Below are 60,948 nucleotides of genomic sequence, written 5' to 3'. Positions count from 1 at the left end.
AGTCCATGGTTCCACCTCATCTGTTTAGTGAACATAGTGATTATAGGCCTTGGCCATGATCTACCTAACTGAACCCATACCTAAGCTAGTCAACTAATGAGTGGGTGGGTATTTAACAGCCATCTTATTAAGCCTTTCTCAGTGCACAAATCAACTGTGAGTGATGTGGTAAAAGCTGTGTCAATTGCATTGGCCACTCTGGTGAATCAGTTTGTTTTATTTCCAAATGAGGATCAGATTGCCCAGACCAAGCACAGCTTTTTCTTCTGGGGAACGTGCACGATACTATTGGGGTTATTGATTGTACTCGTGTGCATATCCAAGCACCTTATAAGAGGGATTAGGAGTATATTAACTAAAAAGGATGGCACAGCATAAACATCCAACTTGTGGGCGACGCTGAATTCACCATCAGATATTGCGTCATGAAATGGCCTGGGTCTGTTCATGATGCTTGTATCCTGAGGGAGAGTGCCTTGTACAGAGAGCTCCAAACCAACCGACTGGATGACATAATATTAGGAGACAGTGCCTATCCACTCCTACCATGGCTGATGACTCCTTGTTTTGCAGCAACCAACACTGCTAATTGCAAAACGAGATGTGCAACTGAACGTTTAAATGGAGTTCTGAAGAGACGGATTGCATGCCTTAACTACTTGCTAATGGAACCACAGGGAGCATGTAACATAATACTTGCATGTATTGTCCTGCATAACATTGCTACCAGGTGCAATGTCCCTCTCTGTTAATCATGCACCTAAGCCCCATGTTGTGGAACCAGACCAACCTTTGGCATTCTGTCAGAATGAGGGAGTGACTGGATGTGTAGTAAGGGATGCAACTGTTAGAACATATTTTTGACAGGTTTTCTCCAATTATGCAGTGATGAATGACAGGAAAAAGATTATTTTATTTGTGTTTATTATTGAAATATGTTTGGGGGTTTATTTCATGGGGACAAGATGATGTTATGATTTTATTTCTACTATACTATGCTGAAAGGCTTAATAGGTAACCTATGCCTACTTTATCACTGTAACGGTTGAACATGTCAAGTGCAACATATAAATATAAGCTTATGCACTGACTAAAAAGATCTATTATGTGATCAAATTTGAGGTTTTACCACATTTTCTTCCTGAAATCCACCTTAAAACCCTACGCCCTGGGATCAGGATAATCCTGTTTTCTTGGATCAAAGTTATTCAAATCCTACTCAAGAGTTTTGAACAACACAAACCGAAGGCTTTATCCAGATTACAACTAGGATTGGATTACATAATCCAATCCAGTTTCAGAATCATTCTTTCCCTTTTGAACGACCCATTTTTAAGATTTGAACCAATCCGGTAACTGAAATCCAAAAAGTTTACATTTGAACAACTGGACCATTTTTATTATTAATATTGTCCTGTCCCACACTCCTTACCAGTTGGTGGCGGTAATGCGCATCTGTATTTTGTTTGCCAACCCCCAATAAACAGAAGAAGAAGAAGAAGAAGAAGAAGAAGAAGAAGAAGAAGAAGAAGACGTTCATTGAGTTACCAGTGGAGTTTCGCCAGGCACTGACATCAGCTGAAAAAGATTAAATAATCATTTTCACAATCAGTTTTATTTAACTAATTATATCCAGATTTATCCACCAGGGCCAGACTGTCTTTACACTCAAGCTGCTGTATTCGAAGCATTAGTCTTTTAAAGGATGTGTAACTCCAACAGGTAATGATAGTGTGATGAAGCGTCGTGATTCCTATACGTGGTCCTATTTAACAGCGCACTCGGTAGTACTGACATCTGCTGGTCATTTCATGTCCAGCAGTCCTGTCAAACTATGTGTAAGCTACATACCGGTGGATATGTAAACATAATGATACCATTGTATTGTAAATTCATCTATAAATATATTAAGTATAATATATAAATAAATTAATATATATATATACACACTTATATGTACACAATGGTGGCAGGAAGTACTTGTGTGAGGCAATTCTTCTTCTTTGATAAAACTTCACCAGCCTTAGAAAACACCCTCTCACAAGGGACTGATGAAGCAGGTGTGCAAAGAAACTGAAGAGCCAGTTTGTATAAGCAAGGATACAGCTGATATGTTTCAGTCAAAGTGAAGGATATTGCAATTAAAAGAGATCATCATGGGTATTTCACATGGCCTGGGTGTGGCTGGAGTTCATTGTCATGGAGTGCACGGTAGTGCCTATTTATGGATGTGGTGTTCTTGCTATAAGACAGCTCTCTCAGGCACAGCCGGCACTTCACCTGCAACAATAATATTGTTACAGGTGTAACAATAATTTATGTTTTATATGCATTATTAATTTATACATGTGGCATGCTACACATCTATCTATCTATCTATCTATCTATCTATCTATCTATCTATCTATCTATCTATCTATCTATCTATCTATCTATCTATCTATCTATCTATCTATCTATCTATCTATCTGTCTGTCTGTCTGTCTGTCTGTCTGTCTGTCTGTCTGTCTGTCTATCTTTATTTCAGCAGATTAAAGTTATATCTTATCTTAACTTATTGGAAGATATATAAAAATATTTCCAAACTGCTGATGTATTTTGTCTTTTTGGCTGCTCCATCTTTGTGGCAGTGCTGCATGTGTTGTATTGCCTCACTGTTACCTCAAATTACACAGAGCATTTCCTATATTTTCCGAGGCTCTTTCAGCAGCTCCAATCACACAACAAGGCACTCCTGTGAATTAGGAAAAACGAGAACTCGTTTGTCTTTGGTCACATGATATTCAGGAAAATAATACAGGCCTTGATGCAGGTTTCATTTGGACATGCCGCCTTTTTCGACACAGGTTTCAGGGCTTATGTGTAAGGCATAACAAAACTGATGCAAATTTACAGGTAGAAAACCATGCTTCATTGCTTTCTTTGGCAAATTCTAACAAAACATCCTTTCTATACATAATTCTCAAAAGCAAAATGCAATTTAGACTGTGTGTGTAATAAGTTGACATAGACTTTAATTCCCCTATTCTTTTTTCTTTTTCTTTCTCTTCTCATATTGCACTAGTGGTTACACATTTAAGTAGAATGTTTGCTTTACTATTCATATAATTAAAATGTCAGTTTCCTGTATTGAGAAGCTTTATTTTATTGTATAGACAACTGCATTTGTTGTCTTTGTAAATGCTTCAAGTGCAATAAAAAAAGAAAAGAAAAGATAAAAAAGAAAGAAAAGAAAAGAAAAACATCACTATCAACAGGATTCCACGGCGGATTCGGCTGATAATCAACTCTCGCGTGATTTGCAATGTTACGTCATTCCATGATGGCTGAAGACCCTGGCGGAACACTTTTCAATTTCTGTGTTTTTTTTCTCTTTTTCTCTTTACCTCCGCTTGCCATAGAGACATGGCAGAACTCACAGCCCCGTTAGACGTTTACATATCATTAGTGTCGACATGCCCAAGAAAGGAAGCCGAAAACGGCTGAAATTTAAGGCCGGGGACGTTTGTTCAGAATCAGGTAGGAGCTTAGCTAGTAACTTAGCCTTCTCACTGTTAGCTCTCTCCATTGCAATGAAGCTAATATACTTTTATTTAGTCGGTTTGAATTTTGTAAGATAAAAAGTATTTAAGTATTATTTATGTTTGCACCATCGTGATAAGTAGTTTATTAAATAAACGCTAATTTGGAATGTTGTCGAGTCGCACTGGCAAAAAAATGCCTTCAACTTTCACTATAAAGCATCCAACTGGATGATGAGTATTAGGGATTGATAATATTTCCTCTCTCCCACCCAGTCACTGTTGCTGATTATGCTAATGCCGACCCAGCCGTTGTGAAGTCAGGAAGGGTAAAAAAGGCTGTTGTAAATGCGATTGAAAAAGAAGGTAAAACTTTTGATGATACAATACAGTTTATATAATCTATCTGACCGTTTTATATATATATATACACGCACACACTTAAAAGGCCAATCTGTATGTTTCAGTAAAATTACTATGTGGCCTGGAAGCATCTCAGGGTGCTGTGGAGGAGGTTCTCTCATCAGTAGTGGGTAGCAGAGCCGACACTTTGGGCAGCAGTGATGATTTGGATCCTGAGGAAGAAGAAGGGGAAAGTGAAGCCAAAGTGGGACGCAAAAAGAAAAACAAGAGGAGAAAGGGTATATTTACCATCTTTTTGTATTTAGGATTATTGTCTTTTAAACAATGCCTGAATAAAAATCAGTTGAATAGGGACCATGCATAGTTTTGTGGCTACAGAAATCCTAACTTGGTTTTTATTGGTTTATCCTCAGAAAACAGTGAGAGCAGTGATGGGGGGGATTATCCGGTGGACATTTGGTTGATGCTTTCCTCCTATATTCGGCCTGAGGATGTGTGCAGATTTGCATTGATCTGCAGGAAAGCGTGGATAGTCACTTGCACTGCAGTGTTTTGGACCAGACTATACAGGAGGTGAGGTGATTTTGTTGATCAGTTTTTTTAATGCAGATATTGATTAAAGTTCCTCTAACTATTGATTCTACTTAGCCTGTCTTCAATTTACTTTATCCTAAGAAAAAGTGTATACACTTCCTTGTTATGATTGCAAGTTAAGCTTCATATTGAATTAAAAATAACTGATTATATCTTGTATTACCCTCCCATCTAATTTCACTGTTATGTTTTTTTTTCTTTTAAAGACATTACAGGATTGATGTTGAACTGCCATTTCGTCTCCAGCCTGACTCCATAGATAGGATGCGCTGTCTTCGGGCTTGTGTGATTCGTTCACTTTTCCATTTGTATGAACCGTTCAACTTGCGTGTGTCAAAAATTCCTGCACTGCCAGAATCCACACCCACAACCTTACTGAATTCCAAGGTGCAGTAATAGTATTATGCAACTATACGTAGTTGGTATTCTATCTGCGGTAGATAGCAGTCAGAGTGCTCTTTGTTTGGAACATAACATGTTTCCCGACAGGTGAGCTGAAGCTAAAAACTGCAAAGGAGGGGGTTTCTAAAGGGGGAATACTAACCATTTAAAACTAATCAAACCTTTAAAAAGAAGGGAGACAAAAAAAGGCAAATTTAATAGTGAAAAATGAGCATTTCATTTGGCCCTGTTTAGCTTTAGTTACCTCTCAAGAAAGTTCTGATTTTCCAAATTGAAAGCACTCTGGTGGCTTTCATCTGCAAGTGAGACTCTTAATATTCATAAATATCACTACTACACTTATAACAATTATACACATAATAAAATGATAATAAGTAAATATCACCCTCAAGCAATTTATTTAACCAGTGCTGAGGACAGTTTCAGTCTCATTTAATTTTTAATTCTGAAAACTTTACCATCAACCACCACCGGTATGTAAATAAGGGCTAAACCTAAAAGCATGTTAGTTCGTTAACTAGTGAAATTTTATGCAAAACCGGAAAATGTAAGAGACATAAGTATTCATGAATGCAAAGATAAAAGACAAAAACTGATTTATTCAGCTGGCTTTTCAATATAACTGAATCTAATAAATGACTATTATCTCTTTAGTGTTTACTCTTCTGGGTCAAAAAGGTGTCAGAGGCATTGTGGGAGTTCAACTTCAAATTCAAAAACCAGGTAATTGCCCCCTTTTTTTCCTTTTAACAAACTTCCACGTTTACTTTTAATTGTTAATTTACATACATAGTAGCTTTATCAACAGCTGGTTTTAGTTAGTTGTGCTTCTGGCTGTAATCTTTACATGTTAAATGTGTCTTCGGTCATTTCCTTCTCAGCAGGGACACAGTAAGAATGGCTGTGCCAAGTCCTTGTGCCTGCCTAAACAATATGAAGATGTTCACATGAACCCTGAGTCTGACTGCAGTGTGCTTCAGATCACCACACTCAACTACATCCTAATCCCCGTGGTCATGGGCATGACACTGACCCTGGTAGGTAGCTCTTGGATGTTGGTGTCAAAAATATTCTTTTAAAATTACATCTCACCTTAAAGTTAACTTACAATTGATCATTAGAAAAGAAATATCTTGAGATTATTGTTGAACACTTTTTTAAATAATAAATCATTACTGAGTGTTCAATGTATAACCAAATACCGGGTTATTGTACTTCTCTTTAATCATACACTCTTGGACCAGAATGGAATTTATTTAGTATGAGTAAACATAAGAAGGGTCATATTTTTTTAAAGTCTTTTTATATAGTTTAAATACTACACTGAAGCCTTATAAAACAATTAGCTTGTTAAAATCTGATAAAGTTAAAGGATATAATTCACGTAGGTAGGGATGCATGATAACCTTTTTTATTAAACCGATACGGATAACCGATAACTTTCAGCTGCTGAAAGTCGATACCGACAACTAATAACCGATAACAAACACACTTAAGGTCATGTCATCAATACTAACAAAACCCAAAAGACTTTTCACTGTTTATTTGAAGAGATATTGATTTTTTTTTCTGTGAAAAGTGTTTAGCATGCCTCTCAAACATTTTCTAAAGACATCAAACAGAAGTATTTGATATAATGTGTGAATACATTTGGCGATGGCATCATACTCGGATGGAAGGCACACATCAGCAAAGCAGCGGCGGCTCGGCATCGTAAACCATGGCTCCAAGTGATAAATCAGACTAAAAAAAGCCTCTGTCCTCAACAAGGATAAAGGGATGGTCATCAAACGCCATCATTTCCATGAATAAATCTTCAATAGCCTTAGCCCGTGGGTCATGTCTGGCAAATTTCTTGGATGTCTCAAACACCTTACAGATGTCTGTCAGTCCCGATGGCTTCTTTGCGGTTGGCTGTATGTCTTTGCACCAGGCCGGGCGTCCTCACGCTTTCAAAACTCTGTCGAAATGATGATTATGTTTCAGGTGACTGAACATGTTTGTCGTATTGAAACTCATGCTACTTTTCCCTCCCTGTGGAACTTGTTTGAAACAGTTATTACAAATAACCAGCGAACTGTCTTCTTCGGAAACTTTGAGGAATTCCCACACTACTGACGCCATGTTCTCTGTTGTCAAATGTAAGCACGCTGTGCTGCATGCTGGTGGTGCTGCATTCATTGGCAATGGAAATTCCTCATTCCCATGTTTGCTGGTTGTGCTTCCAGCCTTTTTTAAGTTCACGTTTCTATTATTACATGTGGATGTTGGTTTAAGTCAATAAATCAGTCAGTTTTCTGGTTAGATAACAAATTAAAAAACTACCAAAACTATGACTGAGTTTTAACGAGTTGTCTTCCAACATGAGGGGTTATTCTTACATTTTTCTAGTCAGAAAGATTTTCTCTTTTTATGCCAACGTCACATGAACGCAACATTCACTGCACACCATTCAGGGCTCAGAGTATAAGCGAAGCACTGCCGTGCTGACAAAAATATTTGTTATCGGGGCAAGTCATTATGATAGCGGACTTACCAGAATAACTTAATAATTTCCTGTTATCGGGCCGATAGTTATCATGGATCCCTAAATTCAGGTTTTCTGAGCAGGTCTTGAAATGTGAAATATTTATGCCAGACACTGGTGTTGCCTTGATATGTGAGAATCTGGGGATTGATCATAGTTGTAAGGTCTTTTGGAGGCCTGGCTGGTGATGCTTAGGGTACAGAAAATTATTTTTACATGAACCATAGTCTCCTAAAAGTTCCCCAACAGTCCACGTAATGGATAAGTGTGAAGGGAAACTTCAGAGATGCAGTCCTGAGTTTACCTTGTCAAAGTTTTAGAACCTTCCTCTGTTAAAGAAGTGCTGATTGATATGGTCTTTGCTCATTGTTAGCTTAATTATTTCTATTTCCTGACTGAGAAAATGACAGAATCTGCATGGCTTTCTGTCTCTCATAGTTCACAATCAATGTGAGCACAGACATGCGCCACCACCGTGTTCGTCTAGTGCTCCAGGACGCGCCACTCCAGCGGGGGAAGAGAAGGGATCAAGGTGGAACCCAGGTGGTATTGGATCCTGTTCACAGTGTGAGGCTCATGGACTGGTGGCACCCACAGTATCCCTCCTTGCACCGCACATGAAAATGCTGCCCTCTCAGTTCACTTCCTACGTTGGAAGATCAAGAACCACTGCTGTTATCTCATCAGGCCTATGAAACAGAAAACTAACAGCCAATCACATTCAGTGACTCTTAGCACATACAAATTTTGATTGTTAGGTGTTTTAACAAAACAAGCACAGACTGGCCTAAAACATAATGAAATATTAGAGGCTCATCCAGACCCTCTTCAAAGAGAGGAACATGTATTTGTTGTGATCAGCAGTATTTACTAGACAGCAACATATCCTGTTTAATAGAAATGTATGCCACTCTCTCCAGATGAGTTCTTAAAGCTCATGGATGAATTGATTAACAATGGAAAACTTCCTCCCTCCCGTGGTTTAAATCATTCTCACTTGTAAAGCTATCTTGTAAAATCATTTTGGCATTGGTTTAAATTTGGGCATGATTCTTTATTAATAATTTCTTATCTGTTAAATATGAGGCACTTAAGGTTAAGTGACTATTAATGACTTCTGTTCAATGAAGGGGCCAAAGAGATAATTCACCTCATAGAAGCGCTGATGTGGGGAGGGCTTAAGTCTTTTATTTTTTTAACTAGAAGCTTGATCGTTGTCCTGTTGATTATTTGAGCTGTCTTCTTTCCTGCCACATGGAGATTGTCATTTTCAGTATGTATTTAACTTGAATTAATATTTACAATCAAGTACTTGATGTGCATTGGTTTAATCATTCTTCTGACAGTTTCAGTCATGTAATTTGATTTGCACAGTGTACCCCATGGCAAAGGATAGCTGGATGTTTTGGTTAGTTGTAGATTGTATAAAGAGGGTTTTGCTTTATCATGTGAGAGTTACATGGAAAAATATACCTTCTCCACTGAAATAAAACAACTGCCCATTGAAGTCTGTCCAGTCTCTCTGAAATGTATGCAAACAATACAGTTTACTTTTACCTTTGCTTCCACCCTGTGGTTGTACTAAGTATTAGCTGTGTTGAATTCCTCCTTACAGGCTATTTTCCAGAGACCTTGTAAAATGCCTTTAATATGGTGTATCAAAGATATTTATTGAGACAAGATAACCGTTACATCACACACACTTGTGTGCATTGCGGTAAGAATAAAGATAAAATAAAGGCATCAGTCTATATGTGGAATATATCATATTATGTTACTGCATAACATGTTACTGCATTACTGGTACAACTATTCCTTACATTAAATAATCATAGTTGGTCTGAGGTAGTTGGATGGACATAGCCAAGAACCCCTGAATAACCTCACGAAAGCCAAAATGACAGCCAAAACTAATAGCATTTTTAAAGAAATGAATGCAGGATGTATTCAGCACACTCATGATTGACATTTGGATTATTCACATATTTGAGAGTTTTCTAGGAAACAGTCTTCACTGACTGCCTTAGTCTTTACGTTAATTGAAATGTGTTTGAGTGACATAAAATAAGAATGCTATTGTGTGTCATGCAGGCATATTGCAGCCATGGTTGTTCTGGCTAACTAAAAAAATACTTTTATGTTGATGCATTGAGAACATGCAGGCTTCAGCAGTCCAGAGTCTACAATCACATGTGACTGTGCATATCACTCAAACACTGCCCATGCACACATAACACAATAGACAAAAAAAAAAAAAAAAACAATAGCAGAAATAAAAGTGGCTAAATCATCAATTTACCACATTCTCAGAGCTTTGTGATCTAGATTTATGTCAAAGACAACAAAGACTCAGGATCTATTTGTGGTAAAGAAATACCCCTTATCATAACCCATAAAAAAAATATATATATATATATATCCAACCATTTCTGGAACACAATTTCATGGACTGATGAAACTACACCATTAAAAAGAAAATGAGGGAAAGAAAACAAGTATTAAGTGTAATATCCAAAACACATAACATCTGTTTCCAGTGGCACTGGGTCACGAGTGGTTATTATCAATTTCACAGAAACGGGAGTTTATCAGAAAGTAGGCTACACTACATTACCACTAACTCAAAGTTACTCAAGCACAGGAAGTCAGTTTTTTTTTTATATTTTTAATATGAACGGACTATTCAATATGCTTGTAATATAAAATACTCAAAGAATATGAGACTGCAAGCACTAACTTAATACAAACATGGCAAAAGAAACTTATGTAGACATTACAGATTCGTTAGCATGTTTTTATAGATTTCTTTTTAAAGACATTGAGACATTATAAATGTAATATATAATTTAACCGTTAATTTTGGTCTTAAGAGTTTTGTTTTTCACTAAACAACGACTTCTTGTAACTCCCTTTGCGGCATTATCTGGTATACGTCATCGTCTTAAAATACCGCAGGCTGCTGGTAGTTTGAGAAAACTACATTACCCACAATCCCATTAGAGATTTGCCATTGGTGGTGACACAGGTGACCGCACACACGGAGTTGTGACAACATCTCGACCGTCAAAACGAAAACAAATTAGCTACCGAAGTGCCAGCTGTAGTACACGCTGTCTGGAAAAGCAGCGAAGCTTAAAACGGTTAAACTTTAGATTTCCTTTCTTTTTATTTATTTATTTATATTTTGTCACGACTTATTCTGAGGTTTCCTGTCTGGTCTGGTATCAGAGCATAAAGAAGCAGGCGCGCACTTTTACTCAGCCTGACTGGTTCTGTCTGACCTTCAGAGCGGGTAAGTTACATTTCCCCACCGCCACTTAAACTGAGCCCCAGCTAAAACATCGCTGCCCCTGAAACTCCGCTAAAGTGATTTTTAAGTGGTTTTTTTTAACCTTTGCAGGCGAAATGTTAAGGTTTATTGATTTAACAGCAGGTCAGGAGTAAATAGTATTTTTATTCATCCTTAGAAAAATAAAATGTTTCTTTATATTTTTGCTAAATTGTTGTAAATATAATCCTACCTTGGAGTCAAGCCATGCATGCTTATTGTACAGCCATGCTCATCCTTAGATATATCTCAGCCTATAGCATCACAAGTAGAACAGCCCTGTTTAGAATATGACTCAGATTGTATCTGAAAGGTTTTAGCCCAAATTCAAGAAAAAAAAAATCTTTTTATATATTTCTAAATTTATTGGTCTCACATTGGGAAAAACAACAACAAAAAACATCAACGCTTTGAAAATAAAGTGAACAGTGCTCTTCTGGTGAAGAACATTGCACTAGTTAAATCATAATGCACCATGTTTCCCTGTTACTGTCATCTGTTAGTCTGCAGGGAGCTGCCCCTCTTGCCATTTATAAGCCACAGCCAGGCCAGTATCAGTAACAACACCTCAGCCCTGGGGTATGCTGCTATGTATAAGCTGTGACTGTAAACTCTACTGACTGTAATACTCTGCTGCCTATTCAGACACTTTGCTTGAAAGTCCTGTATGGTTAAAACAGCAATAATTCAGCCACAGGCTGATTTGAGGGCCTTTTCCATGTGTTTATCAGTGCAGTGTGTTTGTGTGTGTGTAGAGTGGAAAGAACAATTTGTTATGCCTGTTTCTATCCAGTAATTCAATATTAATGTATGATAGCAGTAATGACATGAAACACATACCTGGCATGAAACGCTCATTTAACAATGACATAGATGTTTTTATCTTGGTTTACTTAGCAAAATTCAGATTTGCCTTTTCTTCTTCTCATCCTTCTTAAATTAATTCATATAGACTTTTTATGTTTAGTCCTTAATACATTTGTATGTACCAAGATGTACTAAGTAAAATACTCTACTGACAGTTAGAAGTCTGAAGTCCAACATCTATGTCACCTTTGTGTATGTGGACAACTTTATTAACACTATCAATATAGTTGACATTAGACCCAGCTCTCTGATCTCTGACCTGTCTGCCTGACCTCTGCCATAATGCATACTGTTCTACTGAGAACGCAGTGAGGATCCACATCAGGGTTTAAATGTCTCAACAAGTGCACCTTTGTTTGTCTAAAGTTTCTGCATCCATTGACATACCTACTTCTCAAGATGCTTTTCAGAAATTTCCCTTGGGACATCACCATTAGCACTAACAGCGGTGTTTATACTGTGTTATGAAAGACTATGACAGCATATAATATGAGACACCAGAAATAGAAAATCTAGAGCTCAGCTATCTTAGTAAATTAAGTATATGATTACATATGCAATGTTGTGAAGGGGGTGTTTAACTGCAGCAAAGGAAATCTAGGTTTTGGTGCAGCATATGTGCAATAAGTTTTGCTTTATGATCAACAGTTAATGATTTAAATCAGAGTGAGGTATCACTCATGATTTTCTGAATTGATTCAAGTGTAATTCACCAGGTTGCAATTTAATTCATTATCCAGTTTTTAATCAAATATAGTGTACCTGACTATAAAAATACAAAAATAATAGCAAATAAACAACAAAACAAAATATTTCTGAAAATATGTATTTTAATATTAAAGATGTCCACATTAAAATGGACCATGCCACTCCACAGCGCAGTTGGAAGTGATGATTCTTCAGTGTGTACATTTCAGAGGTGGTGGTGCTTCATAAAATCTTAACAGCAGCCTGGACCCTAAGAGAGGTAAAGAAAACACCTCTCAATATGAAAACAAATACAATGCCAGTAAGGATCTATACCATCACGTCATTATACCTCAGATAAACATGTATCAAGAGGGTAGAGGAAAAATTTAACATGACTAGTTTCACATGACCAGTCAGTTGAGATTGCACAATGAGATTCCTAACGCAGAAGATGCTAGAAATACATAAAAAATCGTCCCAAAGATTTTATGAATCAGATTTTTTATTAAAATCTGTTTGAATGAGAAAAATCTTATTTGAAAACATTCAATCAAGGAGAAATCTATAAGAGTGAGGGAGATTACGTCTTATTTAATATTTCTAGTGGTCTTGAATCACTTCCAGTAAGACGAGTTTTTGCTGGGAAGTTGCACAAGACCAGTGAGGTCAGTCTACCTCACTTGACTTGGTCACATGTGAATTTATTTTCAAGGGTTTCAATATTAAAGACAGACAGAAATGTGATCCTGGAAGGTGTGAGGAGTAAGACTTTCAACCACAGGTCTGAGACACGCAGATGATAGGGACCAGTTTAAAGTTGGAGTCTGAGGAACATATGGGTTGTTTATGCATTAGAGCAGTTCTAAACTACTCTGCAACAAACTGGTCTGGCCCTTTTTTTCAGTGCTTCTACTTCCGTACTTGGAGTCCATGAATGAAAACATTTTTGTTGTGTAACCAGATAATAAAGATAGATCAACTCTGCAGCAGCACTGGCACACAGTTTATCTGTGACTAATTCAGCGCTACCAGATATCAATAAACTACTTTAATTGAATTATTGTCTTGCAGTTTTATCATGTGCCTCTTGATTTGTTTACATAATGTTCGTAAGAATACCTCTAAGATAAAACCCTGTACAGGCGATCACAAAGATTAGTGGAAATATATGAACCCCTTTTCCAAACAAAATAGCAAAACAGCTTATAGAAATCACAGTCCAAGTACTTAATTGATCTGCCTCTAGTCCAGTTCTGTCACCAACTGAAAATAATTTAGGGGGGGGTGGGGGACCCATAAAAAAATTGAAATTCTGTGTCTAGTAAAGTTAAGGAAATCATTTCAGTGTCCAAACTGCTCCACTGTTCCTAAAAAATGTGTGTTGTTAAGGGAAGAGTTGATGCAACATGTGGTCATTATTCTGTTTAGCAATATGTAAATACAAGGTTGTGTAGCTGTTAAGACCTTTACCTCCTCTGCTGTTAAGGCAAGGTGGTGTGCAGGGTAGTTGCATGTTTGAGAATGCGAGAGATGCACACAGAAACCAGCAACATAGTGCAGACAGAATGATGGGGACCAGGCTCAGAAAACACACTTGGCAATGAGGTGACTGTCAGCAAGGTCAGAGGTCACTGGCCAGTATGTAGAGCGGTGGTGGCTGCTGATGGACTGGTTGTCTTTCCAGTTACACAGCTGCAGTTTGCTCAGATGGGCTTTAGATGAATCTAAAAACATCAAAGGATCAGTAACTAGAGTTCTGCCTGTTTGATCATTTTTATTCCGGTTAGGGTTTACAGAACATTTCTCTATTTAACAGTTTAGACAAACACAACCTGATCACCTTGACATAGAACTGCACAAATTAGCACAAACTAGGCCTCTTTTTTTGTTGTGTTCATGGAAAAGTGTGTTGTTCATATTTTCAGCTTCACTGGGCTTGTGTCTGTTCGAAAGTGTCGGTGATGGGATTAATTTTCTCCAGGTAAACAGGCAAGCAGCCATTTGCACAGAGGCACAGGCAGACCCTCAAACACACACTCATTAAGACACTGAACAAAGCCCATTGGCTTCGTTCAGTGGATGTACTCTAGTGTGAAAAAGCATCAGGTGTGTGTAAACACAGGTTCTGTTTGCCATCTGGACAGATCTCCTGTGCTCTACACAGTTGTCTCTGTGCTTTGTAACTATACTAAGAAAGAGGGTGTGAGGAACTGTCTTAGGGTATACTGGATTTTCCTTAAAAATACAGAAGAACAACAAAAAGACCAAACAAACTAGAGCGCAAATTTGCCGTAGAAGCTCGGACTTTTTCATAAAAACCAGAGGAATGACAATGCAGAATGTGTTGTATGATAACATGACCCATGATCTATTAGAGGTGAGTGTGGGTGGGATGTTTTAGGGCATGTGCTGGATGTGTGACTCCACTTCCTCATCTGATCTGCACTCTTTCATATCCTCTTTTGACTGACAGTAGCATCAGTCTTGTTCTGTCACTTTTCTGTGTAAGAATAGTGTTTCAGTTGCGTCTGTGAAGCGCGTGCTGCAGGTGTCCGGCTCTATGTTTGGACTATTTGTTTATCAGTTTGAGCTGCAGGGATACGTTGTGGTTTGTGGATGTGGCCCGGCCCACACCAATTTTCAGCTATTTTTTTACAATCTTTTCATGAAATTATTTAATTTGTCTTAGCTAAAATCTAGGATTTGTTTTAATACATGTTCACCAAACAAGACCTAAAGTATGTGTTTGTCTTTGTTCAGAGTTCAGTGTATAAATAAAAAAAAAGTTTCTCATTTTAGTTAATGTGTATTGTAAAATATCAAATTGCTGTCATTCAGTGAAGCATGTATGTAGATGTTTTGTCAATATTTGTTAATGAGGTTTCTTAGAATAACCTGCACTGTTGTGATAGCCTACAACTGAGCTGTGGCGACCACTCCCTAAACATGTTTTCTAGGCTTCTTAAACATGCTTCCTTTTTTCTCATCCTTTCTGCTGAGAGGTAGTTTGACTGGCCAAAAAAAGAAGAAAAGCTGTTCCCTCGGTTGACCTCAAACATATTTTTCATATTCAATTTCAGTCTAATTTCAAGGCCTCTAGTGATAATGTAAAAAATAACCTAGTGATGTGATTTGTGATGTGACTGTGCACAATGTATTCACATTGGTTACCAGTTTAAATGGCCTTGTCATCAAAGTTGGACATACCAATTCCAAGCATCTTTGGTGTCAAACAAAACACCCTTTTTGGTCATAAATCTTGTAGGTTTGTATGTGATAAGTCCTCTCTTTATGTTGATTGTGCTTGACTTTCAGTTCAGAATCAAACTGTGTTTTAACATAATTTTTTATTTAAAAATGAATATTTTTCTATTTTGACATTAGAAAGCCATAAGTTTTCCATTTCAAAACACCATATTCTATTTAAATGGACCACATGTTTTTCCTTCTGGTTTAATATGTTTGTTTCAGAAGTTATAACACAACTAAACTGAGGAAAAAAGTGTTTTTTAAGGGTTTATAACAGCCATGGAGCTCATTCTTGTTAACCCATACAGCATTTCTTATCTTAAGTGAGATAACTATTTGAATCAGGGCTTTTCATATATCATTTTAGCAGAAAAAATATGTTTTAATATAAATTGGAAACCAGTGATCTTAGAGAAGGAATTGTTGCTGCCCATCAATCTAGGAAGGGTGATGAGTCCACTTCCAAATAATTAAGAATCAATTGTTCCAGTGACGAAGGGTATTGACACGTGGATAACATTCAAGATATTTGCCAATCTTCCCAGGAGTGGACATCTAAGCAAGATCACCCCAAGGTCAGAGAGAAAAAAAAGCTACATCTCAGGCTTGAGTTGGCATGTTAAATATTAAAGTTAATCACTGTGCAATTGCAAAGAGACTAATAAGTACTGCTTATTCAGAAATTCTTCCAGGAAAAAGTTTCTTCTCTCTTTAAAGTAGATGGCAGCACTCTTTGTAAAGTTTCAGGCCAAGACCTTCTGAACAAAGTTCTTTGCACAGATGAGACCAAACTGATGTTTGGCCATGATGCCTTCACTACGCTGGTGAAAATCAGGTCACATCAGCACAAACACCTCATAACAACTTATTTTGTAGCCACAGGAACCGGGCACCTCATTGAGTTTAATGGAAGTTCATCAGTCTGAAAACTAAAGCTTGGAAAACTGGATCATCAGGACAGTCGTTCCAAGCACTGCAGATAACCTGTAATAAAATGATTTAAATAAATAAATGAATAAATAACAAAAACTGCCAAAATATTAAAAATCCAGGTATATCGACATGAACGTAACGGTCCAGAATGTAACCTCGTTAAAATATGTTGGTGGGGCCTTGCGAGAGCATTAAGTACTGCCTGCAAACTTCAACGAGCGGTAGCAGTGCAGTCGGCCAAAATTCCTCCACACTGCAACACAGACTTTGTACAAAAACACTTCAACGTATTGCTTCTTCAGGTGGTTCTAAGTTCAATCAAATCATGGAGTGTACTTGTTCTTTTACACACTGCTTGTACAATTTGGATTAGTTTTTGTTTAACAGATAACATGTTAAATACAGGTTGTTTATCTAAGATTGCATTTACCTTATTTGAACACCTGCGAAGGGTCACAGCCTTTTTGTTTTTAATATGTTCTGAAATGTGTTTTTTTTCCCATGACTGTAAATCCTTTTTCATTTTGTAGTAATTTACTCATTTTACTATTTTGATAGATATTATGGTGCATTGACTTTGATTAATTTTACTATTATCATGAGTAATTTTGATCATGCAGGATTTTTAATATTGGAGATTTTTTTTACTTGTTTTAATCTTTATAATATCACTGCACAGCTGAAGGCCTGCATGGGTGCTTCTTTAATTGGCATCCTATTAATCACTTTTCTTCATGAAATGTCCTCAAGCTTTCAGTCATTTTCAGTCTCCTCTGTCCTCTTTTTCATTAACTGTCTTCTTGATCCATTTTACTGATTTTCTTTTCAAACTTTAAAAGGTCACAGGCGGCACATTGTCACATTAAGGATAAAAAATTGGACAAAGTGGGTGAAACAAAGGTTTGGATAATCAGAATGTGGAGCAGGAAATATTTTAGAGGATCAGTTTTTAGTTTTTGACTGCTAGAGTTGATTTTGTATGTCTGCCTTATTACCTTACTCATCTCTGAAATGTTTTCCATTCTATCAACCCCCACACTCTCACACGTACAAGAAATGTTGTATGGCTGGTTTTGGTGGCAGCCATTGATTGCTACTGTTGTTTAGTAATAGGTGGCTGTAATAAACAGCCAGTGACATTATTGGAACATATAGAAAACTACAGGCCTTTTTTATTTTTCAAATTGTATATTCATTAATGCAAATGTATTTTCTAATTATGGTGGTTGAAATCTGGCCATGTTTGATTACCACATAACTTGAGTTTTTTGTTATTTTAATGTAACATAGTTCTGTTTCCTAAAAAGTTGTGGTTAAATGTAAAAAGTAGATTAAATCAATGCAGTGATTTGAAACTGATTATGTTGGACCAAAACATTCACAGTAGTGCAAGCTACAGTATGTCTCTGTGTCACATATCTATGTCACAGACAATAATGCAGCCTACATATGATATGATCTATTAAACTTTAAATAGATTGGAAAATAGGAGATCCAGCTTTTATTTAGCTAACAGGATGCAATGTGCATGGTTTACTAAAACAAAGTTCCTGGATCTTATCTATATATTTTTTCTTTCTTTTTTTGTATTCCCCATCTTTACTTTGAAAGGCTCAGCCTCAATGTGAAATGTACCACCTGTGAATCACCTGTGAATCTGAATGGCTAAATCCAGTGTACTTTTTTGCCACAACTTGCCTGACACATTGACAGAGCTTGTTGTCCAACTTAAAAGTGTTAAAAGGTTGTGTCTCGGTCAGACTTCACTCACACATCAGCACAGTTGTTCAGCGTTCTCAGCAGAGCTACAGTGATGATCTATATATGTAGTATATGTTTGTAGCCTCTTGGCAACCATGGTGAGGCTAAAGGATGGGCAACTTGCCTCCCTGACAATGTAAAGTGCTTCACTGGCTTGTGTGTTTGTGTAAATGTGCATTAATATGAACCTGAGTGCATGTTTATGTACCAGGCTTCCTTGGCAAGCCATTGTGACAGTGTACAAAGCAGTCTTGGGCAGTAATTTCCCCTCCTACTCATAAGCCCTATGATTGGCCAAACTTGACAGGAACACAGCTTACCCAACCAATAAGCTAATGTCCTTCAGCGGTCCAGCCCCTGGACCAAAATAACCCAGTAAATACACTGTGGGTACTATGAGAACTGGAGCTATCCTACTGGTAAATTCTTTGTGTACAAACAAGGGATTCTTGTCAGTTCAATGCTAAACCATGTTGGCTTCTGTTGTCCTCTGTTGTGATAGGACCCTGCTGGTTTATTTGTTTGTGTTTCTTCATTCAGAGATACCATGTGGGGAGACTGTACACGGAGGGATACAAATGGCTGTGTTAGATACAGTGATAGAAAAGACAGAGACCCTTAGACACAGACAATCCATCGGAGTGGGTCTGCCTCATGTAACAACCTAAAGCAAAACCAGATTGATTTTCAGACTGATTTTAAAACAAGTTGAAATTTATTCTGTGAGTAATTAGCTGTCGTGTGTCTAATAAGACAGGGTTACATATTAAAACTGAACATGACATTTTCTGAGCTTAAAAGTCTTGTGGAGTCAGAAATGTAAGAATAGTATATACTGTTTAACATTTACAACACGATCCAAACAAAGCTGTTTTTAACGGGGTGAATTTTTGATCAACAACACAATGACACAGAGACATTTATGGATATTTATTTAGGATCTTCATCTGTTTGGGTCTGGTTGGTTCTTGTCTCAAAATTTCTTAAATTGTATCCTGTGTGGGTTTCTTAATGCTCCATACACCCATAAAATAATCACCAGGACTTGATTAAGCTATAACTATGGATCCTTCCTTTTTATCACGATATACTGTAGTTGTAAGTTGCCAGATAACCAACATGTTATCTCCCTTTAGCTGTTATTACCTGCTATCTAAGCACCAAGTTTTTGTGTACATTTTCAGTAGCAGGGTAAGATTGCAAGGCGTGGATGTGCTGTTAAAGAAGTAAATGTGCTGATTCATTGCCTTATGGTTGAGGAAAAAAATGCATAAATGACTGGTTAACATAAAAATGAATTGCTTTCAGGTTTATGTGCATTTTTGCACAAATATTTGTAGTTGTTACTACATCCAAATATTGTGCACTGCTTAAAGAGAGAGGCTGGGCTAAGGGAGGAGTTAAACATTAGTGAACAAAAGCAAAAAAAAAGAGATAGATGAGTTTACTGGATACAGGGCTCTCCTTGTTGTTGCCCCAGACTACTGCATTAAGGCTAATTTAGGGGAAGAGGGATAGAAAGAGAAGGACGGGTAGGAAGCGGAGCTGGCAGTTGTGAGAAGGAGGATAGTGACTAATAGCGACTGCACTCTGTCTACTGTAAGCTGGTCGAAGTTGGGAGGAGTGGCTTAACAGTCTGTATAAGCAAGTTGGCCGAGCCGGCAAACACCTCTCTGGTGTGTTTTGACACGTGGAAGAGCAGATTTCACCTGGATACACTATGTTATCTTTTAGATAGCAGGAGAGTTGCTGGTAAGAAACTTTAATATATCATATATCATACATATTGCACTGTTGATATCAATATCTAGTTGTTGTGTATAAAACACTTGTAATTTTATTCAGAAATTTTCCAAGCACATGAACAAATTGAATGCTAAGCATCTGTAGTGACAAGCTGGTGTTTTAAAAGTTGAATACATGCAGTTGGTACACATACTCAGACACAGAAGGAGATTTGGCCAGATTGTTGTCAACGGTAAACCAGTTGTGATATATTTCCTTTGACCTTAAAATAAAAGAAACTGAATCTGGAGTCATTGCTGTGTTGTTATTATAGCTAAGAGGCATAATTGGATTGTAGGTTAGCCTGGTGGGTTCAGTGTTTACCTCTGAGCAAAAATGCTTCAATCAAAAAGGAAAAATGATTAACTTAGACCACTTTGTTAAGATGCCTTTTGTGGTTGAAACGCTCTTATCCTCACTAACAAATCATACAATCAGTGACACACCTACAGTACCAGAGGTTCACTCAGCATATCTCATGATCAGATAGAGAATACCTGTATGTTCATTTCTGGTAGGCTATGTGTACTCTGTATATTACGTAAGTACCACACAGTGTTGGTGGGTACCCTTATGTGATATTGTATATGAGAACTGTCTGTCAGCATTAACACATTTCAAGTTTGAACATCATTCTGTCCTACAAAGTGTTGTATGAGAAATAAGTGCTTTTTCCCCTTCTGGGCTGCCTGTGGAGGAAGTTGCTTCACCACTGACAAAACTAGGAGTCGTGAAAACTCATAGAAGGAAAGGGGAAGTGAATCATTGTGGTAATTATTGATGATGCTGGCCTTTTGTTTTTCCTGTCATTGTGCTGTTCTTTTATTAGATAGTGTTGTAAAAATGTTATGGCTGATAACCTGGTGTTGTTTTATCCTCAATAGTTTCAAATGACTTTTCTGCAATCTGTGAAGCACAGGAAACTCAGGAAAGCAGCTTCACTCTGGAAAAGGTTTCTCTTGTTGGACCATAATTAGATTGTGTAAAAGAACACAGGCACAGTGATTCATATATAGTGTTTATGAATTTGGTTGATTCATTCAAATGACCTTCTTAAAGTTGGTTACTAAGCTGAAATGTTGGATGACAGTAGATGAGGAGATAAAATACTTCTTTTGTTTGTAAATGACACAGCATTTTCTGTCCACCTCTGTATTGCACATGTAAGACCACTGACCATCTTTTAGGACTTGCCATGTATCCGTTTGTAATCCCCTAATACAAAAATAGAGTGCACTGTTTAGAATATCTTACTAGTGTGTACACAACTCTATTTTTGTGTTCCAGAAACATCCAAGGTGAACCTGCTCAAGTCTCCACTCATTTGAAAAATGTGGGTGTTAAAACAGCTGGAAAGCAGATATAGTAGATTGTGCTGCCAAGTTTAAACTTTGATTGCAAAGAGTCATTTATGAAGGGCAGCAACAATTTACAGTTTAGAAAATATACTGAATAACAGAATCAATTAAGCGTAACATCTTGTCACATGTTCATGCTCAGGTCTTTGCCATGGTCTGTTGCTCTCTTTGCATCCGCTGTGGAAATTCTTTGCTTCTAAGTTCTTCTAATTGCATGTTACACACCTGCAGCTTCCTCTTTGATACTTCACCACTTTCCTCTGCTTTTCCATGACCACCATTCACTATTGCAGCTATTAATGTAGTCTGACCATTTTATAACAAAACAATTGTTCTCTCTTTCTTTTTGTGTGTCATTTTTTTCTGTGTGTGTGTGTGTGTTTCTTGTCTTATGTCCTCATCGCCTGTCCTCATCTCAAAATGAATTCCCCTGGCCACCAGCTCCTCAGCAACCAGACATGTAGTGGGCAGAATAAGCAGAGTGTATATCTTTTTGTGAGCTGTCTTTTCCTCTCAAACAGGTAATTGTACATGTGTGTGCATGTTTGTGTGTGTGTCTACATGTCTGTGTCTATGCTGATGTAGAAAATGTACCTGTTGTGATTGTGGAGAAATGGAACCACCAGAAAATCCTGACTTGAATGACGGAAATAGAAATGAGAATCCTTATCTGGGATTCTGAGGTGACCGATCTAATGTGCATCCACACCCTTGTATGCTATAAATGCTTACAGATGTTAGGTGGTAACAGGAAGTTTTTTATAACTAAAGTAGCAACTTACTTGAAAGTCAAAAAGTGAAAATGATCCCACTTTGTCTGCCAGACTGTCTGTCTGCACGTCCAAGCAGAGGAGTTTGGTGTCTTCTGTTGCTAAGGGATACAACTGTTTGTGTGTGAGCATGTGTTAGTGTGAGACCATGGATCCATGACCAGGATTTCATGCTTCTAATTCCAGCTTTGTTGCATAATCATACCATCCTCGCTCGCTGAATATGTGATGGTGGTGGTTTGTGAAATATCAATAGCTTGGATCTGCTTGTGTGTATTAAACCCAGAATCCAGATAAGTCATATGCATACTTTACTTTTATGTGTATGCCCTCATCCCCACTTACAAACACAGGCACAGATGTATGTGGATACACACATGCACAGAAAAAAAATGCACTCTGGCTCAGGGGAACAGGGTGTTCCTGAAAAGGAGAACAGAGAGCAGAGGGTTATTTTAGTCATTAGAGCAGGCAGACAGGCAGCTTGATGCAGAACGTGTGTGTTTGTGTGTTTTGACTATTGCTTTTTGTTCACTTTTTGATATTAACAGGTCAAAAGAAAATCTTAAAAATGAAGATTATTGATCATGCAATTATTGCAAAAGTATTGTTTCACAATTGTGTCCAACTTGCATGTCTTTATCATGTCATGACCTGTACAAAAAAATCAATTTACATTTTTTGGCAATTTTTTTCTAGTATTTGTTATCGATAATAGTCTTAGACGATCAGCATAACAAAGCTAGTGACTGAACTGCATCATGGTAAAATGAAAGTCCTCTTTTTTGCGGGGATTTTCTGGAGGCCTTCTCTAGAAAACAAGTTGTTTTTCTTTTTCTAAAAATATGTTGTTAAAGGTTTTCATTAACAATAAGTAGAAGTGAGCAGATCACTTGAATTCTAACAGAATTAAGGGTGAAAGTGGGGCTGCATGTGAAGTTACACAGCTTGGCAGATAAAAGTTCAAGATTTTTTAACTCACTTGATATATATATGGTTTCAAAGAACCAATACTGGCTCTTTTAAAAGGGGGGGGGGGGGGGGGGGGCTTTGAAGGTAACTTGCCTGAACTTGAAATCAATAGCATGAGAAGGCAAAGATCACAGCAGAAATGAAGAGGCTACTCAGTGTGTTTTAGTGTTTGTTTCTGTAGACCTTTGTGTCTTAATCAGAAAAATAAGATTTGTGTTCAGGTTACTTGTAGACATTAGCATTCCATCAAAATGGTACAGGACGTGAGTCTGTCCTCTGCACTTCAGACTGCTGTTTTGCTAATTTTGACCCCAAATGAGATGGGGTTAGGTAAATAAACTAATTATAAAGTCTGATGTTGTTCCAACTATTTATCAGAGAGAAATGGCAATTATGAGAGGACCTGTCTGTCAGCTTTGAATGTGTGTGCATTTTCTTCTTGTACATTTAGCAATTTCTGGACATATGCAATGAGTTTATCTGTACAGAGGGCAGCAGTTGCCCACCTCACTGTGACCCATCCATCCAACCTAGATTCCAGGTAGTTACTACCTACATCTCACCGATGAAAATTGAGCACAGGCAGGTGGTGCTTCTCACATGAAATGCCCATGAGTGTCAAGCTCATTGCACAAGTTACTAGCTAGAGTATTATTATTGATATTATTCAGTATACTTGGAAAATTTGGTGAAAGCAAATGTATAATCAGCTTGATTCTTCCACTTGCTTGTGACCTTTTATGTTTAGCTCTTTTTATTCTTGAGAACTGCTCTCTGATTCATGCATTTATAGTTAAACTACCCTAATATTAGAAACTGCCATAGTGTAGCAGTCAGTGCTGCACGGTCGGAGGAGGCAGGGAAGGCCAGTGTGGCTTTGTGAGTGGGGTCAGATTAGCATATTCATCAACCCCCCTCCACTGAATAAGGAAAAAGTTTAAGAATTATACCCTGAGGAATTCTAAGGACATGAGAGGTCTTTAAAGGGACAAAAATGTGGAAATATACAATTTTGAGAAGCACCAATGAGCTTTTATGGGATTAATAACTGCTGGAATGGGTCTTTAATGTCATGTGTTTATAAATGATGTGGCCAGGTTTTACACACCTTCTGTTGTCAAGAGACCCTGAGATATTTATGTGACCTTTAGTTGACCCTCTACTCTTACTACCTGTGCCTTAGTGATTTACACGTCACCTACTTGTCAAAATAAAATATGGCCGTGAATTACCTTTGAAGTTATTTTGAAGCTTTGGCTGCACACGTTGCAAACCTTGGTTCTGCAGGCACATTTTATTAGAGGACAGTATGTGTGTATATCCCACACATAAGTGCTGGCTGTCAAAGAGGCCTTCCTTGGCTTTGCACGATCACATCTAAAAATACACTCTCCACAAATTAACACCATGTCTCAAAGCACAGGTGCCATGGCCCCACACTTCCCCTCCGAGTGTGAGTGTGCTTTCGTGTGTCGTCTATGAATGTGTATTGTGTTGCATGAGACAGGTTTTCATCACACAGTATGTTTGAAATATCACTCTGTGTATTGTGTGCTTATTGTTCGCATGTGTGTTTGTGACTAATATGTGGCACGATCCAGAGCTAGCCTTTGACCTGGGCTTCCTCCGCTCTGCTTCCTCCTACTGGCTGTCAGTGTTTGAAGTGAAGGGGCCATGACATTACAGCGTTGGACACACAATGGCCGCTGTGTGCTTGTATTGCGTCACAAATGTCCCCAGTGGATGTTAAGCAATGGGAAGGCCCCGTGTAGGAGATTAAGCTGCCTAGAAGTTGTGTGTCACCATATATCAGGAAGTGATATCTTGTCTCATTATGTGTAATGTATAACAGAACATATATTACTTAGTCACAGCCGGAGGCTCTATGATGCCTGCTGCAGATGTTTAGGAAAATGATACATTGAAATGTAATCATTAAAGCCCTGCCTCAAAAAGTTGATTTCCAAAACGGACTGATTTTTAAAAGCCTTAAAATCATTTTTGGGGGAAATTTTGATTTTAAAGATTCAAAGTGGGACAGACTGTGCTTTTACAAAAATTCTCAACAGAAAAAACAAGTTTGTGTACAAATGTAAACCGGTTTTATATGAAAAGTTGCTTTTGCTGCATCAAACATTTATACAACAATAAGAAATTCTTATTGTTGTTTAGCTTGTCAGTAGCCATGGTGATAAATTGGACTGGTACTTAATACAGTTGTGTTCAAAATAATAGCAGTCCAACATGAATAACCTGTTTTTGGTAGAAATTATATTACTGCATGGCAAATAATCTACCAGTTGCTGTAGTGGGGTCTTAGAAAACCAACAGAGCCAACATTCATGATATGCATGCTCCTGAGTTTGTGTAATTGAATAATGAATTGAAGGGGCTTGTTCCAAATAATAGCAGTGTGGATTTCAATTAGTGAAGTCATTCAATCTGTGATTGAAAACAGGTGTCAATCAGGTGGCCCTTATTTAAGGATGAAGCCAGCACATGTTGCTCATGCATTTCTCTCTGAAAACCTGAGAAAAATGGGTCGTTCCAGACATTGTTCAGAAGAAAAGCGTACTTTGATAAAAAAGTTGATTAATGAAGGGAAAACGTATAAAGAAGTGCAGAAAATGATGGGCTGCTCGGCTAAAATGATCTCCAATGCTTTAAAATGGAAAGCAAAACCAGAGACACGTGGAAGAAAACGGAAGACTACCATTCAAGTGGATCGAAGAATAGCCAGAATGGTGAAAACTCAGCCAATGATCAGCTCCAGGATGATCAAAGACAGTCTGAAGTTACCTGTGAGTACTGTGACAATTAGAAGACGCCTGTGTGAAGCTAATCTATCGGCAAGAAGCCCCGGCAAAGTCCCACTGTTACAAAAAAGACATGTGCTGAAGAGGATACAATTTGCCAAAGAACACATTGGCTGGCCAAAAGAGAAATGGAGAAACATTTTGTGGACGGATGAGAGTAAGATTGTTCTCTTTGGGTCTAAGGGCCGCAGACAGTTTGTCAGACGACCCCCAAACACTGAATTCAAGCCACAGTACACTCTGAAGACAGTGAAGCATGGTGGTGCAAGCATCATGATCTGGGGATGTTTCTCTTACTATGGTGTCGGGCCTATTTATCGCATACCAGGGATCATGGATCAGTTTGGATACATCAAAATACTTGAAGAGGTCATGTTGCCTTATGCTGAAGAGGAAATGCCCTTGAAATGGGTGTTTCAACAAGACAACGACCCCAAACACACCAGTAAGCGAGCAGCAGCTTGGTTCCAGAACAACAAAATTAAAGTCATGGAGTGGCCAGCCCAATCCCCGGACCTTAATCCGATAGAAAACTTGTGGGGTGACATTAAAAATGCTGTTTCTGAGGCAAAACCAAGAAATGCAAAGGAATTATGGGACGTTGTCAAATTATCCTGGGTTGGAATCCCTGTTGACAGATGCCAGAAGTTGGTTGACTCCATGCAACACAGATGTGAAGCGGTTCTCAGAAACTGTGGCTATACAACTAAATATTAGTTTAGTGATTCATAGGAATGCTGAATCCTGGATATTTTTCATTTCATACAGTAAATATTTGAGTTTGTAAAGTAAAATGCAGACACTGCTATTTTTTTGAACAGCCCAATGTTCATTTTTCTTCATTTTCTGTAACATAATTAAAGAAATGTCTGCTTTTTCTTCATGTTTTGATTTAGAATATAATGTGCAGTGTTACCAATGCATGGAAATAAAAACTATTATAAGGACTTTGGGCTTAACTCAATTTTTTAACCTGACTGCTATTATTTTGAACACAACTGTATATCACACACGACAATCACTTCATGGCATCTTTCCTCTCTCATGAGAGTTTGTGGCGCTCACTTCACTTCCTTCTGTTTACAGTATGCCCATTTTATTCAGCCGTTACTAAGTTGTTACAGTGATGGAATTGATTATGTCCCAGGTGAAAAACAAAAGATGAAGATGCAAAGACCATCTGGATATAGTTGGATGCACCAGGAATATAAAGTAATAATAACAATAAACAGGAAGCCTTTTAAATGGATTTCCTCTTTAATAAATTACATTTGCATTTAAATGATAGAAATTGGATCTAATATTAACTTATAAAAAAATACAGGAGGCATGTCTTATTTGTCCTAATTATATTTTACGTCCTGCAATGAGCGGTCATAGACTAAGTTCTGGCTATCTATATTTTACTACCAGATAATGTATTCATCCGAATGCCTGAACCAATGAAGAACCATCTCAATCCTGATCTTATGTATTGACCTCCAGGAGAGGTGTTTGTACAATTCTGTGTACATGTATGTATCAGTATTATGGGACATTGTAATAGGCCAATATTTTTACTCAATCTGGTTTTACTCCAGTACTTCAATCCGGTTTCCGTCCCGTTCACAGTACTGAAACAGCACTCCTCAAAAGCTCCAGCAACCTTCTTATAGCTTCAGATTCTGGTTTTCTATCCATTCTCATCCTTCTTGACCTCATATATATCTGACCTCCTGCAATTGCTTCTCCTGTCCATTCGCTTCGCTCCTCTCTCCAGCTTCTTGTCCCCCCTGACCACCTCGTCACTATGGGAACCAGAGCATTCAGCCGCTCTGCTCCCCACCTTTGAAACTCTCTTCCCCCTGATATCCGTACCATAGACTCTCTTCCACTCTTCAAATCACAACTCAAAACACACTTGTTCAGACAGTCCTAGGTCATCTAATCACACACTCACCATCTTAATGTTGTCCTCTGTTTGTATTTATTGTTTTTAACCGTCTTAATGTTCTTCTGTACAGTTTCTTGGGTGTTTTGAAAGGCTCTTTTTAAATAAAATAAAATGTATTATTATTATTAATATTATTATTATTATTATTACTCTAGCATATAAAGTAACTTTATAATTAAAGGCTCAGACCGGTAGATTGACACATTGTAGGATTGGCTATGCTCTGTTTTATGAACAGGATATATACTATCCCAAGTTGCTTTTACAATTTGTGTAACACATGGCTCTGTCTTTAGACATCTGCATTTCTGAGCACAAATCTGTCCCTAGCTGACACTCTTGATTTCCAAGCTGAATTTCCAGATGTAATAGCCCTATTTGTCAGACTCTATATTTCACTTTATAGCACTCCACAACTGTTCACACCTAAGTTTAAAAATTTGTTCCTCTGTGCAAGTGAGCACCTTGAGTAAGACAAATACTACTACCATGTCAGGAAGTTTTTGCTGAAGTCCGCATTCTGTTACAAGTTTGGGCTGGAATGCTAGTATGTGTTCAATGTGTATCTCTGCATGGGTGTGTGTTTTCATGTGGGACATCTAATGGCACAAAGCGGGCAGTGTGTGCCCCTTCGAACGCTGAAATGTACACTTCAGACAACAGGCGGCTTCAGTCCCTCTCAATAGGAGCTGCCCTTCTTATTGTACCTCATGCACAATGAGCTTTTCTCTCTCTGTCTGTCTTCCTCTCTGTGTCTTTCTCTCTTTATGACCATAACAAAAAGTGTTTCTGATAAGAAAGTGGAGGAATCAGACTTTGTCTGATGCTCTGCCGTCTATCATTCCACAACATATCAGTACGGTTGTGGGAGATATTGGCCAAAAATTATATGACAGCATTTTTCTATGATATTTCAATAACAATATCACAGAAGATATTGATGTCTTTGGCCAAACAATAAGTATACTAGACTGGTGACCTGTCCAGGATGTACCCTACATGACTGAACAGTACAGAAAATGAAAGAAAAATTGTTGGTACCCTACACAGGTTAAGGCGCAGTTAAATTACGTAATCAGGCTAGAAATGTGTGATCATGTGATATCACATTATTACATTTTCTCTGGTGTCAAAAAATCTACTGCTAGTACCTCAAATGATACGATATTGCAGACCTCTACATATCAGCATTTTCATAAAGCAGAAATCTGGGTCTGGTTTCAGGACCACTCACCTTTGAATAGAAGCAAGCTTAGTCATGCGGGGATGAGCTCTAGTCATTGCAGAAGGGGAACTATCTGTTTTGGGACTCCCCTCTGAATGTTTACAAGTGTATATGTTTTAAAAAAGAAAATGAAGAGATGGCAGTAACATGATGGGTGTTCCCCTGGTCTTTCTTCTCACATGATCTCCCAAGAACAACAAGATAACATGACTCCCACATGACCTCTCCAACATTACAAAGTAAATCCTCCTTAGTTCAACACAACTTTATGTGATGAAGTGAATGTAAAGATGTCCTTGGATGACATATACACACCCTTAAGCTATCTATCATCCTTACATCCATCCATATATATTTGTTTTTTATATGTGTATGTATATATATATATATACATATATATATATATATATTAGGGGTGGGAATCTTTAAGCATGATTCTATTACGATTCAAATGACTGCAATGCGATTATAAAGTGATTATTTAAACATCTTCTTTCCATTGTGACTACTCAACTGTTACTACTTTTCGAGTGGAAATATGTGACATGGTTTTCCCTATTTCTCGTAACAAACAACAAAGAAGAAAAAGTCATTCATCTATTGGTTAATGCAGGATGTCTGTTTCCACCACATAAAAGCAAAACATGGTGCTGCATCAAATCCTAGCAGTCATATTTCTCTCAGAACATTTCTTCACAAGAAACTTTTGAGTGATAGTGTATATCTAATGTTGGTATTTATTGAAAGCTAATTGATGACACCTAATAATTTAAATGAATGATTACATAACTAACTAACAAAATAAATAAACATTTTATACACTGATTCAGACTGTTTGATTCTTGAGACAGTTGAATATTGGAGAGAGACAGGTGGTGTTTGTATAGCTTTTAAAAAAACTTACTATATACTATGTCTTCAGTGGACATTCAGAGTGCATCTGCATTTTTAAATGGTATTAAAGGAAAAACAAAAATCCCTGTGACTGTAGGAGCGTTGTGTGAACTGTGTGTTTCTTCATCAGCAGCAGTGGCAGGCAGTTACTGCTGTAATCCATCAACACATTTACTTAGAAATATTTGTGATCCCATCCCCCAAGGATTGAGTGACAAGCTATATACATACAGTATTAAAATTGTATTGAAATACTTGCACTTGTTACATCTTGACACTGACTAAATCAGAAAGCGCTATTTACACTGATTCTTTTTAGACATTTAACTTCTACATAAAATCAATGATTTCTGAAAGTGAATGTTTTTGTATCGGTTTGGTCATTTCTGCCACCTCTGTTAAACCCTTTCATTTCCACTTTCTCTTGTACTCGTATTCTCACTTTCTTTATCTATTCCACAGCCTCCCTTACCTCTCGGGCTGGACTGTGCTGCATTAACGTCGGCTCGCCCTCCCCTGCCCCCTCGCCCCCCAGCAATGGCCTCACGCATCGGGATGCGGATGCAGGTACAACACATCTGCCTTCCACCATTTAGTATGAAGTACATGCAAGACTTTCCCTAGCAGTGGGTGTCATATTGTGTTTAATGGTTTATATCAAAAGGTTTAGTTATTACATAGACCTGGATGAGGTTACTGCTTCGGACTGGTTCATACTTATCTTATAGATTCCAGTTTGTACATGGAAATACTGCATTATTTACACCTGTTGGAGTTTGATCTAGTTATCTATGAAACCTGAGGAAATAACTTTTCTACTCTTGAATTCTGACAGAAGGGAAGTTTTTAATAATTTATTTATTTTTGCCTTAAAACCACAAAGGCTCATCCTCATCCAGTCTTATAGCTGTTATGACATTAGTTTGGCCTAAAGCAGGTAGTGAAATTTGTCTTTGAAAAGTGTTATAAAAGTAAACTAATGACTTACGTTCAGTAATACTGTGAAGAATATTGGACTAATTTGTTTAACCAGGATTTTTCTTTCTTTCTTTCTTTCTTTCTTTCTCATTTTCTCTTTCTTTTCATTTTATTTCTAATTGTCATATTAAACTGGCCTCTTGAGCAACATTTTGTGTGCTGATGGCATTGGTTCCCCATAAAATTAAAAATTAAATTTAAAATTCTGTTTTCAAACACAAAAATCCTCAGTGGCCTATTAAAAGTCTTGACTCACAGGACGCATACTTACCAGAATGTCTGTGACTGAAATAGGAGGTAAAAATTTTGTTTACGCTTCTAGTGTAGGTACAGAGCCTTGACACTCTTTTCTTTCAAATCTAAATGGGAAAAACTGACATTGTAAAAGAGATGTTCAACACTATTTTTAATCTTTGCTCTGTGAAACATTTTGTGTGACATATTGCTTGAGTAGTGCTCTGAGAGAATAGTATGGTAATACTCCAGGCATTAGTTTTTCCACTGAAATGTTTGGTCTCTCTGTTTGACCTTTAAATACTTAAATATTCTCTCTGCATATTGTTTTCTTACGGGGTTATTTAAAATTTTGCAAGTGACTTACCCAGAAGTAACGTAATACAGTACAGTAACTTCCCTGGTTAGTATTTCATTAAGCAGTTCTGTGTTTTTCTGTGTTTGTGTCCAGCTGATGCGAGACCAGCTGCAGCAGGAGGAGCAGCGTGAGCGGCAGCAGCAGAATGCAGCCCTGCAGTACATGCAGCACCGCATGGCTGCACCACCTGCACCCACGCCAGCCATTAGCACCCCACAGCAATACCAAAGCATGCAGGTTCCAGTGGAGGTTCTAAAGGTCAGTGCGGCCACAAGCAGTGCTTCACATTATTGATTAAGATGTTGTTAATTGGTTTCCTAACAAGTATGTAAATGTTTATTGGGATAAATACCAGATTGACTCTTTTATATTGCTTGCTTTAATTAATATTTTTATTTGTTAATATGTTTACATTGTTAAAGAGGGGGGGTGGGGCTCTTTTGTAATTTATAGAAGCTCCAATAGGCAGTTTTTTTGCATACATGTTTTCTTTATTACATTACATTATTGATTAGTAATTGAACCATTAGTTAAGATCAGTGTGTTGACTTAAAAGCACTGCTGTTGATCTCATAGAGCTGGTTGAACTAATAAAGATTTGTGGTTTGATCCTCTTACTGAAAACATAACCCCCATCCCCCTTTCACATTGCTTTCACAAATTTTCTTTTGTAGACTTAAACTGGCCATCAGCAACGTCTGTGAGAATAAAATGACGTGGTGAAACCTCTGACTGCAGTCACAACAGAGGGAAAAATCTTTAAACAAAGCTCATTGATGGGATTGACTTTAAGAAAAAAAAGATGTTGGTTTAGTTGGGTTTTTAAAAAGACCGGGGGCTGGTGCTCTTCTGTTAATCCAATCACATGTTGCTGGGAAGGAGACAGGACAGGAGGGTGCAGTGGAGGCGTCGTGGCCTCTCACACTGCAGGGAAAAATCAGGGGCTGGTTTGAAAAGAGCCAAAGAAAAAAATGCAGTGGAGCAGCAAGCAGGTAGGGAGACAGAAGTGGGAGATAAGAAACGTTTGACATGTTTAGTGATAGGGTAGACAGGAGCGATGTAGATATGGTCAGACAGGGGCAGATAAAGCTGAAGTGACATTTGGGCTGATTCCAGAGATGCCTGTGTTTGTCCTTATCTTTAATGGCGTGTTTGTCTGTATGGGTTTGTGCAATGGTCCTCTAGATGTGAATGTGTTGCTTTGTGATTATTTTTAGCTGTAATTTGGTCCAGTGTGCATGCACTCCTTATGGTATTTAGTAATGTATTGACAGTTTACTCTGTGTGCATATGTGTATGCGTGGGTGAATGGAACAGGTTTTATGAAATCACCATGTTTTTCCTGTTGTAGATTAAAAAAACTGTCTGTGTCAGACCCACACTTAACCTGTCATACCTCCTGGGGCGTGTTTTTTCTGTTTGGACTTCACATTTGCTGCTGACACAACCGTGATAGGTAGAGTGGTCAAATCGGATTAGTTGCTTCTCTGGATCATGAGACAATACATATTTTAAATGTGTACTTTTTTTTTTTTGCATACAAGTGTCAAGAATTGTTTCACCACTAAGGTGACAGCAAAGGTTCAGGAATGTGATCGTTGTAGATTGATGTCTGTTTGTCAGCAAGATTATGCAATAACCACAGAGTCAAATTTCATGGGCCTTATAGGAGAGGTAAAGCGTGGCCACTGGAGGAACTCAATACGTTTTGCTCTGGAAAGTAGACTGCTTTCTTTAAAACTGAGAATATGGTATTGGCCTTGGTGGAGGATGTGCTTTCTGGTGCTTTTGTGGTTGTAAAAGAAATGTAGAAAGGTATACACAAAATAACAGGAAGAAATAGAAACGTCTGTTTACTAAAGATGTTTCTGCTTCATTTGATTTAATCCTGTTTTTTGCTATTAAAGTTGGAGAGTTCTGAGCTTTGATCTTTGATGTGAAGGAATGAGGCCAGCACATTGTGCTGTGTAGTGTCACCAGAGGATTTAGTGCAGATTTACTCCTGTAGACATCACTACTGACTTAAAGCTACTATGTCCTGGTGCTGCCACTTTATTGAGATAGAGGAGTCTGAGCTCAGTGTTATGGCTTTAAATGTTAGTGGTAAACCACACTGAAGTAATGAGCTTTTATAATACCACTAACATAAATCTTTCTTCCGAGGAAATGCTCCTGTTGTGTAGCCCCGATGTCCTGAAATAAAAAAAGAAGTATTTAAGTGTGTTGCTCCTTTTCCTTGATATAAACTGCAAAATTACCTGAATTTCAAGGAGCTGGTTCAACTAAATAAACAAGCTCATTTTAAACATATTAGAAGCAGAAATGTCTGGTTATAAATGCTAAGATTTAACATTCTGCTCCCATTTGGTTAACAATGACTGTGGTGATTACATTTATGAGGTTTTGGTATTTGAAGCTTTTCATGTCTTGAATAATGATGTTTTTAGAGTTCCTTTTTATGATATTTCCATGTATTTTTTTCCGTGCTCTGTGTATGAAAATGATGGTTTTTATTACAGAACTGAACTTTTACCTATCTTAGTCAGGACATTCTTGGAAAAGAGATCTCAAGAGATTTGAGAGTTTAATAAGTTTAATGAGTTTAATAATAAAAACCTAATAAATTTATTTAATACACTAAACACCAAACCTTAAATTGAATGAATTCTGATTATAAGTTTTTGTTTTTAGGATGTTGTAATTAAAAAAAATTTCTTTACTATTAAGATCTTGTTGGACAACAAAAACATAAACATAAATAATATTCAAACATGTTTGCAAAATTTCATGTTTGCTGCTAAATTAATGATGGTAAAAGAGTTGATGGCACTGGTGTTGATGTATTTCATCAATACAGGTGCAGACCCACCTTGAGAATCCAACAGACTATCATATCCGTCAGTCACGAAGACAGCAAGTAAAAGAATACCTTTCAACCACCTACGCCACCAAACAGGTATCTCTCTCACTTGTTTATTTATTTTATGTTTTTTTTCTTTTTGCTTTTCATCTGTTCAGCACAACATTATTGATGTAGACAATAACTCAGTGCTCTATCATTCATTAACAGTATCAACCCTCTGTTTCTCTTTGTGTCCTCAGACGGTCCAGGCAGTAACAGGGCTAATGCCACCATCTTCTCCCACCAACATGGCACCTGCAGGGGGATCAGCACCTGCTCCCCCACCTCTCCACTCCCCACACATGCGAACAGAGCAGTTAATGTCAGGCAGCAGCGCCCCCAACAGTCCCATGGCCATGCTCAACATTGGCTCCAGCCATGAGAAGGAGGTAGATGTGTGGGCAGACAGTGGCATAAACATAAACCCATACACATATAACCATCATAGTCTTATAAAGCTAAATTTACAGGAACCACACTCACATATCCCCAAAATATGGCTTAATTACACTTGTATATGAAATTATGAGGGTTGAATATTACCTCCAAAGAGACATTACCTCCACATTTTATGAAAGCATCGTAATGTTTAACTGCAGGCAGGAGCAGGATTTGCAGATCAACTGGTGTTAATGTGTTGTACATACAGTATGTGTGTGTGAATGAAAGTGGTGACTAACTGGCAATAACCGAGGTTGGTAATCAGTGGAATTTAAATGCTCCATAATAGCCTTGCAGCTGTAATTACAGCTTAACAAGTGACAGAAAAACAGCAGAATGTGGGGGCCTTTGAACCTAGAAGACTTTGACCAACTCTGCCTTCAACTTGCAACCTCAATTCTCTCTGTCTCTCTAAGAGAAAATAATCCCAGTAGTCATTAAATGCCATCAGGTTTCTGGTGCCTTAATGAAATAAATGTACAGTGTGTCAGTGTTTTTTCCTCGCTGCAGTAGATAAAACAAGTCTTTACATTTGACGCAGTCCTACAATTAGCTGCTGAGATGACCTAAGTTGCACTGCAGTGCTATGTCGATAAAACTGAACTGTAAAAGCTGCTTTGTTTTTCATTTTCAGATGGACGAGGTCATTGATAACATCATCAGCATGCAGTCCAGCTATGATGATGTTCAAACATACATTGATCCCATCCAGATGCCAAACACAGTGAGTAGAAGCAGTCGATCAAGACAAGTGATTCATCTTCACTGTATTTTACATTATACGACTTGTGTACTTTGCAGCTGTGAAGTTAAAAGTTCGAGGATATCCCTGGTTGTATAGATAGTAAAGCTTTATGAGGCAAATTTATCGTTGGTGTTTTTGGTGTGTAAAAACTGAACTTGTTTGCTTTGACTGATAGTTTGTGGTAACTTCTTTTTTCTTTTCTAAGACTAAAATTGAGCGAACTATGAGGATTTTATTGCTAGTTTAATTGTAAAACTAATTTTTGAGTAATAAATTTGATTTTAATCTTATTATTGAAGGTATTTTTAATAAGTTTGAGGAATCAGAATTAAACATTAAAATTCTTCTCTTTATATTTTGATATTATATCTTTTTAAGAAAACATTCTCATCTTGCATCACATTTAAATAGAAAAGTAACATATTTTTGCATGTTTATTGGTGAGATGAGATTAAAGCGTGGCATTTAAATATCACCTTAAACCTCCTAAACTTTGTTTCTCATTAGGATTTATTTGAGTCCAGTTCCTAAAATGAGTCATAGCGTTGGATAGGCCAAGTCATCAGCAGTCAGAGTTCTGTTTTTCAGTTGTTCCTATTAATCACTGTTTCTGTATCTGTGTCAGTTCTTGTTTATTATCAATAGCCTTGTTTTGTTTCTACTGTTATCAGGCATTGTTATATTGTCTGTGCATCTGTTGGTTCTGTTAGTGAGTTAATGTTTTAAAGCAGCTATTGAATTTTGCTCCAAATCCACTTTCTGTTTCTGCACATACCCACGTTAAGCAATTAGCTATGCTTTTATGTAGCCATATACACAAACACATAGACAAACTAAAGCAAATGCACAAAGCAGTGTATAATTGACTTAAACACTAAACATTCCTTCACTAAACCATGTTGGACATAGTTAGAAACTGTAGGGAAGACATGTTGGTGGAGGACTGTGCAGGGCTTTGTGTCTGAGAGAACACACTGAGAAAATTAACAATTAAACAACCAGTTAGAGTTCAACTTGTTTACAAGACATTTGGAATGAGGGAGGTGGTGAAGAAAAGGGGGGAGGAAAAGAAAGGAGGAGGGAAAAAGGGATGAGGACAATTTATGCAAGGGGAAAACAGGCTGAAAGTCCAGTTAGGGGAAAGTTCAGTCCTGTTTGGTGGGGGAGCAGAGGTAGAAGAAAGACGTTAGCAGTGCTGCCGAGGTCATTCTCCCAGGACAGGGGCGGCAGTGCCAGAGAGAGCTGCATGTGCTGCCAGTGCCAAAAAGAGAAGAAGAACCCCCCCTCCCCCTCCTCGGGCCTTGTAAGGGAAGGAGTGTAGGATGAAGGAGATGAATAAGACATATGCCATTGTGGAAGTTATTGAAGGAGAACAGATTCAGCTGGTAAGACAGTGGAGCTCTTTTCCTACTTTAATATGACTTGATTTGAACTTGGGGGAGTTGTCGTTTGTTCTTTTTTCTCAGACTGCTTGTTGAACTGAAGTCAAGGCAGAGGCACTAACTCCTAGCCTTGGGTCCCTGATTACAGGAGTAGCCATAGCAGAGGAGGTGGGGTGGGCGATGGCATTAAGTTTACTGAGCTGTTTTCTTGTGTTAGTGTGTAATGGCTGTTTCTGCAGAACTAGAATCAAGATTTTAATGCATTTAAGTGTATCATACTGGGTTGCAACTGGAATCTAAAGTGTAGCAGGCTGACACATTGTGTGGTCACCTCCTTGATTCAGTGCTTCCATCGCTGTGTGTATGTGTTAAAGAGGGAACCTCACAAGCCCTCCTGTAGCTTTATCTCGTACTCTGTGTGGATGATTAGTTTAATCACCCGAAGCATGTCTTCATGCATGTGTCTCTGTTACACTGATTGATTAGATTGGGCAGCATGCTCATATCAAACTTAGAAGGATCAGTGTGTGAGAAGCAAGTCCCATCTGAAGCATCTGAGAGAAAGACACGGCTGCAAAAAAATTCCTGCTTTATTCCCAACTGTCAGAACAGTGAGTGAAACTCACCTGCTAATCCTGATGGGGATTAAAGTAGCAAATTCCATGGAATTCTTGGAATCTTAAAGTTTAGTGAGAGCTGGGGACACCACTGAATGCCAGGCACAAGAAAACAGTTCAACTCTTCAATGTATGTGTGTGTGTATGTATTTGGATGGTTACACTGAGCCATAATAAGGCCCAGTCAGCCTCGGCCGTTAATTGAATTCAAAGGATTCGCACTGGAGTGGAGCTTGGAGGATGTGGTCAATCCAGGAGCAAGGGAGAGGCTGGGAATTATAGTTTAATGAAGAATGTGTCTCCTGCTATCTGCTCTTTACAACACACTTAACATGAACACTGACTTCATAAAATTTACAAGGTGAGTGAAGCTGCGAATGAGCTGGCGAATGGAACTCAGAAAAAAAATGCAGAACTATACTTGTTTTGTTTTATTCTGTTTTTTAATTTATTTCAGAAGCTTTCACTCCCCTTGTGTGGTTGCTACAGGATAGGTAAAGCATATTTTAAGTTTTAGGGCATCGTGTTGCATTTAGGACTGAAGAAGAGGTGATGATTGTATTCTACTCTATACCAAGGGTCATTTGAGTGCTTATGATGTGTGGGTTTCTTCCACTAACATGTAATGTCTTCCGGGGTGAAATAGCTGGCAGTGCAAAAAGAAAAACATAAATGCTTTGTCAGTTTATTTTCCTTTCCGCTGATCAAATTGGCATCTGTGAATTGATTAATTGTTCTTTAAAAATATAAATTTATTGTACTTATGTGTTACTTTGTATGTGCTCCCTTTCCAGCTCCCATTGTCAAGCAGTCACCTGGATGTGTACACAGGTCCTGGAATGAAGGGGCCAGCCATTACTATGACAAGTAACTCCTGTCCTGCCAACCTAACCATCAAAAGAGAACTTTCAGGTGCGAAGAAACGTCTCAAATTTGAACTATTGTGGTCACATTTTGATAGCCAGGAAGTTGTGCAGATTGTCTGAACTCAAACTGTTATGTTACCAAGTGATACAGAGGTTGTTTATCACTGAGCACATCTGAAATATTTGCTTCTATTGTGTTTGGTAATTTATGTTTGTGTTGAGGTACTTTTTCAGCCATTAGTTAATAACTTTTTGTTATTGCAAAGACACAGAAGCCCGTGCGCTGGCCAAGGAGAGACAGAAAAAAGATAACCACAATCTGAGTAAGTTTTTGCCTCAGTTTACATACATAAATAAGTTATCTACCTCCTTTTTTAGAGATTTCTTTTTTGTTCAATTACTGTATATCTCTTTGGAAATATTTGCACTTACACACTGACACACAGACACACACACAAACCTTATCAGTGTCTTGCATTTTTATACGGCTTTGTGCTGATTTAGCTGACATAGTGCAACAGGTGGGTGGATAGTTAACCTGATCATTTCTGCTGTCCTGGCACTTAAGTGTAATTGCCTGTGACTCTGTGTGTGTGTGTGTGTGTGTGTGTGTGTGTGTTTAAATGTTTGCCCCTTTCTGCTCATTATTGTACATCTCTAAAATGCACAAATGTGCACTTTTTACCTGCAATACCAAAACATGTTCTGGATATTTTTTACCCTTCCTGGTTAATTTTTATTGTTTATTTTTTGTCTTTTACTTCTCTTCTGTAGTTGAAAGGAGGAGGAGATTCAACATTAATGATCGTATCAAAGAACTGGGCACCATGATTCCCAAAACCAATGACCTGTAAGTTGCTTTGATAGCACAGTTAGTGACCTAAAATTAAACTTTTACATACGGCCAGTTGCTTATGTATGGAAATCTCCTGTATTTACTCTGTGCATAGTGATGTGCGCTGGAACAAAGGCACTATATTGCGGGCATCTGTGGAGTATATTAAGCGCATGCAGAAAGACGTACAGAGGTCCAGAGAGGTGGAGAACAACTTCAAACGAATGGAGATGGCCAACAAACAGTTGGTGCTACGAATTCAGGTACAGTTCCCCCACAATCACTCTTGTAGGAATATAGAAAATTAAATGAATCTGATGTTGTCTTTTGCCAACTGTTATCAGGAGTTGGAGATGCAGGCTCGTCTGCATGGTCTGCCCAACACCTCTCCCTCTGGCCTCAACCCAACTGAAATGATGCCTTCTTATATAAAACAAGAGACCAGCCCAGAGGAGAACCTTTCTCACCCCCAACAACAAGCCCACCAACAGCCCCACCAGCTACACCATAATCAGGCTCAGGCCCAGCAGCACCATTTCCTTCCCCAGACCCACCTCCATCCTCAGGGTCAGGCTCAGCCTCAGCCAAGGCATCTGCCACCTCTCCCCCACCACCTTCAACCCCAGCAGCCCATTCAGTTCCCAGCTGTGGGCAGCTCCCAGCCTTTTGACTTTGCCCAGTCGCTGGACTTGTGCGATGGGATACCCGGATTCTCAGATGGCATGTCTGGGATGGATGACCTGGGTGGACTGGATGTCCAGGGGAGGAGAGGCGATCTGAGCTTCTTGATGATGGATGAGCCTTTGTCCCCTATGGGTGGAGATCCGCTGCTCTCTGCAATGTCTCCTGAGGCCTCTGTCGACTCCAGCCGCAGATCCAGCTTTAGCATAGAGGATGGAGACATAATGTAGACACATGCACATATATACACACACTTAAACACACAAGGCTTCTGGGTGTTCACGGTAAAAACGTAAACAACACAGAAAAATAACACAGCCCAAAAAAAGGAAAGAAGGAATCATGTATGCATCACACAATTCTTACACACACTTGACACTCAGTTGTAGTACAATTATCTCTGCTACTGTCAGAAGAAGGTACACAGCACTGACACAGATGAAAACACGCTTCATAGAATAAACATTTGCACTCATACAGATGAGCCTGTGAGTTAATCTGAGCAGCTTGAAACTTTGCCCAGTAGTCTGAGCATTTACAAGCACAGCCGGCACATCCCAGGTTGGTTATATAGCACACTGGCCTCGATTCCATAAAGGTGGCTCTGAATCATAATTGAAGAGCGGACAAAACCAGCAGTTAATTAGACTTACACTATCAGATACAAGGACAACCGAGTGCATTGTCTCATGTGATAGAGGGCAAGTTTTGCACCACACACAACCTCTTTTAATAACTGTAAATGATTGAATGAATGATAGTTAATAAAATAGAAACAGCTTTATGGTCTTGCATGCATAATTTATCTCGTGGGGGAATTAGTGTGCCAAATTGTTGCGTTCCTCACTCTGCTATTCCACTGTTTCCTTTAGGCTCCTTTACACCTTTCAGTGTTGATCAAGGATCTGTGTTGGTCTTCAAAGCTGGAGCGTATTTCTTTAAATGTCCACGTTTAAAACCTCAGAGGATGGACAATGGACTGTTGGAGGCCCAAAAAAATCTAGCTCTAGATAAAGCCTGTTGTTACATTTGCCCTGTTTTTACCCAAAATTCATGTGTTATCACTGACATATATACACACACACTGCCAACCCCAGTTTTTTCAATACTCTTTTCATCCCCTTTTCTACAATGTCTGAAGACCAGGAAGTGGTTTTCACATGAAAACACAGTTAAGGGTGTTGGAGAGAAGGTTGAGGGGAAATCCACCTTATCAAATCCATCAACATCTAATTCTCAGAGGTGTCGAATACTCAGGTACTGTAACAGAAGCAGGATCAAAGTCATAGATGTTCACTATAAAGGTGCATAGTCCCTGTCTGTGTGTGCCTTTTGATTTGTGCAGCTGGTCCTTGTTATGTTTTATAAGTTTGGGTTCATTTACAGCCTTAGATTCAATATCACATTCAATTATGCCGGTAAATGCATTTAGCTTCTGTTTGCTTCAACCATGCCTTTATAGGCAGAAAGTTAACTGTCCTTTTTTTTTTTTACTTTGTTGGGTTTGTGCAAGAGGCTCATGCGAAGAAAGGAGTGATGAGGTTTAACAAGAAAAAGAATGAGAAAGTTTGCTAGTTTTTTCAGTCAGCATACAGCTCACAAACATGCATGCATGAAACATGCAGACACTCAACCTACCACACGCATTCTTGTGCTCGGATACATGTAAATAAATTGCAGTGTGCCCTGAGGCTGTTTTCAGATCAGCCGTCTCCCTCCTTGTGATTAAAGTGCCACCTGCAGAGGTAAAAGCTAAGGTCGCCGTTCAAGCTGTCATGTAAAGGTAATTCATTTATCCAGTTGTCACAGTGATGGCTGGAACAGGTTGTGGTGAACCTGTGCTGGAACTGCTGAGTTAGACCTGGGGCTTGACTTTGATTTGTTATGGCTTTTGATCAGAAATCATAACATTAGAAAACAGAAAAAGATTTAAGGTGATTTTTTTCTTTTTTTTTTTGATTAAAAGAAGTGTTTGTTTTCTTTATTCTAGAGTTTGTTTATTGTACCTCCCAAAGCACTGGAAAGTATTTTATTGTTTTTCTTTGTACATTGAATATGATTTGTTTCAGACGTTGGATGCCACTAAGCCACTTAACTGTGTTTTATTTGTATTTGTTCTTTTAGTTTTGTTTTAATTTTATTCCAAACGGCCCTCTTTTTTCAGAGCCATTTTATGGAAATGCTCTGTAAATGCATTTAAGCCAATGATTCAAAGGAGGAGTGGGAAAACATTTATAATCTTCTGAATATCAAATGAAAGAGGAAGAGATAATGTACATTGAAGACACTTTTTTATATGATTGGGATTTTATTTTTCTCTGCTTAGACGTTTTAATTTGGAGCCAAACATGCATAAAAGATTATTCTGTAATTTTACTGAAATGAAATTGCTCCTTTGATGAATGTAAGGTTTGCGGTCAGACTGAACTACATCAGAATTTTTCCCCAGCTGCCTCCCTCCTCTCTGACTGTTGTGTCCATGGAGACTGGATATGACCAACTTTAGAAAAAGTCTGAACCAGTGTTTTGTGATTGTCTGGTGTTGTACCACTGACTCTGCATTTGCTGTTGTCCAGATCTGTGCCTTTCTGCTACAGTTTGACTGTTGTTGCACAGCCACTCAGCCAACACTCCAAAGAGCTCATCAGGCCTCCTCTGTTCTTCCATTTGAGGGTGTTCTGAAGGGCAACCACACAGGGAAAAGTGCTTCTGAATTTACTGAAGATATAAAATGTTTTACCAGAATCCATTCACTGGCTTGTTGGTGTTTTTTTAATTTTATATCCTTTTTCCTGTGTGTTTGGGCTTGTGAATACATATGTGGTACAGTTTAAAAAAAAAAAAATCATGCTGCCACATTATTTTAAGTCAGTTACTATTATTCCTGTCAATTTTAAAAAGTTTGATGTCTAGCATCGCCTACATTTTCAATCAGTTCATCAAATGCAGCCTGCAACTTACATAAATGTGACTGAGCAACTTAAAGTATTGAATGTGCAAACATTGAAAATGGACTTTGAAGTGAAGCAAAACCAATTTGTGTTTTGAAATCTGCTTTTTAAGGTCTGCGTATGCCTTGAATTTCTAATTCAATTCTAAATAAAAGGGAAAAAGAAACCAAAGAAGTAACATTAAATGCAAGAAAAAAAAAAAAAAAAAACTAAACAAAAAACATGCATTTAATGTCTGTTGTTATAAATTAATTAATGAAATCATGAAATATAAACAAAATATTTAATATTACATATAATAGGTTTAATAGATATGTATACAAATATAAAATATATGGAAAGTAAGTTAATAAAATTAAGTATTTAGAAATTTACCCTGGGATAAAGAAAATACTTTTCCATTTCCATCCATGCATCCATCTATCCATTTTCTAGCGCTTATCTGGGGTCGGGTCACGGAGGCAGCTGCAGGGAGCAGGAAAGCCCTGACTTCCCTCTCCCAGTCACATTAACCAGCTCATCCGTGGGGATCCCGAAGGGCTTCCAGGCCAGCCAGAGATGTAGTCCCTCCATCCCGGGGTCTCCTCCTGGTGGGACGTGTCAGCATTCACAACCCAGATGATTTAAAAAAATTAATTAAAATATATATAGTTAAAAAATAAATAATTTACAGCCATTTACTTTAAATAACAAAATTACAGTTAATGACTGAAAAAAAAATCAACGAAGTTTTAATGAGAAAACTGTTTAAAAGCAGTTTATGTGATATATAATTAAATTCTGACCAATATGCAAATAATGCAATAAAATTAAACGTTTCTGTCCACAATAGTCAGCGTATACTTTTTAGCCAGTAAGACAGATGTGTTTGCATCTTTTACCCACAAGGGGGCTCCAGAGATCCACTTTTCCTCAGCGCTGCTGCCATAAATATTAAGGCCTGTGCTTGTGTGCAGTTAAGTTTTTTTTCCCTTTCCCCCTTTTTTATACTGATATAGGACTACACAAAATTTTGCTTCTAAAATGTCAAGCAGAAAAGAAGTTGCACAGCTTTTAAAAAATATTTTAAATCAAAATAAAAAATGCTTTAAAGCAAACACTGCAAGACAGTTCTGTCACATCTTCAACAAGAAAAGATAAATGCTTTGAAAGTTACTGTTATCAGCCTGTAAATTCATACTATTTTCTTTGAGTGTTGATGGTGGTCATATGTCATCTGCCTTCCTTTTGTTGGCCTTTTTATTTCCACTTTCGCAGCTCTCTTCCCAACGTCTCCTGATGTATTAGTCCACCGCTGCTTTGGGATGATCCATAAACCGTTTAACAGCCTTTCTTAAGTTAAATCGGGGTAATCTTTTTCCTTATCCACACACATACACACAAGCACACACACTCACTGATATCGCAGAGCGTGTTTAAGTGTGGTGATGGTGTCTGCAGCCCATCCACAGGCCCATTCTCCTGGGTCTTTATGATGCTAATGTACTTCCCGGTTTAATAAATCCCTGTAGAGCTGCAAGGAGTAGATCTTATGGCTCACTTCGATCACCACCTTTTCGCCCATCTTCCCTCCTCCCAATACACATACACACACACACACACACACACACACACACTGGCTCTGCTATTACTGCTGCAGAAATGCCTGCCTTGCACTTCCACAGATACTTGGGTGACTGTTTAGTGAGAGAAAAGGAGGGGAAGGGTCGAGACAAATCAAACATGAAGGTGCAATTTAAGCAACGCTGGCACAGAAATGCAGAGTTTGGCCCTGGTGTAATCTGCTGGAGGCTGAGTTAGAGGAGGCACGTTGAGAAGTTCTCTGTGTGTTTTTTCTTGTCTTTTTTTTTGATGGATAGGCATTTTTGAAGTGGGTTTGGCATAGCACCTTGAGTGCCTCGTTGCCCTTCAGAGACATGAAGAAGTGGGAAAAGTGAATAATTTTCTCCTCTAACCGATCCTTCTTTTCATTCTTCTTCTTCACCTATACTTCTTTCTACAAGCTGCCCCCTCCCTCCATAGCTGCTGGGCTTGGTGTGTGTGTATGTGAGTCTTCTTTACATCTCAGGGGAGCAGTGTGTCACTCAGCTTGAAGCCCGCGGAAGAGAGGTGAAAGGGGGCTGATTGAGCTAATTTAGCCCCTGGATGGGAGAGCAGGAAAGGCCTCACCCTCTGCTAATAGACAGACATCAAAATGGAGATGAGGAAAAGGGGGGGTTGAGGGAAGAGGAAGGGCTATAAAACTGAGAAGACTTTTTGATGGATTTATCTCCTTTTGTCCAAGACGATATAAGGGAAAACTTTTATGAACACTGAGTGACATTGTGAAGTTGGTAAAGGTTTATGTGTGTTGCTTGGAATTAAAACGTGCTGATATTACTTATTGATCCGTCCTCCTCCATTAAGACACCCTCAATCACAGTCTTCTTTATGATATCTGCTCACTAGGCTGCTCAACATATACTTTCTCTCTGACAGGCAGACTGCAACTCACCACAAAATACTAGCTTTAACCACACAAATGGGAATTGTCGGCACTTTTTAAATAGCTTTTGTAGACATAGCAACTCTTGTAACACCTGATGGCTCAGTATCAACAAAACCTTAAATTAAGATGGAGCTACAAAATCAATGAGATTGTATTTTTCTCTGACGTTTCTTTGACACGGCTCTCTACTTATTTTTTACTTTCTACCAAAAGTTCCTGCACTTTTTTTTTACAAGATTGTACAAAAGAATATGATGTTAAAATTAAAAGCTTACAAAATGCAGTCAAAAAGACAAATCCACCACATCCCTCTTCTGTCTCTTCCACACATCTTCTTGCTAACTTGATCTCAAGACTGTCGCCACACACCTCCTGTCCTTCTTCATTCCCACTTCTCCTGCCCCTCTTTATTCTGCCACTCTTTTGTCCATCTTCCTCTACATATTTAATACTCTTCGCTGACTCCTCTCAACCCTTCGTGCCTCTATTCCTGAAAGAAAAGGAGCTCAAATTGGCTGGAGAGATGAATAATGTCCACGCCATTAGCAGTGGCAGGGATATATCAGCCTTTTCATGCGTGTGGAGGTGAAGAGATGAGCTGCAGGAGAGGTGACGACTGGGTGGTGGTAGGGTGGGCTTCGGTCTTCATCATTCTCACTAACTTTTATTCAGACTATAGTGGAAAAATAGAAAAGAGAAGGAGTGACCTGGATGGAGTTTTGTCCATAATTTATGATTAAAACAAACCAGTCTTTACTTTTTAGGTTTCTGAAAAAGCTGTAAATAAGAAAAGAGATGGGGGGTAAAAATGGTGAAAACCACAGTCTATAGATTACTCACTAATATCACAAATAAATTCCTTTCCTGCATGGCCAGTAGGGGGAGGTAGTGATCCACAACACAGCTCAACATCTCTGAGCCAGAAGACAAACAAGGCCCGCTGACACTTCTCAGTGCTGAAAATGAATATGTTGTTTGGAAATGCAGTGAATGTCACCCGCTGGCAGAAAGAACATCTGGTGCAACCTTTGTGAAATTAAGACATGGTGTCATCCTCTGAATTCCACCAGACGGCTGCCCGGGAACATAATTGGCAAACTGTTGTTCATCCGTTTGAATGATATAGATTGAAAACACACATTTTCATTTAACATCTTTCAGTTTTGTGGCTTGATTGAAAAGGTGCTAAATTAAGCTTATCATTATTAAGATAAATAATGTACATCACATTGTATTTGACACATTTTGAAGGTTAACCTTTTCTTCAGTAGTTGATGGAGTGACCATGAAAGTGATGAATCCTGTTTTATATTTTCACTGCAGGTTTTTTTTTACAGACTTTATCTTGAGCAGCATCTCACATGATGGACCATATTACCGTCCTTGAACACTAAAACACCATGAAGATTGTTAACAAGCCTACGGTCCACTGCACAGGATTCATGTTAACTTAAGCTTCAGAGATCTATTTGTTCTTTTGCTGTGTTTGTTTCTCTAGCTGCCAATCCATCCAGCCATCCACTCATCCATTCATCCATCCATCTTGCAAATCCTCTTCAATTTCATTTGGTCTTGTTGTGAGTGGGAAGCTGTTTCCATGAACTTATAAACTAAAGGTTGCAAAGATTTGACTCTTTTCTCCATTCCTCCCTGAAAAGCGCACAGATTATACAGCCTACAGCTTTTATCACATGTATGCCCCTCTTCAAGCTTCTTTTTATTCTCATCCTCCCGTCTCCCGACTTTCAGAGACCTGAAGATAACGGCACGCCACATGACGCCATTGTCCTCTCTCTCGCTCTCTGTCTCCCTCTCTCTCTTTCGTAGGTGTAGATTTAAAGTTCTGTTTTAAAACTGCCACTGTTCCAATCCTACTTAACCCTCCCCCCTCCTTCTCCTCCTCTCGTCTCCCCCCTTTCTCTTGAGTATACTACCTAACCCCTCTGAACTTCAGTCAGAGTTACTGAAGACCTGGAGTACACTGGGGAGTCAGCGGCACCGCTGAGAGACACACAGAGATAGACAGAGACTTAGCTGCCTGCTATTCTACCACTCTGGTAATAAGAAAAGTTTCTGTTCTTCTCTGTGTTACAGCAGGGAGATATAACTAGGGATCATTCACACTCACACATGCACTTTTAAGTACACACTCACACACAACACAGATCTGGGAAGACACAAAATGGAGGAACAATGTGGACAAAGTTGCGCTCTCTCTCTCTCTCTCTCTCTCACTCACACACACACACACACAGCCTTCCCCCTCTCATATGAAGCTTTTTGCACAAACTCTTGCAGAGAACAAAAAGACGAGATAAAAGAAAAAGAAACAAGTTTGGTCTGTAAACGTCTCAAAAACCTGATTCGAATTAGAGGGCGATTTCCACAAAGGTCAATGTATTCAGCTGATACCCTGAGAGGGAGGAAATTTAATACCTCTTTTTGGTTGAATTAATTAATTATAATATTAGGCTAGCTCTAGGGGCCCATTTCTTCAGTGATTAAGTGAGCACATATCTTTAAAAGACTGTGTTGGTCTCTGGGGCCCTGGGCTTCTGAACCTTGAGGTGAAACAGAAAGAGATGTATTATACATGAGAGGACGGAAAACTACAGACCAGTCTGCTCACCTCCACAGCAGGACACTCCATGTTCCTTATTTAGACCTTCGGTAGCATTTGTCTTTCTTTGCAGAAGTGCTTTTCTGACACTCCTCTGCGTTCCTCTGGTCTCCTCGGTGTGCGGCTCAGCGTGACTCAAGTTTAAATATCACAGACACAAGTTAGTGCCCGTCTGTGCTTCTTCAAGAAAAAGCAACGTGGCAATAATATAAGAAAAAAAACAAAACAAAAATAAATAAAACAAAAACAAAAAACAAAACAAACAAACAACAACAAAAAAAACAAACATCATAATGTGCATAATGTGTACAACTTTTGAATGCATGAAATTATTAGCAGCAAAAAAATATGTACAACCAGAAAAAGTGAATTAAGCAGAACCATATGCTTCACAGTGTAAAATTATTGATGCTTTAACCTGTAAGCAGCATTTTGAAGCTGCAGGTTACTAAGGAAGGGATATATTAGGTACATTAAACTAGGTCTAAAGGATTATTTTCCCACAATCTTACACATCTGCATTTATGTATATATATATATATATATATATATACATATACATATATATATATATATTATTTTAGTGACAGTATCTCTTTTTGTTTTTCCATTTGTCCTATTAGTTCATCAACAATTCAGAAAGAGCTTTAAATGATGAAACAGAATGAAAATGAAGGTTTATTTACAGACTTAGTATAATCAAACACATCTAATAGGTGCATAAGCACATATGTATTTTTTGCATGGAAAATTATTAACTTATAATCTACTAATAATTAACTGCTCATTGGTGAAACGTTATTTTTTTTAATTTTTTTTCTGAAATCAAAATGTGCATAAAACAACACAAATTCAGCTCTTCAAACAAAACATCAGTCTCATGTCGAGTTACTTTCCAGATCTGTAGGGATCTTTATCTGTGCAGGTGCACTTGCACAGTGTGTGTCTCCATGTGCATGTGCTAACCTCAGTGCAGAGCTGGTGAGGAGCCTCCCAGCTGTTAATCATGTCAAGCTTGTGTGTGCGTCTGTCAGTGTGAGTGACACAGCTCTGACATCAAGTCTAAATCATGGTTACTTAATGGTTGTTCTCCTCTCTAAGAGAGGCCGATGATGGAGACAAAAAGGAAGGGCAGCAACGACAGGAAGGCGATGACAGGGTAGCAGAGAAAATTATGGGATGCTGCTCAAAAACTGTGTGCTTTTAAGTGAATGTATATGTGTATGTAGGTGTGTTATAAACACAGCTAATATGTGTCAAAATGAAATGGGTCCAGCCGTATCCACCTCAGTGGAAAGGTGTTGTGATCCAAAGCCAGCGAGTGTGTATGCATAACGACTCCCCCTCCTCAACACATGTGCACGGTATAAACACATATACACACGCTCTCACACACAGAAAACCGTAGGCATCGTGCCCCCACTGCCTGACCCTGCTAAACATTCAGGTACAATTAATTATTCCTTCCTGATCTAACGAACGCAGTTCACTGATTGGACACCCTCAGGGTGTAAGGGCACTATTTTAAAAACACTTTCTGGTCATGAATTTTAATCACTTCAAATGTATTGATAAATTATTAATTAAGTGACTTTAAGTGATGCCAGGTGGGCATAATTTCAGAAGGAGTAATAAAATGCTTTTGGGGGTGAAGTGCTGTGATGTGGAAGCAGAGCAAAGGAGCTTGTTATTTTCTTTTAAAGCAGCTGTTTTATTTAAAAGAGATTCCTCACAAAGTGTTCAGCAGTCTACAGGGCTTGTTTGGTCAGGCAGGAAGGACGCACCGTTTTCTGAAAAATTAAGGCCATTTTTCATTCTTTGTTTTACTTCAGCTGTAGGGCCCCAGCAACAGCAGCCCTAATTTTGACTGAATAGATTTTTTTTTCTAAAGATTCACCAAAAGGGTCTGTTTATTTTGTGTGGCCTTGATCTTATAGTGATCATATTTTAGTACCAATTTAATTATTTTAGCTCCTGTAAAGTTATTTTTTTTTTTCTCTTTTGAGTGTCATTGAGCATTAAATTCTTTTAAAATTGCCAATATTGGACAAATGTTATAAAAGCAGTGACTGAATATGTACATGACTCCTTCTGGCAGGTTTAGAGTAAAAACACAGTATGTTTAAGTGTGGGTTCTGGTGTGTTAGTGCAGCTTCTGTCTGTTCAACACGTTCTATAGGTTAACCTGCTGAACAAGACCTGAGTGGGAAAAGCACAAATTACAAATTACCTCCCTTATTAGGCTTGACCCCAAATTTCCTTTCATGAATATTCATTAGAGTGGCCGCTCGGCACGCCAAGAAATGAATTTGCCCTCTTCTCGGAGTGGACTGTGAATAAGGAATGATTAATGGAATTCTGCGTGGTATGAATCCATCATTCCAGGGATAGTGGCTGGCTTGGTAATAAGGATCCAATTAGAGCCACAGTGGGTGGGACACAGCAGGAGCCAAGGCAAAGACAGGCCCTATAACACCTACACACACTCGCACAAGCACACACACTCACTCAAAACCCACACACTTCCTCTTTTAAATTTTTTTTATCTGCAATTTTCATTACAAGAAATTTGAATGTGTAAATTCATTGTGAGCAAAGCTAACTTATCCAAAATCTTCTCGTCAGTCTCTTGGCCTGCAGCTGAGTTTACGGTGGTGCCGAAGAGCTGCCTCTCCACCTCTTTCTCCCCATGCGTCTCTCTTCTCAGCAGGGTGGTTTTTAGCTCTGCTGGCACCTTCACCTTTCCTGCTTAATTTCATGTGCCGGTGCGTCCTGAGACAGCTCATCCTGCTGCCAAATATTTGTGCTGGGAAACTGGCTTAATCTGGAGCTGGGTCTGTGATCCTGTACACATCCCTCCAAAAACACGTGCACACACACTCACATACAGTTATTATCACATGACTGCATTTTTGTGCGCACCTATGCATATTTGTATATGTGGGGCTGCTGATATCACTGTGTGTCTTCTAGCACCTTGACCAGTGGATGGATGATTTGGCCAAGTTCCAGAAGATTAACAATATTTACTGGTGAAGTGTAACTGTTCTGTTTACAGGTGAAGAGGTGGCTGAAAAGTTTCTTAGTTTCTGTCTATCTTTCATGAAATGTCTGCGACAGCCTCCACCTACTCTAGGTTTGTGCAAGGGCGTTGTGTAAATGAAATATATTGTTCTGCTAAGCCCACGTTAATTGAAAAACAGCCCATGTTTCACCTGTGACCAATGTAAATCCAGCTTTCTCTACATCTTTATTGTCCATTCATCTATTTTCCTGTGTCTTCTCGCCTCTCTGACTTTAATGAGGCGTTCTATCCTTCAGCCTCATCAACTAAAACCTTTTAGATGAATTACATCTCTTTAAGATTCATCTCCAGCACCGTGGCTTCTTTTCCCCTTTTATGATTGTATTTAATCCACATCACATCTTTATTCAGAACAAATACCTCCATATGACATGCTGCGGAGAAGAGGAATGTTTCAGTGAAGGTAGGCAGACATGGAGATGTGCCAGCACAGCCGCCTCGGCTTGTTCTCTGATGATATCCTTGATAAGACTTTTAGCTAATTACTGACTGATGCCTCTGAATGCAGCTGGAGTGAAGAGAAAGGCAATGAACCTGCCTGGTAGCTCAATAGAGAGGCAGCAAGAAGAAAGAGAGGGGACGCGGCTGTTGAAAGAGAGACAGATTAACATTTGTTCTTTTACATGCCTCCCTCTGCCATGCACACAATAACTTTGCTTATACTAATTAACAATTAGCAAAGACTGGTTGGCTAATTGTGTTATTGCTCCTAATCAAGAGGCTAATTACCAGAATGTCAATTTAGATTTAATTACTAAGTGCTTTGTTAATTCCCACTGAGCATAAGTTACCCTTTCCCTCTCTCTCCCTTTTTTCTCCATTTCTCCTCCTCTCTTCCTACCTTCATTTTTCCCTTGTTCCAGGTTGAACCTTGGGTATGTTCTTTTACCGCCGGGCCTCCAATTAACCAACTCTCTCCTGCCAACATGACAGAGAGGAGGGAACTGGTAAGCCATACGTCCACCCCCTACTGCCTCCATGCCAGCCCCTCACAGATTTCCAAGAGACACAACAGACATTCACTGCTCCGAGCCCTCAATGACAATGAGTACTGACTGTGAATCAACAGGTGCCCTCCAACGATGTATTTTTAATCTGTTCATTTTCTACTGCTTATCCAGGACCAGGCTGCAGAGGCAGCAGTCAGCGCAGAGACCCCCAGACCGTCCTCCCTCCAACCACCTCCTTCAACTGTTTTTGGGGTACACTGAGGCTTTCCTAAACCAGCTGACAGACAGATATAATCTCTATAGCCATCCAAGGACTGCCTCTAGGCCTCCGCCTTGTGGGACATGTCCAAAACACCTCTCCTGGGAGGCATCCAGATCTTGATCAGATGACTGAATCACTTTAACTGGTTTCTTTAAGGAACAGCAACTCACCTCTGAACCCCTCTTGGATGATTGGATCCTCAACTTAAGGGTGTGTGCAGTACATAACAAGTGTTTTTCATTTAATTTAATTTTGTATTATATTAAATTTTATATTATATTATATTATATTATATTATATTATATTATATTATATTATATTATATTATATTATATTTTATTTTATTATATTTTATTTTATTCATTTTTACTCTGTGATCCTTCCATTTTATGGTATTCATTTATTTTCTAACGTAACTTTCTCTTCTGATCTATGAGGCTCTTCTATAAAGCTTGAGGCCTTTAATGGTCATTAGTTGTCTCCCTGCCTTAGACGAGGCAAGCAAACCACAATACATCATACACACGTACATACTTTATCACATTCCCATTGTGAACTACATTAGTTCTGTCAAAGACAGCCATTTATCTCTCTGGGTTTTTCTACTTACATAGATCTAAACACACTGTGTTAGTGACCATAAACATCACATCGTTGCTGGGAATTAAATGCTCAAGTGCAGCTCTTGTTGTTGTGTTGTGCATCTGTCTTGTTCAACCACTGTTTGGTGCTATTGTTCTACATTCATCCATCCTCCTGGACCATTGGTGAAGAGCTGAACACATATATGCGTGTGTGCACACACAAACCACACGTGCACACCTCTGTCTCAAAAAGAGCAAGTGCTTTCACTCTCCTCTGTAACTGCCTGGCTCCTCATACTCCTGCCAAAATACCATAAGACAGGGTATAATATATATAATTATCCCCACTTACATTAGCCATTATGCCAGTGGAGCATTGCCTGCAGAATGACACACGACCTGTCAAGACTTCATTCACGCCATTAATAAGCGTCATTAGTGTCTGCTTTGAATACCCCTCTTGCACACTGCAGTCATTTCAACATGTCATAGATTTTAATTTGAGGGTAAAAATAGCTGTGAGGATATTATGCACTCTCGCAGCCAGTCTTTGTGGTCTTCTGATGGGGAGGAAGTTCACAGTGTGACCTTGGATTTTCTCTTTATTGGAATTAGAACCATTACTGTTCTTTAGTGCTCTGGGCCAGCTTCTAGCACCAAGGCTGCTATGCTTAGTGTGCTCCTTCCTTTGTGGTGTCCATCAACAGCATTCAAAATCAGAATTGAAACTATTATTTTGTCACAAATGACACTGAGGCAATTGACCATTAGGCTTATGCAGGTTTGCATGAAGTCATGCTGCCCTAAATTATTTCTATAACAGAATACAAAGCTGATAAATGTTAGCTGCTTATCAACTGTTCACTCCACCACAATGAGCGCCTCATAAAAAAGATGTGAGCCAATGGTTAACTTCTTTATTCTTAACATGAAATTTTCCAAGACTGATTAAAACCTTTGTTTTTATTTCATCAAAAGCTTAAATTTGTGAATTTGTTGCCATGATAAGTTGTTGGTAGACACCACCAGAAGCCAGATTGCATGGTAGAGCTGGCTAAGTAAGTTTTCATCTGTGGATGGGCTGAATAAGGTTGCAACTGATGTTTTCATTTTGATAAACAAAGTTAAACAAAGAAACAAAAAACAGAATGACACGTCTGCAGTAAATAATATTATTAATAATAATAATAATAATAATAATAATATTGCAATGCTGAATTTGCAAAAGAAAAATTTGAAAAGAAATTATGTTATTCATAATCAATAACATATGAGACATATGTCATATGTCAACATATTTACTAGAACATGTAATTTCAGTACTTTTTTTTTTTTTTTTTTTTTAGAGACCATTGCTTCAACCTGCTTTCATTCACAGCCTACACAGAATGGTAACACCGGCAAGATTGTTTTCTGGCTTAATATACTGATGCATGACCCACATGGCAATGCCCAGGACACCCTGCTCTTGCTGTGTTCTAACTTATATTTGGACTGTGATTGCATAAAAATGAGCTGAGACGTTTGACCTATTTAAGACTGGAAAACAAGCCGGATGTTAATAAAGTAAGTGCTCAATATAAAGTTAATTATTAACTTTTTGAGCATAGTTTTCTGACTTCCTATGAAACTATCAGCCATATGAATAGGAAAATATTGGCATTTCAGATATCGGCCAGAAAGCCAATCTCGTGCATCCCTAATGATAAACCTTTCCTTGAGACATATTCTCCTTTTTTTTGTCTTTTGCTGAATAATATATTAACGCTGGACCTGACGAGGGAGACAAAAGAAGGGGGAAATAGAACAGAAAAGGACAAAGAGGGAGACAGAGATACAAAAGATAAACAACAACAACTGAACAATCAAAACCCAAACAGAAAAACCAAACTACAAGCTGCTACACTTGAAAAACTTTACAGAAAACACCCTATGATCTCTGGAAGTAAATCAAGTGGAAAATCATCAGGAGCATCTATTGGAAGACAAAGTAAAAAAAACATCAACTAACAAAAACTACAACACCATCAACAAGTATATAACAAATGTAACTATTGGTTAATAAACATGCAGGACAACATAGTAACTGTAAAAGCATGTGTGTTAGTGAATGACGATGTGTGTATGTGTGTGTGAGCGTAAGATATAAGAAACGAGTTGAAACAAAACTTTGTTAGTGTAGATTACATAAAAATAACAAACATGCATGTAAATATTATATTGTAATTCTTCCAGTAGATCATCCTTAATGTTACACACCAGCGCTTAAAGCAACTTGTTATCAAGGGCATTACCATTTATGGTCTGAAAGTGTAGAACATTTTCCTACATGACAGTTGAAACCTGCCACTAATTAGTGCTTAGTTTTACTTTTAATAACTCAATTTGTGCTCAGTTCTAATTCATGACTCTATAACTTTTCTATGTTCTTATTGTTATTGGAATGATTGCATCTAATGACTGCAGTAGACACAGTGGGCACAGGTTTTAAATGGCTCCATCGCGGCTCAGATTCAATAGGAATATAATACCTGGGTGTACATGTTAATTTTTACTGAGGATGCTGCAGTCTAGGCAACAAAAAAGGACACATTTTTTACCTGTCATTAATGCACCTTATTATTTGTCCTGGTGTGTGGGGCTGATCTGTTCTCCAATCAGAAGTAGTAAGCAATCTTGATTATCTCAGTCCTTATCATCACAAACACAACCTGTAGGACACAGAACAGCACCATCTTTTCACATTGTCGTGGTGACATGTCTGTTCACTGATGAAGGTACAGGTGAAGGAAAAGGAAAAAGCCAGCAAGCTAAATATGACCTTTATTAATGCAGTGAAAATGTATCTTGAGATATTGTTAGTTTTATAAATAATTTCAATCCTTTTCAACGTGTAAGTTTTTGACAATATGTTGTTTTCCATGAATAGTTCTATATGCTGTAAGCAAAAAATGTGCACATAAAGTGCACATAATAACATCTCAAGCACATGCAATATGCTGCATTATGTCTGACTAAGCTGCATTTGGGTGGGGGGTATAAAGCAAAAAAATCACTGGGAATGTGAATCTTTGATTCTCCAGACAAATAGTGAAGACTGCAGAATCTTTTATAATCTTGCCACTAACCCGCCTGTCTACAGCTTTGGTGACAGGACCAAGTACAGCAAATGCATCACCACATGGAATAAAGAAGCTCATTGAGCTATTTGGTTGTTAATGTCAGATGTGACGGATATGACGGATGTCAGATGTGGTGACTAAGTGGTATTGTGTGATATATCAAATGGGTCATCCATGGACCATCTTCTAAGGCTTGAAAACTGTCAGAATATAAATAAGGTGGTAAAATTTGTTTTCCTTGGATTTGGTTCACCGCTGTGACAAAGCACCTACATACCCCGAATCAGCTTCTCTCTTTAAGGAATCTAACTGTAGATAAAATCTGACACTTCGCAACATTAATGTCCCCAAAGGCATTCACTTATGTAGGTTTGTCTATATGCAGGTGCTGTTGATCTATCACAGAGATGTTAATCATGCTAAAAGTGGTTCTGGTATGCTCATTTCAGGCTCATTTGTTTTAATATGTGAGGTCACAAGGAGAGGAATCAATCCAGCATTTTTCACATACCCCTTTATTTTATATCAATCCTCGCAGATCAGCCGCTGCCTGAAACAAGCCTAATGAGACTCTTTCGCCCTGAGCCCTGCCCCCTGATGCGGGCTGTCTCTGATTGGTCAACTGCTAGGAGTAGTTGTTGGGAGCGCGCACTGAAACATGTGTGAGCTTAGCTCGTAAACAAACCAAAGTAAAATAAATACTCAGTAAACAATGTCAGCACCCGCAGCAACAAATGCAGCAGGACGTATCTGTTTGGTAAATACTCTGCTTACCAGCTATAGTCCGAAATCCTTCACTCGCCTTATATTTGTATATGCCCTTGTTAACAGGTGTACATGTGGCAAATACCAGAATTCCAACAGAGGTGGAAAAGTCTGCTGCCAAGAAATAGATAAGATAATAATGCTATTTGTCAACGCTTTAATGCATTGTTGCACTAAAGTTAGCTGTATTTCTAGCCACTCAGTGTAAGCCTGTTGTTTCACATGGCTAATCAGCAGGGTCTTTTTAGCCTGGTTGTTAGGTTTGTAGAATTTCCATCCACAGTGTTGAGAAGAATAAGAATATACTTCATTGTTATTGCCGAGAATATTACAGCAAGATTGGTTCAGAATTCCTTACCCAACAGTGCAATAAGTTAATCAATAAATAAATATAGATCATGCTAAAAAGATACTACTGTCATCCACTCATCATTTCCATATTGCACTTATTGTTTATTTATTGTTGTAGTCCCTTTTTGTTTAGGAGCCTGATGGCCCAAGGGTAAAAAGTGTTCTGAGTCTGTGCATTGCCTCAGAACCTTGTACCTTCTGTCAGAGGGCAGCAGGTTAAAGAGGCTATGGTGGGGTGTAATGGATCACGGAAGATCCACTTTGCCCTGTTTAGCCCCTGAGTGTCACCAATGTCTTCCAGGCTGCCAGTGATTTTCTGTGCTGCTTTAATGACCCCCTGCAGAGCTTTACTGTCTGTTCCACTGGAGCCAGCATACCACACAGTAATGCAGTAAGTTAGCACACTCTCCACTGTGGAATGGTAGAAATTTCTCAGCAGATTTGCCTCCAAGTGACATTTCCTGGACATTCTCAGGAAGTGCTGTCTCTACTGAGCTTTGCAGAGACTGCACCTCCTTGATTGCTAACTTTCTGGTCAAAACAAGATTCAAGATTCAAAGTGTTTATTGTTGTTTGTGTAGCTGAGTAAATTTTCTACATAAATTTAATAATCATTTAATTTTATGAACGTTCTCAAAACCTGTTGATATTCTTTATTGTGAAGTTATTATTGTCATGTAGAAAACATTTGCTTGTTTGGTACTGTTGCCAAGGTTCCTAGTTGGCTGTTGTAGTGAGGGGGACTTAATTAACGACGCATCGCAGCAGCATGTGTGACGTTTTTCAGCTTCGCAGCAAAAGCTGGAAAACCATTGTGCGGGTAAGACGTGTTGAAATGCTGTCTCTCCCTTTGTTAAGCTAATTACTTGAAAAGCAGCTTGTTTTGGTTTAAACTCCTTAAAAAAGTTATTAAATAGCTGCCGATCTGTGTTTTGAGTTCTTTTTTTGGCATTAAGTTTCATTAATGTTATTAAATCTGTCGGGGATTTTCCCTCGCTGCTTTCTGGCCTGCTGTAGGAAACGGGGAGAGACCGTGTTGCTGTCTGACCGTGTTGCTGTCTGTGTCTGACTGCCCCTCCTGCTATCCGCAGGTGCATGTTTGTAATAAATGTGCAGATCCTGATCCCTGCTGTGGCATCATTTGTCAGCAACCATTCAAGAGCCGCTACATTTGCAAAGTGTGGAAACAAGTTTCTCTGAACAATGAAATTCTTACTTTACTGTCCACACTGAATGCCTTAAAAGATTATAAAATAATAAAAACAAAAAACTAGATAGAAGATAAAGATAAGATAAAAAAAAACTGTTGTGCCACATTCGACAATGAATATCAATGTGTGCAGGGTACAGGCTGTTGTAGTTGTTACAGATTCAGCTGTTAAGGAGTCTGATGGCTGAGTCTAGTTGTTCTGCATTTCAGACTCCTGTATCCCCTGCCTGAGGGAAGGAGAGTGAACAGTCCATGTGGGGGTGGGTGGGGTCTTTGATGATGGAGCCAGCCTCACTGTGGGCTCTGTGCAGGTAGATGCTCTGCAGAGAGGGCAGCAGAGTCCTGGTGATCTTGGACGCAGTCTTCACCACTCTCTGCAGGCGTTTGAGGTCCGTGACAGTAGAGCTGCTGTACCATACGGTGATGCAGCTGGTCAGGATTGACTCAACGACGCAGCTGTAGAAGTTTCTGAGGATATTTGGTGACATGCTGAACTTCCTCAGCCTCCTCAGGAAGTACAGCCGCTGCTGAGCTGTGTGGTGTTGAGTGTCCAGGTGAGGTCCTCGCTGATGTGGACCCCCAGATATTTAAAGCTGCTCACCCTCTCCACTTCCAGCACGCGAATGAGAAGGGACTAATGAGGGTTCCTCTCCTTCACTATCATCTCCTTGGTCTTGTCCGTGTTGAGGGTGAGGTTGTTTTCGTCACACCATGTCACCAGAGTGGCCACTTCCCTCCTGTCGGCTGCTTCGTCCCCGCCAGTGATGTGTCCTATCACAGTGGTGTCATCCTCAAACTTCAGTGTGGTGTTGTCCTTGTGGGAGGCCACACAGTCATGGGTGAACAGAATGTAGAGGATGGGACTGAGGATACACCCCTGTGGTGTGCCAATGTTAGGGATTATGTTGGCTGAAGTCCTGTTCCCGGTCCTGACAGACTGAGGCCTGCCAGTCAGAAAGTCCACAAAAAACAAAACAGACAACTTGTTTGGTTTTACTTGCAGCAGGAAACATTGTCCTTGATTTTAGGAACAAACCCTCCATTCAGCTAAAGCCTGGTCGCAAATCCCTCATTGTACCGACCCTTATTCATACAGCAGTCTTTGATGAAGTGCCAGTCTCAAATTCAAATGTTAGTGAAACTCTGTGGCTGGCTCCCAAAAACAAACTCCATCCATTGCTGTCTAACCATTGTTTCCTTCAGGGATTTGAACAAATGGGTCACATGTGTACAATGAAAACATTGCATTGTCCACTGCGGTGTCTTCCGCCTTACACTGAACAGTGAAGGTGGGTGTGCACAATATGGAGATGCTTATATAGCACAAAATGCACAGTACTGCATGAGCATGGAGTAATTCTGATATAAAAAGTAGGGAAGTTAATTAACTTATTGAACTCAAACTGGAGTCTAACGAAGCCTTTTTCCTCACGTTTTATAATTGTTGTCATTGTTCTACATAATGTGTATATATAAGATGGATGTAGCCACACTGACATCTCTCATTATTTTTTGAAATACTGCCTTTAGTTAAGCATTTTGGCTCCTGCATGTCATGAGCAAGCGAAATATGCGAGCAGGAACCATGGAAACAATAGAAACCCATCCATTAGCAACCTTGTCATGAAAAAATTAGGCTTGATTTAGAGTTAATTTTATACTAAATTATACCATCTTTAATAAAAACATTGTATTGAAGAAGATGTAAAACTAGCAATTAAGATAGTTAACTCATTTGCTAAATGCCAATTTAAAGATGGGTCATTGGAAATGACCTGCGGGAGCTTTTGTACATGTGTGCATTTTTGTTGTTTGTCTGCAACCACTCTTATCCTGACATCTCATTTAAAGCAGAGAGAGCAGCTTTTCCTTTATCCAGTCATAAATCAGCCTTTTTTAAATCCCCATTTTGAGACATCTCACCCAGGTCTATGTAGCATTTCTTTAAAAATCTATTTTCCCTGGAGGAGATAATGTCAGATAACAGATTGCTTACTCAGTTCACTGTGGCCTCTTTTCTGTGCTGATCAAGTGTAAGCGTGCCTGTTTGTGTGCGTGTTTGTAAATTTGAGTGCGTGTGTGTGGGTCTGCACACACACATACTCACACACAAGCACATGTCACACACACAAGTCTTCATGTCTTGGAAGATATATATTTATATATATATATATGTGTGTGTGTGTGTGTGTGTGTGTGTGTGTGTGTGTGTGTGTGTGTGTGTGTGCTAGTATATGTGATAATCTTCGAGTGTGTGTTCTTTTGAAATGTGTCCCAATGTGAATATGTGGCACTTCAACTCAGGAATAAGAGCCACTGGGGAATCTCCCACAGGTACTACACTTGACGAGTGTGCTTGTGCCTGTGTGTGCGTGAGACAGAGACAGAGAGACCGTCCCACAGGTACAGCCGTGTGCTTGTGTGTATCTGTGTATCTGTGTATCTGTGTGACTGTCCCACAGGTGCAGAGAGTGTTTGAGCCTCCTGACAGGCAGCGTCTTTGATCGTTTGGTGAGTCAGTCCTTGTTTGCCT

The 60,948-nt window shown here is 38.7% G+C and overlaps 2 protein-coding genes across 7 annotated transcripts; both read left to right on the top strand.

Annotated features, from left to right (window-relative positions):
- Positions 1-3,298: 3,298 nt before the first annotated feature.
- On the top strand, positions 3,299-8,914 carry tmem183a (transmembrane protein 183A). 2 transcript variants are annotated; one of them, XM_041981255.1, is made up of 8 exons: positions 3,299-3,519; positions 3,798-3,887; positions 3,989-4,162; positions 4,298-4,457; positions 4,685-4,865; positions 5,535-5,603; positions 5,765-5,917; positions 7,846-8,914. In XM_041981255.1, the coding sequence occupies exons 1-8, from the start codon at positions 3,456-3,458 to the stop codon at positions 8,026-8,028; spliced, it is 1,074 nt and encodes a 357-aa protein (XP_041837189.1). In that variant the 5' UTR covers positions 3,299-3,455; the 3' UTR covers positions 8,029-8,914. The 2 variants fall into 2 exon arrangements, with proteins under 2 accessions (XP_041837189.1, XP_041837188.1); XM_041981254.1 differs by having other exon boundaries at positions 3,300-3,519; positions 5,762-5,917.
- Positions 8,915-10,460: 1,546 nt separating this feature from the next.
- tfeb (transcription factor EB) lies at positions 10,461-42,776 on the top strand. 5 transcript variants are annotated; one of them, XM_041980961.1, is made up of 12 exons: positions 10,461-10,699; positions 21,820-21,899; positions 30,451-30,555; positions 31,652-31,816; positions 34,416-34,514; positions 34,661-34,849; positions 35,536-35,625; positions 38,440-38,557; positions 38,778-38,834; positions 39,286-39,361; positions 39,462-39,609; positions 39,691-42,776. In XM_041980961.1, exons 3-12 carry the CDS (start codon positions 30,526-30,528, stop codon positions 40,255-40,257), a joined length of 1,539 nt encoding a protein of 512 aa, XP_041836895.1. In that variant the 5' UTR covers positions 10,461-10,699; positions 21,820-21,899; positions 30,451-30,525; the 3' UTR covers positions 40,258-42,776. The 5 variants fall into 5 exon arrangements, with proteins under 5 accessions (XP_041836895.1, XP_041836891.1, XP_041836896.1 ...); XM_041980960.1 differs by lacking the exon at positions 10,461-10,699 and adding an exon at positions 19,738-19,987; XM_041980957.1 differs by lacking the exon at positions 21,820-21,899.
- The last annotated feature ends 18,172 nt before the right edge of the window (positions 42,777-60,948 follow it).

This window comes from Melanotaenia boesemani, chromosome 3, assembly GCF_017639745.1.
Source record: "Melanotaenia boesemani isolate fMelBoe1 chromosome 3, fMelBoe1.pri, whole genome shotgun sequence".
NCBI lineage: Eukaryota > Metazoa > Chordata > Actinopteri > Atheriniformes > Melanotaeniidae > Melanotaenia > Melanotaenia boesemani.
The sequence above is the reverse complement of the archived record's forward strand: the minus strand, read 5'-3'. Positions and strand labels throughout refer to the sequence as shown.

Coding starts and splice junctions, on each gene's coding strand:
- tmem183a (XM_041981254.1), top strand. CDS start 3,456: ATGCCCAAGAAAGGAAGCCGAAAACGGCTGAAATTTAAGGCCGGGGAC. Junction 3,520..3,797: donor GGACGTTTGTTCAGAATCAG/GTAGGAGCTTAG, acceptor TCTCCCACCCAG/TCACTGTTGCTGATTATGCT. Junction 5,918..7,845: donor TGGGCATGACACTGACCCTG/GTAGGTAGCTCT, acceptor TGTCTCTCATAG/TTCACAATCAATGTGAGCAC.
- tfeb (XM_041980957.1), top strand. CDS start 30,526: ATGGCCTCACGCATCGGGATGCGGATGCAG. Junction 34,515..34,660: donor CCACCTACGCCACCAAACAG/GTATCTCTCTCA, acceptor TTGTGTCCTCAG/ACGGTCCAGGCAGTAACAGG. Junction 35,626..38,439: donor CCATCCAGATGCCAAACACA/GTGAGTAGAAGC, acceptor CTCCCTTTCCAG/CTCCCATTGTCAAGCAGTCA.